Raw genomic sequence first — 72,089 nt, forward strand, 5'->3', positions numbered from 1 at the left:
TCTCTTTCCCCAACATTTATATAGTGCCTGTGCTGTGATAGGCATTGTTCTAAGCCCTTTCTATATCTTAACTCACTTAATTTTTATGAAATAAATACAGGTATCCCCATTTTAGAGATGAGGCAATTGAGGTACTGAGTGGTGAATATCTTGATCATGGTTACACAGCTGGGGACTGGAGGCAAGTAGCCTGTGTCCAGAGGGCAAGGAGCTGCAGCTGCTTTGGGAACTTGTCCAAGCAGAGGTAGAGAGAAATGAGTTACTGCTAGTGCTTGGTGCTTTGGTGCTTTGGTGTATTGACAGCTGAGGCCTTAGGGGTTGTACTTTCCCTTCTTCAGTGAATTTTTCCTGCCTGGACCTGCAAGCCACCCCTCCCCCTGTTGCCCTTCCTCTGAGTGAGTCTGATCTGGCCATGGGATTTCCTGTCCCCCTCTTCCTTCTCAGCTTTGGAGAGAGTCCTTGGATCTTCACCAGGAAGTCCTTCTCATATGTCCAGCTGTAGGGTCTTCTGATATCCTTTTCTCTCTGGAATGCTGTTCCTGTCAAGGATCCAGGGCTGCTCCAAGGAGAGGGGGAACTGAAAGAAGGGTCAGTGTGGTTTAGAGAAAGATCACTGATTTAGGCATAAGGCAGAATGAGTTTAAACCCTGGCTTGGGCACTCACTAGCTATGGTAGGCAGAATAATGCCCCCTTTGAAGACATTGACCTCTGAATCCCCAAACCCGTGAATGTTACCTTGGGTGGCAAAAGGAACTTTGCAGGTGTGACTAAGTTAGGATTTTTTTTCTTTTGCGAGAAAGAGAGAGATAGAGAGAGGGACACACAGGGACAGACAGACAGGAAGGGAGAGAGATAAGCATCAACTCGTAGTTGCGGCACATTAGTTGTTCCTTGATTGCTTTCTCATATGTGCCTTGACTGGGGGGCTTCAACAAAGCATGTGACATGAGCCCACACTTAAATCGGCAACCTTGGGGTTTCGAACCTGGGTCCTCAGCATCCCAGACCGACACTCTATCCACTGCGCCACCTGGTCAGGCTAAGTTAGGATCTTGAGATAGGGATATTATCACACTGTGGATTATCAGGGTGGGCTTAATGCAATCACAAGTGTCCTTATAAGAGGGAGGCAAGAGACCCAGAATCTGAGAGAGATAGAGAGAGGTGTGACAATGGAGGGAAAGGGCAGAGTGGGGCACGGAATGCAGGAAGCCCCTAGAAGTTGGAAAAAGCAAGGAACAGATTCTCTCCTACAGCCTCCAGCAGGGGCACAGCCCTGCCAAAATACTCTGACTATAGCATGAGATAAAGAACAGTTATGAGAGCCTGCCCCAATATATGTTTCAGGCATCATCAGTGGTTCCACCCAAATGATGGAGAACATCAGATCTGTCTTCTGACTTCTCAACCTTCCAGGTTTGAACAACCACAGTCTATGGGGACTGTGCAGGCCATACGCCAAATCCTTCCTTTATGAAGAAATTGAGCTGGTGGCCTGAGAGAGCTGTCGTCATTCACCATAGTGCACACGCATCTGTGTGATGGCCAACAACCTTCAGTTTCTCCACATCCTCAACACTTTGCTTTTCACATTCTAGTGAGTGTAAAATGATATCTTACTGTGGTTTGAATTTGCATTTTCCTAAAGACTAATGATGTTGGACACTCTTTCATGTGTGTTTTTGCTCTTTGCATATCTTCAAGTTTCTGTTCAACTCTTTTTGCCAATTTAAATAAATTTTTTTTGTGCATAGGGACTTTTTAAAATTAATTTTAATGGGGTGACATTGATAAATCAGGGTACATATGTTCAGAGAAAACATCTCTAGGTTATTTTGACATTTGATTATGCTGCATTCCCATCACCCAAAGTCCAATTGTCTTCCATCACCTTTTATCTGGTTTTCTTTGTGCCCCCCCTCTCAACCCCCAACCACCACCCTCTTGTCCATGTCCCTGAGTTTCATTTTTATGTCCCACCTATGTATGGAATCATATAGTTCTTAGTTTTTTCTGATTTATTTAATCACTCAATATAACGTTATCAAGGTCCATGCATGTTGTTGTAAATAATCCGATGTCATCATTTCTTATGCCTGAGTAGTATTCCATAGTATATATGTACAAAAGCCTTTTAATCCACTTGTCCACTGATGGACACCTGGGCTGTTTCCAGATCTTCACTATTGTGAACAATGCTGCCATAAACATGGGGGTGCATTTCTCCTTTTGAAACAGTGCTATGGTGTTCTTGGGATATATTTCTAAAAGTGAGATAGCTGAGTCAAAAGGCAGATCGACTTTTAATTTTTTGAGGAATCTCCATACTGTTTTCCACAGTGGCTGCACCAGTCTGCATTCCCACCAGCAGTGCAGGAGGGTTCCCTTTTCTCTACATCCTCGCCAGCACTTATTCTGTGTTGTTTTGTTGATGAGTGCCATTCTGACTGGTGTGAGATGATATCTCATTGTGGTTTTAATTTGCATTTCTCTAATGATTAGTGATGTTGAGCATTTTTTCATATGCCTATTGGCCGTCTGTATGTCCTCTTTGGAGAAGTGTCTATTCATTTCTTTCGCCCATTTTTTGATTGGATTGTTTGTCTTCCTGGTGTTGAGTTTTACAAGTTCTTTATAAATTTTGGTTATTAACCCCTTATCAGACATATTGTCAAATATATTCTCCCATTGTGTAGTTTGTCTTTTTATTCTGTTCTTATTGTCTTTAGCTGTGCAGAAGCTTTTTAGTTTGATATAGCCTCATTTGTTTAACCTGTCTTTTATTTCATTTGCCCGTGGAGATAAATTGGCAAATATATTGCTGCGAGAGATGTCAGAGAGCTTACTGCCTATGTTTTCTTCTAAGATGCTTATGGTTTTATTTATTTATTTTATTTATTTTTATTTTTTTAAATATTTTATTTATTCATTATAGAGAGGAGAGAGAGAAGGGGGAAGGAGCAGAAAGCATCAACTCCCATATGTGCCTTGACCAGGCAAGCTCAGGGTTTCAAACCGGTGACCTCAGCATTTCCAGGTCGATGCTTTATCCCACTGCACCACCACAGGTCAGGCCAGATGCTTATGGTTTTATGGCTTACATTTAAGTCTTTTATCCATTTTGAGTTTATTTTTGTGAATGGTGTAAGTTGGTGGTCTAGTTTTATTTTTTTGCAGGCAGCTTTCCAATTTACCCAACACCATTTGTTGAAGAGGCTGTCTTTACTCCAGTGTATGCTCTTACCTCCTTTGTCAAATATCAGTTGTCCATAAAGGTGTGGGCTTATTTCTGGGTTCTCACTTCTGTTCTTATGCCAGTACCAGGCTGTTTTGAGTACAATGGCCTTGTAGTATAACTTGATATCTGGAAGTATAATACTTCTCACTTTATTCTTCCTTTTCAAGATTGCTGAGGCTATTCGTGTTCTCCTTTGGTTCCATATAAATTTTTGGAATATGTGTTCTATATCTTTGAAGTAAGTCATTGGTATTTTAATTGGTATTGCATTGAATTTATAAATAGCTTTGGGTAATATAGACATTTTAATGATGCTTATTCTTCCTAACCATGAGCACGGTATATGCTTGCACTTGTCTGTATCTTCCCTGATTTCTTTTATCAATGTTTTATAATTTTCGGAGTACAAGTCTAATCTCCCTGGTTAAATTTATTCCTAGGTACTTTATTTTTTTGGTTGCAATGGTGAAGGGGATTGCTTCCTTAATTTCTCTTTCTGATAGTTCATTGTTAGTGTATAAAAATGTCTCTGATTTCTGAGTATTAATTTTATATCTTGCCACCTTGCTGAATTCATTTATCAGGTCCAGTAGTTTTTTGACTGAGACTTTAGGGTTTTCTATATACAATATTATATCATCTGCAAATAACGATAGTTTTACTTCTTCTTTTCTAATTTGGGTGCATTTTATTTCTTTTTCTTGCCTGATTGCTGTGGCTAGGACTTCCAGAACTATGTTGAATAAGAATGGTGAAAGGGGGCACCCCTGCCTTGTTCCTGATCTTAAGGGTATTGCTTTTAATTTTTGCCCATTGAGTATGATGTTAGCTGTGGGTTTGTCATAGATGGCCTTTATCATGTTGAGGTATGTTCCCTGTATTCCAACTTTGCTGAGAGTTTTGATCATGAATGGGTGCTGGATTTTATCAAATGCTTTTTCTGCATCTATTGGAATTATCATGTGATTTTTCTCCTTCCTTTTGTTTACGTGATGAATCACATTGATTGATTTGTGAATATTTTGCCAGCTTTGCCTCCCAAGAATAAATCTCACTTGATCATGGTGTATGATTTTTTTCATATATTGCTGGATCCGATTTGCTAATATTTTGCTGAGGATTTTAGCATCTAAATTCATCAGGGATATTGGCCTGTAATTTTCTTTCTTTCTTTTTTTTTTTTTTTGTATTTTTCTGAAGTTGGAAATGGGGAGGCAGTCAAACAGACTCCCGCATGTGCCCGACCGGGATCCACCCGGCATGCCACTGGGGGCGATGCTGTGCCCATCTGGGGCTTTGCTCTGTTGTGACCAGAGCCACTCTAGCGCCTGAGGCAGAGGCCACGGAGCCATCCTCAGCGCCCAGGCCATCTTTGCTCCAATGGAGCCTTGGCTGCAGGAGGGGAAGAGAGGGACAGAGAGGAAGGAGAGGAGGAGGGGTGGAGAAGAAGATGGGCGCTTCTCCTGTGTGCCCTGGTTGGGAATCGAACCCGGGACTTCTGCACGCCAGGCCGACGCTCTACCGCTGAGCCAACCAGCCAGGGCTAATTTTCTTTCTTTGTGTTGTCTTTGCCTGGTTTTGGAATCAGAATTATACTCACCTCATAAAAGGAGCTTGGAAGTCTTCCTTCCTCTTGAATTTTTTGAAATAGCTTGAGAAGGATAGGAGTTAGTTCTTCTTTGAATATTTGATAGAATTCACTTGTGAAGCCATCAGACCCAGGACTTTTCTTTTCTGGGAGTTTTTTGATAACTGTTTCAATCTCATTTGTTGTAATTGGTCTGTTTAGGTTTTCTGATTCTTCCAGGTTAATTTTTAGAAGATTATATGTTTTAAGGAATTTGTCCATTTCATCTAGGTTGTCTAGTTTTTTGGCGTACAGTTCTTCATAGTATTTTCTTACAGTATTTTGTATTTCTGTTGTGTCAGTTGTTATTTCTCCACTCTCATTTCTAATTTTATTTGAGTCCTCTCTCTTTTTTTCTTGGTGAGTCTGGTTAAAGACGAGATCGGGCGCGTTCAGGGTGGTATGGCCGTAGACTAGAGTCTGGTTAAAGGTTCATCAATCTTGTTTACCTTTTCAAAGAACCAGCTCCTGGTTTCATTGATCCTCTGTATTGTTTCTTTAGCCTCTATGTCATTTATTTCTGCTCTGATATTTATTATTTCCTTCCTTCTACTACCTCTGGGCTTTATTTGCTGTTCTTTTTCTAGTTCTTTTAGATGCAGGGTCAAGTTGTTTATTTGAACTTTTTCTAGCTTCTTAAGGTATGCCTGTAATGCTATGAACTTCCCTCTCAGGACTGCTTTTGCTGTGTTCTATAAATTTTGAGTTGATGTATGCTCGTTATTGTTCGTTTCTAGGAATTTTTTTATTTCTTCTTTGATCTCATTGTTAACTCATTCATTATTTAATAACATACTATTTAGTTTCCAAGAGTTTGAGTATTTTTCAGTTTTTCTGTTGTGGTTGATTTTTAGTTTCATGCCATTGTGATCAGAGAAAGTGCTCGATATGATTTCAATCTTATTAAATTTGTTGAGACTGCTTTTGTGCCCTAACATGTGGTCTATCCTAGAGAATGTAGCATGAGCACTTGAAAAGAATGTATATTCTGCTGCTTTAGGGTGAAAGGTTCTAAAGATATCTATTAAATCAAGTTGATCTAGCCTGACCTGTGGTGGCGCAGTGGATAAAGTGTTTACCTGGAAATGCTGAGGTTGCCAGTTCGAAACCCTGGGCTTGCCTGGTCAAGGCACATATGGGAGTTGATGCTTCCAGCTCCTCCCTCCTTCTCTCTCTCTGCCTCTCTCTCCCTCTCTGTCTCTCTCCCTCTCTCTCTCCTCTCTAAAAATGAATAAATTTAAAAATAAATAAATAAATAAAATTTTAAATCAAGTTGATCTAGTATGTCCTTTAAGTCTGCTGTTTCTTTGTTAATTTTCTTTCTTTAGGATCTATCTAGTGATGTTAGTGGCATTTTGAAATCCCCTACTATTATAGTATTGCTGTTGACCTCGCCTTTAAATCCATCAAATTCTGCTTTATATATTTAGGTGCTCCCATATTAGGTGTGTAGATATTTATAACGGTTATATCTTCCTGTTGGATTGCTCCCTCTATCATTATGTAGTGACCTTCTTTATTTCTTGCTATAGCCTTTGTTTTAAAGTCCATTTTGTCTGATATAAGTATTGCTACCCCAGCTTTTTTTTCATTTCCATTTGCGTAAAATTTTTTTCCCCATCCTTTTATCTTCAGTCTACATGCATCTTTTGTTTTAAGGTGTGTCTCTTGTAGACAGCATATGTATGGGTCCTGTTTTCTTATCCATGCAGCTACCCTATGTCTTTTGATCAGATCATTTAATCCATTTACATTTAAGGTTATTATTGATATGTAGTTGTTTATTGCCATTTTATTCTTTAAAACTGTATTTCCCTTTTGCTATATTCTTTTTCTCCTTTGATCTGTTTACAACAGGCCTCTTAGCATTTCTTGCAGCATTGGTTTGGTTGTAGTGAATTCCTTGAGTTTTTTTTTGTCTGGAAAGCTTTTTATTTCTCCTTCAATTTTAAACGATAGCCTTGCTGAATAAAGTAGTCTTGGCTGAGGCTCTTGTTCTGCATTACTTTGAATATTTCTTGCCATTCCCTTTTGGACGCAAGTGTTTCTGTTGAGAAGTCGGAAGTCATCCTTATGGGGACTGCTTTGTAGGTAATAGTCTTCTTTTTCTCTAGCAGCTTTTAATATTTTCTCTTTATCACTTAGCTTTGGTACTTTAATTATGATGTGTCTTGGTGTATGTTTTCTTGGGTTTCTCTTTAAAGGAGTTCTCTGTGCTTCTTGAACTTATGAGATGTTTTCCTGCCTTAATTTAGGGAAGTTTTCAGCTATGATATGTTTGAACAAAGTCTCTATCCCTTGTTCTTTCTCTCCTTCTTCAGGAACCCCTATGATGCGGATGTTATTTCTCTTCATGTTGTCACAGAGCTCTCTTAGAGTCTCCTCAGACTTTTTGAGTCTCTTTTCTTTTTTCTGCTCTGCTTCTGTGCCTTTATTTATCTTGTCCTCTAACTTGCTGATTCGATTCTCAGCTTCATCCATCCTGCTTTTAATTCCTTCCATTGTGTTTTTCATTTCTGATATTGTATTTGTCATTTCTGACCGATTGTTTTTTATTATTTCAATGTCTTTTTTTATATTTGCTATCTCTTTTATTTAAGTGTATGTAATGACCATCTATTGTTGTTCTAATATCTTTGAGCATCCTAACAATCATTATCTTAAACTCTGCACCTGGTAATTTGGTTATATCTGACTCATTCAGGTCCTTTTCTAAGAATGTCTCTTGATTCATTTGTGTTGCATTTCTCTGCCTTCTCATTTCATCTGTGTAAAAGAAGGTTTTGGCCACTGGAGTCCACTGGCTGTGGCCTCTGTGTTCCCTAGGTGTGTTCTGTCTGCAGGCCCGCCACCCCCTCTGCTGTTGCTGCCTAGGGCATTCAGGTATGGGCATTGCTGGTGCCTGCCCACTGGGGCTGTTGCTGTGGTTTCTGCCTCTCCTTCACAGGAGTGGCTGTGATCATGTGCTTGGGTGTAGAAGCCTCGGTGGCTTTGGCCTTCACCCTGCCCCCGCGGGTGGTGTTATGCTTAGCCCTGAGGGTAGGGGTGAGCACCTTTGCTCACCTGCGGGCCTCCGCCTGATTCTGGGCTTTCACCCTGCCCTTGCAGGAGGAACCCATTCGTGGGACGGCCTAAGCCTTGGCTACACAGGCCCAGTGGAGTGCGTGCCCACGCTCAGTAGTGGGACTCTGCCTGTTCTGGGCTTTTGGCTCCCAAGTCATGCCACAAGCCTCGGTTCCGCAGGTGGTGCAAGGCTGTGCTCCTTCACCCTTGCTCAAGGGCGGGTCTCCACCCCTTCTGGGGCTCCTGCCCTTCCCCCACAGGCTGGATTGCAGGCTGTCCGCAGCTGGGCTTGACCACTTTTCCACGTCCCCTCCTCCCCAGCTGGGCAAGACTGAGCTTACAGCTGGGCCTCAGTGGTGGCCAGCCAGCTTCTGCTCTTGCCAACAGAACCACAATTCCGTGTTCTGCTGCTGCCTGCCCTTGGGCGAGCCCTCAGCCATGTGGGTGGGGGCGCTGCAGCTCAGACCTTATGACTCACTACTGTGGTCCCAAAAGCTCCCTCCTTCTCTAAGCGACTCTGCTCTGAGTGCCACAGGAGAGCTTGTTTGGCTGGTGTCCTGCTTCCCTTTGCTGGTATTGCTGTTTCCAGGGGAAATATTCACTTCAGATTTGGGGAGCGACTCATCCTAGGGGTTAGGGTGGCTGTCTCTCAACATGTTTCTCCCTGTGCCTCTTAGATTACACTCTCTTCCTGCTACTCCAGTCCTCTCCTCTCTCCTCATCCCCTGGAGCCCCGGGTGAGTGGTTGTGAGAGGTTTTCTGTGTGGTCCCTTTAAGAAGAATCCTGGGTCTGAGAAATCAGTCTCTTTCTCTCAAACAGTATCCTGTCTTGTTTCCAGTGAAATACTGTCCATACGCCTCTTCTAGGCTCTCGGGTTGCAGGCTAGGGCTTTGTTCCTGGGACTCAGGACCCTCCCCTCTCTGCTAAACTCACTTCCCACTACACGAGTCTCTCCCGGCTGCCATTCTCTCTGGGGAGCTAGGCAGCCCTCTCTGCGTTTCTGCTTTTCCTACCAGTCTCAGTGTGCCTTCTTCAGTGTTCCTTGGTTGAAGAGACTCTTAATTTAGTCCAAAGTTGGTTTTTCCAGATGATGGTTCTTAAAATTAGTTTGTAATCCAGTTTGGTTCTGGGAGGTGGAAGTTGGTACGTCTGCCTACTCCATCGCCATCTTGTCTTCTCCCCATTTAAATAAATTTGGTTGTTCATCTTTCATTGTTAATATAAATATATTGCTGGCAAATGTGTAGAATGATACAACTGCTTTGGAGAATTGTTTTGGCAGCTTCTTAAAAATTACACATCCAGTTACCCAGCAATTTCATCCAAGATAAATAAAAACATGTATTCACACAAAGGCTCAAACACAAATATTCATAGTAGCAGCTTTATTTGTAATAGCCAAGAAGTGTAAATAACCCAAAGGTCCATCAACTTGTGAACAGATAGATGAACTGTGAATCATTTGTACAATGGAACACCACTCAGGAATAAAAATGTATTAATTATTGATATGTGCTAGATGGATGAATCTAAAAAACATTGTGATTTTCAGAGTACACGCTGTATAATTCCATATATATGAAGTTCTATGATAGGCCAAGTTTATTTTTAGTGACATAAACAAATTTGTAGTTGTTTCTAGGGTAGTGTGTGGGGACGTTTTCTTGGAAAGGAGAGAACTTTCTAGAGTGATGGAAATGTTCTATATATTGTTTATTCTTTTGCATATATTGTTTATAGTGATAATTATAGTGATGCATACAATTGTCAAAATTCATCAAGTTAAATATTTAAGATCTGTACATTTCATAATATTTAGATTGTATCTCATTTAAAATATCAATTAACTCTTCAATTTTATTTTATTTATTTATTTAAAAATATTTTTAAATTTTATTTAGAAAATTAACTTTAACAGGGTGATATTGATCAATAAAAGTACATACATTTCAGGTAAACATTTCTATAGCACTTGAACTGTTGATTATGTTGTATATCCATCACCCATAGTCAAATCATTTTCCATCACCTTATATTTGTCCCTCTTTTTTTTTTTTTTTGTATTTTTCCAAAGCTGGAAACAGGGAGGCAGTCAGACAGACTCCCGCATGCACCCGACCAGGATCCACCCGGCATGCCCACCAGGGGGGCGATGCTCTGCCCATCCGGGGCGTCGCTCTGTCACGACCAGAGCCACTCTAGTGCCTGGGGCAGAGGCCGAGGAGCCATCCCCAGCGCCCGGGCCATCTTTTGCTCCAATGGAGCCTCGGCTGCGGGAGGGGAAGAGAGAGACAGAGAGGAAGGAGAGGGGGAGGGGTGGAGAAGCAGATGGGTGCTTCTCCTGTGTGCCCTGGCCGGGAATCAAACCCGGGACTCGTGCACGCCAGGCTGATGCTCTACCGCTGAGCCAACCGGCCAGGGCCTATATTTGTCCCTCTTTACGCCCTTTCCCCCATCCTCTCTCCATATAACCCCCTTTCTTTTGTAACCACTTCACTTTTATCTATGTCCATGAGTCTCAGATTTATATCCCACCTATGTGTGAAATCATACAGTTCTTAGTTTTTCTTATTTACTTATTTTACTCAGTATAATGTTCTCAAGGTCCATCTGTTGTTGTAAATGTCACTGTGTCATCATTTCTTATGGCTGAGTAGTATTCACATCTTCTTTAGCCAATCCTCTATCGAGTGACACTTTGGCTGTTTCCATGTGTTGGCCACTGTGAATAATGCTGTGATGAATATGGGGTGCATGTGTCTTTACGTACCAATGTTTTTGAGTTTTGGGGGATAGATACCCAGTAGAAGAATTGCTGGGTCATATGGTAATTCTATTCTTAATTTTTTGAGGAACCACCACACTTTCTTCCATAATGGTTGTACTAATTTGCATTCCCACCAGCAGTGAATGAGGGTTCCTTTTTCTCCACAGCCTCTGAAACATTTGTTATTACCTGTCTTATTGATAGTAGTCAGTCTATCAGGTCTCATTGTAGTTTTGATTTGCATTTCTCAAATAGCTAGTAAAGATGAGCATCTTTTCATATATTTGTTGGCCATTTGCATGTCCTCTTGGTAGAAGCATCTGTTCAGGTCCTCTCCCCAGCCTGGGTCCCACCCTGCAAGCCCCCTACCAGGCGATGTTTTGTTGCTTGGCAACCAAGCTATTTTAGCATCTGAGGAGAGGCCATGGAGCCATCCTCTGTGCCCAGGCCCAAATTGCTCAAACAGGTTGAGCCATGGTTGCGGGAGAGAAAGAGAGAGAAAGAGGAGAGAGAGAGAGAGAGAGAGAGAGAGAGAGAGAGAGAGAGAAGGGGGAGAGGTAGAGAAGTAGATGGTCACTTCTTCTATGTGCTCTGATTGGGAATCAAACCTGGGATTACCACACGCCTGGCTGATGCTCTACCACTGAGCCAACTGGCCAGGGCCCTCTCCCCATTTTTTAATTGGATTGTTTGCTTGTTTGTTGTTGAGCTTTGTGAGTTCATTATATATTTTGGATATTAACCCCTTATCGGGATAAGCTGTTGTTTGCAAATATCATCTCCCACTTAGTTGGCTGCTTGTTTGTTTTATCGTCAGTTTCTTTTGCTGTGCAGAAGTTTCTTAGATTGATATAGTCCCATTCATTTATTTTTGCCTTTACTTCCCTTGCCTTTGGAGTCAAATTTATAAAATGTTCTCTACAGCCAAGGTCCATGAGTTTAGTACCTATGTTCTCTTCTCTGTAATTTATTGTTTCAGGTCTTATATTTAGGTCTTTGATCCATTTTGAATTAATTTTTGTGCAGGGGACAAACTGTAGTCGTTTTGTTCTTTTGCATGTGACTTTCCAGTTTTTCAAGCCCCATTTATTGATGAGGCTTTCTTTTCTCCATTGTGTGTTTTTGGCTCCTTTGTCGAAGATGATTTGTCCATATATATGTGCTTTTATTTCTGGGTGCCCAATTCTGTTCCATTGGTCTGTATGTCTGTTTTTCTGCCAGTACCATGCTGTTTTGATTATCATGGCTCTATAGTATAATTTGAAGTGAGGTAGTGTGACACCTCCAGTTTCATTCTTTTTCCTCAGTATTGCTTTGGTTATTTGGGTTTTTTTTATGGTTCCATACAAACCTGGTCATTTTTTGTTCTATTTCCTTAAAAAATGACATTGGCATTTTGATGGGGATTGCATTAAATTATATATTGCTTTGGGTAATATGGCCATTTTAACTATGTTAATTCTTCCAATTCATGAACATAGAATATTTTTTTCATTTCATTGTGTCTTTTTCAATTTCTTTCAATAATGTTATGTAGTTTTCAGTATATAGGTCCTTCACATCTTTTGTTAAGTTTATTCTTAGGTATTTTATTTATTTATTTTTTGTTGCAATTGTAAAAGCAGGGGTTTTTTTAGTTCATTTTCCAATGTTTCATCACTGGCATATAGGAAAGCAGTGGACTTTTGTATATTGATTTTGTATCCTGAAACTTTACTGTATTACTTTATTGTTTATCATAGTTTTTTGATGGACTTTTGGGGTTTTTATATTCAGGATTATGTCATTTGCAAAAAGTAATGTCTTTACTTTTTCTTTCATGATATGGATTCCTTTTCTTTCTCTTGCCTGATTGCTCTGGCTAAAATTTCCAGAACTATGTTGAATAATAGTGGAGAGAGTGTGGGCAGTCTTGTCTTGTTTCTGATTTTAGAGGAAAATCTTTCATTTGTTCACCATTTACTATGATATTAGCTGATGGTTCGTCGTATGTGGCCTTTATTATGTTGAGGTACTTTCCTTCTATTCCATTTTTATTGAGTGTTTTATTATTATTATTATTATTATTATTTATTTTTTGGTGACAGAGACGGAGAGTCAGAGAGAGGGACAGATAGGGACAGACAGACAGGAAGGGAGAGAGATGAGAAACATCAATTCTTTGTTGTGGTTTCTTAGTTGTTCATTGATTGATTTCTCATATGTGCCTTGACTGGGGGTTACAGCAGACCGAGTGATCCCTTGCTTGAGCCAGCGACCTTGGGCTCAAGCTGGTAAATCTTGCTCAAACCAGATGAGCCCGCACTCAAGCTGGCGACCTCAGGATCTCGAACCTGGGTCCTCCACATCCAAGTTCGAAGCTCTATCCACTGCACCACCGCCTGGTCAGGCTATTGAGTGTTTTAAACATAAAAGGATGTTGTATGTTATCAAATGCCTTTTTTGCATCTATTGATAGGATCATATAATTTTTGTTCTTTGTTTTGTTGATGTGGTGTATTATGTTGATCAATTTCTGTATGTTGAACCATCCTTATGCTCCTGGAATGAATCCTATTTGATTGTATGTATTATTTTTTTAGTCTGTTGTTGTATTCAATTTGCTAGTATTTTGCTTAGAATTTTTGCATCTGTATTTATTAGAGATATTGTTCTGTAGTTTTCTTTTTTTTAAATAAGTTTTATTGGTTTTTGTCAGTTATTATTTAATATTTTTCATTAATATTTTACACCTGATTTTTTAATTTTATTTATTCATTTTTAGAGAGGAGAGAGAGAGAGGGAGAGAGAGAAACAGAGAGAGAGAAGGGGGGAGGAGCTGGAATCATCAACTCCCATATGTGCCTTGACCAGGCAAGCCCAGGGTTTCGAACCAGCGACCTCAGCATTTCCAGGTCGACACTTTATCCACTGCGCCACCACAGGTCTGTAGTTTTCTTTTTTTGTGTTATTCTTGCCAGGGTTTAGTATGAGGATTATGTAGGTCTCATAAAATGTGTTGGGGAATATTGCTTCTTCCTCTATTTTTTGGAAGACTTTGGAAAGATACCATATCTCTTTGAATGTTTGTTAGAACCCACTATTTTAGCCATCTGGTCCTGGACTTTTATTTTGGGGGAGGTTTTTTTTTTTGTTTTTTTTTTAAATTTTTATTTATTTATTTATTTTTTATTTATTCATTTTAGAAAGGAGAGGGAGAGACAGAGAGGAGAGACAGAGAGAGAGAAGGGGGGGAGGAGCTGGAAGCATCAACTCCCATATGTGCCTTGACCAGGCAAGCCCAGGGTTTCAAACCGGCGACCTCAGCATTTCCAGGTCGACGCTTTATCCACTGCGCCACCACAGGTCAGGCCTTGGGGGAGGTTTTTGATAGTTCCTCCCTGCTTATAAGTCCATTTAGGTTTTTCACGTCTTCATGACTCTGTCTAGGAAGATTGTATAGTTCTAGAGATTTATCCATTTCTTCTAGATTATTGAATTTGGTGGTATATAATCTTTCATAATATTCTACTATGATCCTTTGTATGATGTCTGCGGTAATTTCTTCTCTTTCATTTTGGATTTTGTTTATATGAGTCCTATCTCTTTTTTCCTTAGTGAGTCTAGGCAGTGGTTTGTCAATTTTATTGATCTTTTCAAAGAACAGCTCTCTGTTGTATTAATTTTTTTCTATAGTTTTTTGTTCTCTATTTAATTTAGTTCTGCTCTAATTTTAATTATTTATTTTCTTTCTGCTGACTTTGGGTTGCCTTTATTCTTCTTTTTCTATTTCCTTAAGGTGTGATGTTAGGTTGTTTACTTGGGATCTGTCTTGCTTCTTGCTATAAGCCTGTAATGATATAGACTTCCCCCTTATTACAGCTTTCACTGCATCCCAGAAATCTTGATACATTGTGTTGTCATTTTCATTTGTCTGTTTATATCTTTTTAATTATTTTTATTTATTTATTCATCTTAGAGATGAGAGAGAGAGAGAGAGAGAGAGAAGAGGGGGAGGAGTAGGAAGCATCAACTCCCATATGTGCCTTGACCAGGCAAGCCCAGGGTTTGGAACCAGCGACCTCAGCGTTCCAGGTTGATGCTTGATCCACTGCACCACCACCAGTCAGGCTGTTTATATCTTTTGATCTCTGCCTGTATTTCTTCTTTGACCAAGTCATTTTTCAGAAGTATATAATTTATTTTCCACATTTTTGTGGGGGTTTTTACTTCCTTTATGCAGTTCTAATTTCAAAGCCTTATAATCAGAAAACATGCTTGGTATAATTTCAATCTTCCTGAATTTGTTGGTGTTAGTTTTGTGACCCAACATATGGTCTATCTTTGAGAATGTTGCATGCACACTAGAGAAGAATGTATAATCTGACGTTTTGGGATGAAATGTCTTATGAATATCTATTATGTCCAATTGGTTAATATTTCTTTACTGATTTTCACTTTGGATGATCTATTTAAAGGCACCAATGGTGTGTTGAAATCTCCAAGTATGATTGTGTTTTTGTCTGCTTCTATTTTTAGATCAGTTAGTAGATATCTTTTTTTTTTTTTTTTTTTGTATTTTTCTGAAGTTGGCAACGGGGAGGCAGTCAGACAGACTCCCGCATGCACCTGACCAGGATCCACCTGGCATGCCCACCAGGGGGCGATGCTCTGCCCATCTTGGGGCATCGCTCTGCCGCAATCAGAGCCACTCTAGCACCTGAGGCAGAGGCCACAGAGCCATCCTCAGTGCCCAGGCAAACCCTGCTCCAATGGAGCCTTGGCTGCGGGAGGGGAAGAGAGAGACAGAGAGGAAGGAGAGGGGGAAGGGTGGAGAAGCAGATGGGCACTTCTCCTGTGTGCCCTGGCTGGGAATCGAACCCAGTATTCCTGCATGCCAGGCCAACGCTCTACCACTGAGCCAACCGGCCAGGGCTGATATACTCATTCTTATACTGCTCTTTCTGATGGAGTCAGATAATTTTTGTAGAGCTCTCTATTTTTTTGTTTTTTATAACATTTATTTATTTATTATTTATTTAATTTTTTTACAGAGACAGAGAGAGAGAGTCAGAGAGAGGGACAGATAGGGACAGACAGACAGGAACAGAGAGAGATGAGAAGCATCAATCATCAGTTTTTCATTGTGACACCTTAGTTGTTCATTGATTGCTTTCCCACATGTGCCTTGACCGTGGGCCTTCAGCAGACCGAGTGCAGACCCTGCTCGAGCCAGCAACCCTGGGTCCAAGCTGGTGAGCTTTGCTCAAACCAGATGAAGCCATGCTTAAACTGGCAACCTCAGGGTCTCGAACCTGGGTCTTCCGCATCCCAGTCCGACTCTGTATTCACTGCGCCACCGCCTGGTCAGGCTATGTTTTTTTTTAAATTCATGATTCTCTTGCCTCTTCTCTCTGTAGCATCTCTAGTTGCCTGTTTTTGATGTCACTGATTCTTTCCTCTATCTGGCTTGTTCTATTAGCTAAACTTGCTACCTCAGTCTTCAATTCATGTATTGAGTTCTTCATCTCTGGGGGTTTTTTTTTGTTGTTGTTGTTGTTTTTTTGTATTTTTCTGAAGCTGGAAATGGGGAGAGACAGTCAGACAGACTCCCGCATGCACCCGACCGGGATCCACCCGGCACGCCCACCAGGGGTGACGCTCTGCCCACCAGGGGGCGATGCTCTGCCCCTCCGGGGCGTCTCTCTGCCGCGACCAGAGCCACTCTAGCGCCTGGGGCAGAGGCCAAGGAGCCATCCCCAGCGCCCGGGCCATCTTTGCTCCAATGGAGCCTTGGCTGCGGGAGGGGAAGAGAGAGACAGAGAGGAAGGAGAGGGTAGGGGTGGAGAAGCAAATGGGCGCCTCTCCTATGTGCCCTGGCCGGGAATCGAACCCGGGTCCCCCGCACGCCAGGCTGACGCTCTACTGCTGAGCCAACCCGCCAGGGCCCATCTCTGTTTTTAAAGTTAATTTGTCCTTGGTGAGGTATTTGTTTTGTTCATTAATTTTTTTTTCTGAGTTTATTAAGTGGCCTACTGGTGTCTTCTTGCATCTCGTTGAGCATTTTCACAACTTCAATTTTGAATTCTTTATCATTTAACTTCAAGGTTTCCATGTGATTGAAATTTTTTTCTGGAGATTTTTTACTTTCTTACTGAGCTACACCTCTGTCTTGTGTAGCCATAGTATTTGATTTCTTCTTCCTTGATGCCATTTGAAAGTGGTATTGTTAAAAACGCTAACAAAAAGAACTTTAGCCTGACCAGGTGGTGGTGCAGTGGATGGAGCGTCAGACTGGGATGCAGAGGACCCAGGTTTGAGACCCTGAGGTTGCCAGCTTAAGCGTGGCTTCATCTGGTTTGAGCAAAGCTCACCAGCTTGGACCCAGGGTTGCTGGCTCGAGCAGGGTCTGCACTCGGTCTGCTGAAGGCCCACGGTCAAGGCACATGTGGGAAAGCAATCAATGAACAACTAAGGTATAGCAACGAAAAACTGATGATTGATGCTTCTCATCTCTCTCCGTTTCTTTCTGTCTGTCCCTGTCTATCCCTCTCTCTGACTCTCTCTGTGTCTCTGTAAAAGGGAAAAAAAGAAAAAGAAAAAAAAAACTTTAGTCTATTTGGTGTGTGGATCTTTCAGGCGCACCTGTGAGCCCAGCTGGTATTTCTTTGCTGCATTATAGTTGTTCAATTTGTTGAAATTTCAAGGGGAGAGACCTGGAGTATCTCTCATGCCATCATTACTCTGACATCCAACATTTCAATTTTAAATTGCTACCACCAGGTGGCAGTGGTGCCTAATGCCCAAGAGACATTACTGCAATGACTAAGATTCCTGAGTGTTCTCTCTTTCTCTCTCTCATTTTCCAGCATGTATAGAAAGAATTCATTGGCCATACAGGAAGAAAGTCAGAGAAAAGTGGCCTGGGAGACAGGTTTGGGGGAATAGCCCAGGACAAGTTGCTGCTGCACACTGCATCCCTGGTTGCAAGTCTCCTGGGGTCCCCTTGAATTTAAGAGAGAGAGAGGCAAGGAAAACCAGGGGAAGGAGGAAAGATGGAGGAGGAGGAAGCACAGACGTGCTCTGGGGAGGGAGAGCCCGCCCCGGAGTATTCTTGAAAGTTTGATACTCTGTTTAGTGGGCATGTATTTTTAATTTCAATCAATTGTATTATGCTGGAAGTCGCTTTTTGTTCCTTACCCTCCTACCCCATTCAGCATTGTGTTTTAAATATCTCTTTAAAATGCTATGTGGATATCTAGTTCATTACTCATTACTGTGATAGAATATTACAGTGATGAGTGCCTCATTGGGGCTAGCTCTCCAACCATCACAAATAACTATAGATAAAATACTTTCTTATGTGTCTCTTTATGGATCTGTGCAAGAATTTCTCTGACTATATAGCCAGGATTTGGATCCTTCCCACCTCTATGCATATGTATTTATTTGTACTTTTAAAATCCTTTTACTTAATAAATTTCTCCCAAATATCCCATGCTAAAACAACTGAATCAAAAGTAATATCTGAAACTTTTAAAAGAAATATTTGCTGTGAGTCTTTTTCTTTTTCATTTTTTTCTGAGAGAGAGAGAGGACAGGAAGGAAAAGAGATGAGAAGTATCAACTCGAAGTTGCATCAGTTTAGTTGTTTATTGGTCACTTCTCATACATGTCTTGACCACGGGATCCATGGGATACAAGCTGAACCAGTGACCCCTTGTTCAAGCCAGTGACCTTGGGCGGCAAGCCAGTGACCTTTGGGCTTAAGCCAGCAACATGGGATCATGTTAATGATTTCACACTCAAGCTGGGGGTGACTTTGGGGTTTTGAACCTGGGCTCTCAGCATCCCAGGTTGATGCTATATCCACTGTGCCACTACAGGTCAGACTGTGGCTTCATTTTTTATTTACAATTTTTGGGTAAACACCCAGAGTGATGCCTGTCTTTATATTCCTCAGCATGCTAACACTAAAAGATGCTTCTCAGGAAATTTTTCTGTAGTCAAGTCAATGAGGGCAACACTATCTACTGGATTCCTCCCTTGGATGAGCAATAACCATTAGTTTATTAAAGCCTTTGAGAAGCTCTTCAGGTGTCTATTTTTAATCCAGCATTTCCCAGAATCTTTCCACCCTCCCTGTATTATTTAACATGTATCTATTAAACCTCCCCACCCAGAACTGACATTCCAATGAGCACAGCTTGGGAAATGTTGTCTTATCTGTTAACAACCTATATCTTTTAAAATTGTCTTCAAGAGCCATTATTGTGATCTTTTTTTTTTTTTCCAGAGAGAGAGACACAGAGAGAGGGACAGATAGAGACAGACAGACAGGAAGGGAGAGAGATGAGAAGCATCAATTCTTTGTTGTGGCACCCTAGTTGTGCATTGATTGGTTTCTCATATGTGCCTTGACCAGGGGTTGTGGGGGTTACAGCAGAGTGAGTGACCCCTTGCTCAAGCCAGCAACCTTGGGTTCAAGCCAGCGACCTTGGGATTCAAGCTAGTGATCTTTGGGCTCAAGCCAGCAACCATGGGGTCATGTCTGTGATCTCACGTTTAAGCCAGCGACTGCGCGCTCAAGCTGGTGAGCCCACACTCAAGCCAGAGATCTCAGGTATCAAATCTGGGTTCTCTGCATCCCAGTCTGAGGCTCTATCCACTGTGCCACCGCCTGATCAGTCTGATCATTCTTTTATTTAAAAAAAACAAATTGTTGAGCATCCACCCTGCTAGATAATAGGGCTACAAAGATCTTTTGTCCTAGCAGCCCCGGAGCTATCAGGGGAATGGATAAATCAGCAGATATGTTAAGGAAATGGGGAAGCCAGTGATTAATTCTGACACTGGAGTTCTAATAATCTTTTCAGATTAGGCAGTACGGTATGTTCACTAAGCTTAGACCACAAGACTGGGGCCCTTACATCACTGCACTATCAGGAGCTTGTTAGAAAGGAAGCGTCTCAGCTTTACTTTAGAATCACCAAGTCAGAACCTGCACTTTAACAAAATCCTCTGTGATCTGTATGTGCATTACTATTTGAGAAGCACAGCCTTATAATGAACATACTTTCTGACAAGAATGTAAACAGAAGCAAATGCATTTCTGTGTGGTGTCTTGGCCAAAGGCTGACCTCGTGTCCTCCAGGCTAGGCCAGGTAGAGAGAATAGGAAGGGAGAACAGGCAGAGGCAAGAAGTGTCTTCTCTCTTGTCAAAGCCCTTGCCTGGCAACGACTGATTCCCCAGGTAAGCCTGCAGGTAGATCATCAGGGAGCAAGGACAGGTAACGAAGCCAGGCCTGTGATGCTTACTGCCTAGCTGTCTGCCATGACTGGGTAGGCATAATGGGCATGACTGGGAAGAAGGGAATGAACAGAGTTCAGAGGGGAAAGGGGTATTCTGCTATGGACTAGGCAAGCAGAATATACGTTCTTTGCTCTGGACGGGGTAAGTGGCCAGCCACAGTGCCGCAGAGGCATAGACCCAGGAGTCAGAGCTCTGTATGGAGAGCTTTTAACTTCTTCCTTTTGATCCTCAACACTGGTCAAGGTAGAGGGTTCAGGGCAGCCCATACCATCAGGAAGAAAAGACATTCAGGGTGAGTGCTGAACCTAGAGGCTGAACAGGTGGTCTAGTTTTGCAATCTCTTCCCCTTCCAACGGTCATGCCCTGGGCACTGGTTGTGAGTTTTACAGGCTACAGTGAGACTTCAGGAAGGCTGGGCAGGGAGTAGGGACCTTGGTGAGGACCCAGGGAAAGGCTCTTCTCACAGACTTGGCTTGCGATGTGTGGAGGGTGACTAACCCAGGTGTGTGCATGGGGGAACTAAGAGGAAGGAAACCACAACATCATTAACCACAAGCACAGGACATGCTACCCCAAAATATGCTGCTTTGGTATATAGCAGTCCCCTTTTCTGTGGTTTTGCCTACCACAGTTTCAGTTACTCACAGTCAACCACTGTTCAAAAATACCAAATGAAGAATTTCAGAAATAAACAAATCACAAATTTTAAATTGTGTGCCATTCTGAACAGAATAATGAAATCTCACACTGTCCCACTCTGACCTGCCAGGGTATACCAACCCTCTGTTCAGCATATCCACACTCTATATGCTCCTCACCCATTAGTCACTTAGTAGCCATCTCAGTTATCAGATCAACTGTCGAGGTATTGTGATGTTTCTGTTCAATAACCTTCGTTTTACTTAATAATGACCCCAAAGCACAAGAGTGGTGATGCTGGAGATCAGATGTGCCAAAGAGAAGCCGTAAAGGGCTTCCTTTAACGATAAGGTGAGTGAAGTACAATAAGATGTTTTGAGAGAGAGAGAGACACAAGTACATAACTTTTAAATTTAATTTAATTTAATTTATTTAGTTTTGTGTGGCAGAGACAGAGAGAGTCAGAGAGAGGGACAGATAGGGACAGACAGGAAGGGAGAGAGATGAGAAACATCATTTCTTCGTTGCAGCTCCTTAGTTGTTCATTCATTGATTTCTCATATGTGCCTTGACTGGGGGCTACAGCAGAGCGAGTGACCCCTTGCTTGAGCCAGTGACCTTGGGCTCAAGCTGGTGAGCCTTGTTCAAACCAGGTGAGCCTGCGCTCAAGCTGGCGACCTCAGGGTCTTGAACCTGGGTCCTCCACATCCTAGTCCGAAGCTCTATCCACTGCACCACCACTTGGTCAGGCTTATTTTATTTTATTTTATTTATCCAAAGTTAGAAGCAGGGAGGCAGTCAAATAGACTCCCGCATGCGTCTGACCAGGATCCACCCAGCATGCCCACCAGGGGGTGATTCACTGCCCATCTAGGGCGTTGCTCCATTGCACCCAGAGCCATTCTAGTGCCTGAGGCAGAGGCCATGGAGCCATTCTCAGTGCCTGGGCCAACTTTGCTCCAATGGAGCTTTGGCTGTGGGAGGTGAAGAAAGAGATAGAGAGGAAGGAGAGGGGGGAAGGGTGGAGAAGCAGATGGGTGCTTCTCCTGTGTGCCCTGATCAGGAATTGAACCGGGGACTTCCACACACTGGGCTGATGCTCTACTGCTAAGCCAACTGGCCAGGGCCTGCACATAACTTTTTTTAAAAAAAGATTTTATTTTATTGATTTTAGAGAGAGGGGAGAGAGAGAGAGAGAAGTGGTGGGGGAACAGGAAGCACCAACTTGTTATAGTTGCTTCTCATATGTGCCTTGACTGGGCAAGCCCAGGGTACCAGTGACCTCAGTGCTCCAGGTCAATGCTTTATTTCAGGGGACCCCAAACTTTTTACACAGGAGGCCAGTTCACTGTCCCTCAGACCGTTAGAGGGCCGAACTATAAAAAAACTATGAACAAATCCCTATGCACACTGCACATATTTTAAAGTAAAAAAACAAAACGGGAACAAATACAATATTTAAAATAAAGAACAAGTAAATTCAGGCATCCCCAAACTATGGCCCGCAGGCCGCATGTGGCCACCTGAAACCATTTATTCAGCTCCCGCCGCACTTCCGGAAAGGGGCACCTCTTTCACTGGTGGTCAGTGAGAGGAGCACTGTATGTGGCGGCCCCCCAACGGTCTGAGGGACAGTGAACTGGCCCCCTGTGTAAAAAGTTTGGGGACCCTTGACAACAAACTGACCAGTATTTCAATGGGAACTATGGGCCTGCTTTTGGCTAATGAGATGGTCAATGTGTTCCTCTCACTGACCACCAATAAAAGAAGTGCCCCTTCTGGAAGTGTGGCGGGGCCCGGATAAATGGCCTCAGGGGGCCGCATGCGGCCCACGGGCTGCAGTTTGGGGACCCCTGCTTTATCTACTGCACCACCACAGGTCAGGCTCACATAACTTTTATTACAGTGTATTGAATTAATTGTTCTGTTTTATTTTTAGTTATTGTTGTTACTCTCTTACTGTGCCTAATTTGTAAATTAAGCTTTATTATAGTATGTATGTATAGGAAAAAACAGTATATATAGGTTTTGGTACATCAACTGGAGGTCTTGGAACATACTCCCACAAATAAGGGGACTACCATATTGATTATTTTGAGCTGAAGGCATTGAAAAGCAGCAAATTTAGGGAGAGGCTTTCTCAGAACTACACTTACTTGTCTAAAGAAAGATCCTAGACCGACCTGTGATGGTGCAGTGGATAAAGCGTTGACTTGGAATGCTGAGGTTGCTGGTTCGAAACCCTAGACTTGCCTGGTCAAGGCACATATGGGAGTTGATGCTTCCAGCTCTTCCCCCTGTTCTCTCTCTCTCTCTTTCTCTCTTTCTAATAAAAATGAATAAAATAAAATCTAAAACAAAACCAAACAGATGCTTTAAAAAATCTTAAAAGAAAAGATCCTCTAAAAGGAACTCATTATAGTTACTTGATTACTGCCTGACCTACCCTTGAAATATTTAGGTAAAATAGCAAGAAACCTACATTTGTTATAGATCCCCGCCTGAGAGGTAACATCAACCTCGGAAGATCAACTAGTATGACAGGAGAGAAGATGAGAAATAGACATCACACACAGAGGACAAACCTTGTCACAAACCATCATACCTCCCATCTAGTCTTCTAAAGGCCCAGTCACCTTTCCTGAAAATCATTTTCTCTTTCCTAAAAGGCCTACATCCCTTTTCCCTTTCCTTATTAAAATGGCATTTAATCCTGAATTCTAAGCCAACCCAGGGAGTTACTTGTTTTCCCCTGAGTATTTTCCATGTATACAAGAGGTATACATGTCTAAAAACTTCTGCTTGTTTTTCTCTAGTTAATCTGTCTTTTGTAATTTTTTTTAATGAATGTCGAATTAGTCAAATATTTATTTTTTATTTTTTTATTTTTTTACACAGACAGAGAGAGAGTCAGAGTGAGGGATAGACAGGGACAGACAGACAGGAACGGAGAAATGAGAAGCATCAATCATTAGTTTTTTGCTGCGCATTGCGACACCTTAGTTGTTCATTGATTGCTTTCTCATATGTGCCTTGACTGCGGGCCTTCAGCAGACCGAGTAACCCCTTGCTTGAGCCAGCGACCTTGGGTCCAAGCTAGTGAGCTTTTGCTCAAACCAGATGAACCAACGCTCAAGCTGACAACCTCGGGGTCTCGAACCTGGGTCTTCCGCATCCCAGTGTGATGCTCTATCCACTGCGCCACCACCTGGCCAAGCAATCTGTCTTTTATTATAGGGATCTCAGCTAAGAACTCAAAAGAGTAGAGAGAAAATTATTTTTTCTTTCTTACAACAGCAAAACAAAACAAAATATGGAAATTTTGTAAATGCCTTTCAGTTTAATTTTTGCCCCTGACCCCAGAAAATATTTACATGTGTAATGCATCCTCCAGTAGGGGGCGCCTTTTCTGTGCTCTCCAGAGGGCCAGAGCAGATGAGGCCAGACCTACTGCCTGAATCCACCAAGATGTAGGTTTCTTGCTATTTTACTTAAATATTTCAAGGGTAGGTCAGGCAGTAATCAAGTAATTATAATGGGATTAGAGAGATGGCTTTTATTTTTATTTTTATTTTTTGTGACAGAGACAGAGTCAGAGAGAGGGACAGATAGGGTCAGACAGACAGGAAGGGAGAGAGATGAGAAACATCAATTCTTTGTTGCGGCTCCTTAGTTGTTCATTGATTGCTTTCTCATATGTGCCTTGACTGGGGGGCTACAGCAGACCGAGTAACCCCTTGCTTGAGCCAGCGACCTTGGGTACAAGCTGGTGAGCTTTTGCTCAAACCAGATGAGCCCGCGCTCAAGCTGGTGACCTCGGGGTCTCGAACCTGGGTTCTCCACATCCCAGTTCGACGCTCTATCCACTGTGTCACCGCCTGGTCAGGCAGAGAGATGGCATTTCAAGTGGTGGTAAAGGCCCGAGAAAAGGCTAAGAGGCAGGACCACATTCACCTGGGTGGGAAGAGGGACATCAAGGTACATGTCTCCATCCAGTCCTGAGTAAGCTGGCCTTATTATGTTTTCCACTCTTCAAGGACACCATTCAGTGCAGATCACTGGTGGTAGAGTCTCATATGTGTTCCCCAAGGATAGGGATAGTTCTGACTCAACTTGTTTTCTAGCATCCTGCTATAGGGAGCCCAACCTAACCCTGATGGAGTGAGTAACTCCTTATACCTCCACATTAGGTGGTCAGGACAACTGGAACCACTGCAGCAACCCCATATCTACAGGAAGCTCTTATCAAAAGGCTTGACTCACCACCCCTTACTCTTCTGAAAGAGGAGTTAACTAAAAGAGTGGTTTGCTGAATTTCCTGATACTTAACCAGGACAAGGTGTATCTGGAGGTAGATTCCTTGGCTGGGACTTGCTAGGGTCAGTGTGGTTTGTTCCTGATAATGTGGTCAGAGAATGATGAATGTGTTCTCTTAAATAAATAAAATTCTGTCTTCAAAAGTAGTTCATGCTCATTGTAGAAAATTGGGGAGAATAACAATATATATATGAAAAAAATAAATACCACTCCTAAGCTCACCATTTAATGACAACCTCTTTGTACATTTTGCATTTCTCACAAGTTTTCTTTTCTATGCCTATATGTGCAATATTTAATATAATTGAGATAAAAATAATAAGTTTCATGCCTTACTTTTTTACTTGGCTATTCAGAAATAGAGTGAAGAAATAAAAGGGAGTCTCTATTACCAAGCTGCTAAATGAGCAAAATCAAGGAAGTTGAAGCATGAGGAAACAATTCTATTTTTTTTTTTTTTTTTTTTTGGATTTTTCTGAAGCTGGAAACAGGGAGGCAGTAAGACAGACTCCCGCATGCACCCGACCGGGATCCACCCAGCATGCCCACCAGGGGGCGATGCTCTGCCCATCCAGGGCGTCGCTCTGTCGTGACCAGAGCCACTCTAGCGCCTGAGGCAGAGGCCAAGGAGCCATCCCCAGCGCCTGGGCCATCTTTTGCTCCAATGGAGTCTTGGCTGCGGGAGGGGAAGAGAGAGACAGAGAGGAAGGAGAGGGGGAGGGGTGGAGAAGCAGATGGGCGCCTCTCCTGTGTGCCCTGGCCAGGAATCGAACCCGGGACTTCCGCACGCCAGGCCGACGCTCTACCACGGAGCCAACCGGCCAGGGAACAATTCTATTTTTTGTTGTAACTAGAACTAGATCTAAATCTAAGAACTAAATCTTCTGAACTTTCCAGTCCTGTGCCAATGCCTGGCTATACATCAAAACTCCAGATAACCCTCTGTTAAACCCCTGAAGAACTAAGAAAAGGATGTTCATGTGTCTGAATAACCTGACATTCATTAACCGGACTGTCTGCTATCAAGAGGATTACCATCTCAGACCAATCCAGAGGCTAAGAATGTAGGACTGATTCTTCTCAAGAGTGTGCTTTTTGCTATAAAAATTTTTAGCTTTTAGTTCTTCTTTGGAACACTTTGTATATTGCTTAGTTGTGTTTCTGGTTTGCAAACCTAAGACCTTGAATAAATTTTTATCATTTACTTCTAGCCAAAGCCTTCACACTCTTTTTGAGTTTGTTCAACAGAGGTACTTGGCCAGCCAGTAAGTAAAAAGAACTCTAAAGAATATAGGAATAGCAGCTATAGGGAGCAGCTGTTCCCACTAGGGCTGAGATAAAACATTCAAGACAGAGTATCCCAACCCTCCACCCCCATGACTGAGACCCAGACCTTGTTGGGGAGGGCATGGCTGTGGTTCACTGGATGGTAGAGAAGTCCCTATGGTGCTGCACTGGCAGAATTTGTTGGAAATTTGCCCTCTAGGATGCTTGGGATGTGCTCACTGCAGTCACTGCTCTACAAAACCACCTGTAGGGAGTATGTCAAGGGAAGCTGCTGACCTTGGATGATGCTGGCCACCATGCATTGTAGGCTGGATGCTGAAGAAGCCATCGGTCCTGCAAATACCTGATGCAAAAGAAGTCACTTGCATTTCAGGAGCTGGGTACTAGAAAGTCCAAGCTGGGTTCCATACACTACAGGGACCTGCTGAGCAGAGCACACCATAATTAGGAAGGAAAACCCCTCCTACATTGTCTCTCCAGTGTCCTCTACTGACAAAGTGTAATGTTTGTCAGCTGGCAAAGAAAAAAGTTTTAGATCGTTTATCCCATTTTTGCAGAGCAGACAATGAAGGTTCAATTTAGAGCTGAGGAGCAATGGATTGATACTAGCACAATGCCAAGTCCACATGCCCAGAGAAGAGATTATAATTGGTTCAACTGGTGCCACCCCTGGATTGATCAGTCACGTGTTATTAAGAATGAAACTGCATCGTTCTGGCCGGTTGGCTCAGTGGTAGAGCGTTGGCCTGGCGTGCAGAAGTCCCGGGTTCGATTCCTGGCCAGGGCACACAGGAGAGGCGCCCATCTGCCTCTCCACCCCTCCCCTTCTCCTTCCTCTCTGTCTCTCTCTTCCCCTCCCGCAGCGAGGCTCCATTGGAGCAAGGATGGCCCAGGCCCTGGGGATGGCTCCTTGGCCTCTGCCCCAGGCGCTAGAGTGGCTCTGGTCGAAACAGAGCTACGCCCCGGAGGGGCAGAGCATCGCCTCCTGGTGGGCAGAGCTTCGTCCCCTGTTGGGTGTGCTGGGTGGATCCTGGTCGGGCGCATGCGGGAGTCTGTTTGACTGTCTCTCCCCGTTTCCAGCTTCAGAAAAATACAAAAGAAAAAAAAATTAAAAAAAAAAAAAAAAGAATGGAACTGCATCAATAAAAGGGAAGCAGTGAGCATGGAAATGCAGATGCAAGAAAGCAAACTGATCACCAAGCAGTCTCTACTCTCCAGGGGAGAGAAACAAGCATTTTAGTCACTAGAGAAAATTGTTTCTCCTACAGATCAGACACATTTCATGGTTTGAAAAAGAATTCAAGACTACCATTTGCTTTTCCTGAAAGTGGCCAGAGGTGACCTCTGAAAATGGTTCACTATTCACTTGACCCAGAAAACCCTACAAACTCATGCAAATCAAGAGGTTCAAATCTCATTGTTCACTTTAAGAACACTCATGAAACTGCGCAGGCCATTAAGGGTATGCATATTCAAAAATCCACCAAGTATCTGAAGGATATCCTTTTACAGAAGCAATGTGTGCCATTCGTTGTTATAATGGTGGAGTTGAGAGGTGTGCCCAGGCCAAACAGTGGGGCTGGGCATAGGTTCGGTGGCTCAAAAGGAATGCTGAATTATTGCTGTGCATGTTTAAAAATGCAGAAAGTGATGCTGAACTTAAAGGTTTAGTGGCCAGTGTCTCTGGCCACTGAGCACATTTAGGTGAACAAAGCTCCCAAGATGTGACACAGAACTTACAGAGCTCATGGGTGAAGAAACCCACACACGAGCTCTCCCAGCCACACTGAGAGGATCCTTCTGAGGAAGAGCAGATTGTTCCTGAACCAGAAGAAGAGATTGCACAGAAGAAAAAGATATCCCAGAAGAAGCTGAAGAAACAAAAACTTATGGCCCAGGAGTAAATTCAGCATAAAATAAATACTAACAGCCTGACCAGGTAGTGGCACAGTGGATAGAGCGTCGGACTGGGATGCGGAGGACCCAGGTTCGAAACCCCGAGGTCGCCAGTGTGAGCGCTGGCTCATCTGGTTTGAGCAAAAGCTCACCAGCTTGGACCCAAGGTCGCTGGCTCGAGCAAGGGGTTACTTGGTCTGCTGAAGGCCCGCGGTCAAGGCACATATGAGAAAGCAATCAATGAACAACTAAGGTGTTGCAATGAAAAACTGATGATTGATGCTTCTCATCTCTCTCCATTCCTGTCTATCCCTCTCTCTGACTCTGTCTGTAAAAAATAAATAAATAAATAAATAAATACTAACAAAAGTTAAAAAAAAGATTAATATTTATTTTTATTCAAACATTCAGCTCACCAAGAAATGTTCTGATTTTTTCCCCCCTCTACCTCAATACCAGCTGGAGAACAGATCTTAGGCAATAGAAACACATACTCTGCTGTTTGGAAAGGAATGTCATCCATTATATTCTAAGAAATTGTCTTTGATAACTACATCAGGCATGGGTGCTCTTAGTGAGAGTAAGTCTGTCACCAAGACTTAACTGGTGCACTAAGAAAAGCCAGATTCTGGCCCTGAGAAGCTGAGAACCAAGTTTTGGACTTAAAGGACTCTATCAGGGTGCTCTCCTGAAGGATCTGCAGCCCACATACCCTTGACAAGATCATTGCCAGTACATTCCCCAAGGAAGAACCCTGCAGAACACATAACTGGGCACGGATAAGTGTCCAACTAATAACCATTCTGTAGTTATTGGACTTTTAGGCTGTTTCCAGTCTTTTATGATTACATATAACACAGGGATGCACATCTTTGTGACTAATATTTGTGATTAGTGTTCTTTTGCTGTTATTGTTTTGTTTGTCTTTGTATTTCAAGTGATTCCCTTAGGATAGATGATCAGAACTGGGAATAAATTGATGTCAAGTCACATCTCCCTCTTCTGGGGGAAAAAAGAGCACGAACATTTTCAAGACACTTGAGACTCCTGCACAATGATTTCAGAATTGTTGTACTAATTATAGTCTTCCTGGAGACCATTTCAGGACATATTGACTCACATGGAGCATTATATTTTAAAATATATATATTAGTTTAAAATTTGTGTGTATGTGCATGTGCATATGTAGAAATCCTGCTTTCTTTAACTACTATTGGGGACAGATATTCATGCCCATGTTTGTTCATCTCTGGCCCTCTTTTGGGAGTCATCTATTCAAGTCCTCACTATTGAGAAGTATTTTATTTCAATCTCTGTGGTATTTTGTGCCCTAGATTCTTTCTTCTACCCTCTTTTGGATAGAAAGGGGCTCTTCTACTCCAAAATCCTTTGGAAATGCCTTTCTGAATTCAAGTTCTATTGGCATAGGAGGACTGGGCTTGGGTGGCTAGGAGCTTCGGTGAGACTGAAACAAGGGAATGGAAGTCTGAAGCAGGCGAAACAGGTTGAGCTTTCATCCGAAACAAGGGAATGGAAGTCTGAAGCATGCAAAACTGGTTGAGCTTTCATCCTGGGGTGGAAAGTCTTCAAAAGGAAGGAGTTGGTTCATATGTAGTTTTCTTTTCACTCTCCATTTTTAAACAACCTACAGGGAGTCTCGCTGTTTTCTTTCTCTTTATTTGATTCAAACTGAGTCTCTAAATAAACTGTGCTTCCTCTTAGAGTCTAAGACACACGTTAAGAGAAGCTGTGTCATTTAAAGCGCTCTTTTAAAGTCACATGATATCTTCTCATCACCCTCTGAGCTCTACACCTTCTTTGGCTCAGGGGTCGGAGAAAAACTTTCTCTTCTTTCTTTCTCCACTACGTTTCCCTTCTAAACCAACACAGAGAACATAGCTTACTTTGTGAAACTTGCTCACAGGTAGTTAGTAGGTGGCAAGAAGAAGACAGTTGTGCATGTTGAAGTAAGTGTGGCATGAGTGGGAGTGCAGGAGATGACAGCAATTCAGTCCTGTGGGGAGTAAAGCTTAGCAGTGGTAATCAAGAGAGCTTTGGGAAGGAGAGGCGGTTGATGGTCATCTTAAATGTTGGACAGGGTTTGCCTGACCAGGCGGTGGCACAGTGGATAGAGCATCGAACTGGGATGTGGAGGACCCAGGTTCAAAACCCCGAGGCCGCCAGCTTGAGCACAGGCTCATCTGGTTTGAGCAAAGCTCACCAGCTTGAGCCAAAGGTAGCTGGCTCGAGCAAGGGTTCACTCGGTCTGCTGTAGCCTCCAGTCAAGGCACATATGAAAAAAAAGCAATCAATGAACAACTAAGGTTTCGCAATGAAGAATTGATACTTCTCATCTCTCTGTCTGTCTGTCCCTATCTGTCCCTCTCTCTGACTCTGTCTCTGTCCCAAAAAATAAATAAATAAATAAATAAATAAATAAATAAATAAATAAATAAATAAAATGTATGCCTTCATCACTTTAAAAGAAAATAAAAAGAAATGTTGGATAGGGTTTGGAAACATAATAAAGTAGTCAGCTAAGTCTCCACCAGTTTCCACTCTTGTCTCATTGGTACCACCATGAATCCTGGTTCTCCGTGTTGCTGCCAGAGACAGTCAACTGTCCATCTATCATCCATCCATCCGTCTTGAATGCATTTATCTGACATTTCATTCATTCATTTGTTCATTCTTGTATTGATTCTTTTTTTTCTTTATTTTTTTCTTTATTCATTTTAGAGAGGAGAGAGAGAGAGGAGAGACAGAGAGAGAGAAGGGGGGAGGAGCTGGAAGCATCAACTCCCATATGTGCCTTGACCAGGCAAGCCCAGGGTTTCGAATCGGCGACCTCAGCATTTCCAAGTCAACGCTTTATCCACTGCGCCACCACAGGTCAGGCTCTTTTTTCTTTTCGTTTTTTTTGAGACAGATAGTCAGAGAGAGGGATTGACAGGAACAGACAGACAGGAACGGAGAGATGAGAAGCATCAATCATTAGTTTTTCGTTGCACATTGTGACACCTTAGTTGTTCATTGATTGCTTTCTCATATGTGCCTTGACCGTGGGCCTTCAGCAGACCAAGTAACCCCTTGCTCGAGCCAGCGACCTTGGATCCAAGCTGGTAGGCTTTTGCTCAAACCAGATGAGCCCGCGCTCAAGCTGGCGACCTCAAGGTCTCGAACTTGGGTCCTCGGCATCCCAGTCCGACACTCTATCCACTGCGCCACCATCTGGTCAGGCCTTGTATTGATTCTTTCATTTTTTCCCCTCTTTTTTCCAAGTGACAGGAGGGGAGATAGTGAGATAGTCTCCTGCATGTGCCCCAACCGGATTCACCTGGCAACCCCTGTCTGGGAACAATACTGGAATCAACTGAGCTATTTTTAGCACCAGGGGCCCACACTTGAACCAATCGAACCACTGGCTATGGGAGGGGAAGAGGGAAAGAAGGGGAAGAGAGAGAGAGAGAGAGAAGCAGATGGTTGCTTCTCCTGTGTGCCCTGACTGGGAATTATACCTGAGACATCCATACATTGGGCTGATGCTCTATGCACTGAGCCAACCAGCCAGGGCTTCATTAAAAAACCTGATTATGAAAGAGAGAAGCATCAACTCATAGTTGCTTCTCTTTGGTTGTTCATTGACTGCTTCTTGTACAGTGGTACCTTGAGATACGAGTTTAGTTCGTTCTGTAACCGAGCTTGTCAGTCAGTCAACTTGTATATCAAACAAATTTCTCCCATTTAAAAAAACTGAAATAGATTTAATCTGTTCCAGCCCTGTGAAACATCCCTAAAACATACTAAATTATGAAAAAAGACATGTTTTTAATTAAGAAACACACATGTATAACAAAATACATAAAATAAAAGAAAAAAGTGTTATTTAGTACTGTATTCTTACCTTGTTGTTGTTTTTTTGGTTTTTTTTTCATTTTTCTGAAGCTGGAAACAGGGAGAGACAGTCAGACAGACTCCCGCATGCGCCTGACCGGGATCCACCCGGCACGCCCACCATGGGGCGACGCTCTGCCCACCAGGGGGCGATGCTCTGCCCATCCTGGGCGTCGCTCTGCCGCGACCAGAGCCACTCTAGCGCCTGAGGCAGAGGCCACAGAGCCATCCCCAGCGCCCGGGCCATCTTTGCTCCAATGGAGCCCTGGCTGCGGGAGGGGAAGAGAGAGACAGAGAGGAAAGCGCAGCGGAGGGGTGGAGAAGCAAATGGGCGCTTCTCCTATGTGCCCTGGCCGGGAATCGAACCCGGGTCCTCCGCACGCTAGGCCCTGTATTCTTACCTTGGAGACAGACGAGTGCGGCTAACGGAGGTGAATGATGGAGGAGGAGGGAGGGAGAAAGGGATGCAGGCACTGTAGACACGTAAACTAAAACTGCATTTTCTTTAAACAAAACTAAAACTGCACTTTCTTAAAATGAAACCACAAAAACTTAATTGTAAAAAAAATGCACTTTCTTTACTTTAAACTTAACCTAAGCTTAACATTATGTATTTTTCATTTAATCATCATCTGATTTGCCTTTTTGGCTGCACTTTCAGCACTTTCACTTGCAGGACTTTTGAATAAAAATCTATTCAAAGAGGTTTGCTTTTGCTTGCCTTTTAAAATGTTACGGAAATGTGATAAACAAGTGTCATTAAAAAGTGCTGAAGCACAACTAGTTGAAACTTTTTCTGGGTGTTTCTTTTCAATGAAACTTGAAAGCTTCTCCCACATTGCCAGCATGTCTTTAATTTCACTTGTAGAAATCAAGGGACAGACAGGGACAGACAGACAGGAACAGAGAGATGAGAAGCATCAATCATTAGTTTTTTGTTGCGCATTGCGACACCTTAGTTGTTCATTGATTGCTTTCTCATATGTGCCTTGACCGTGGGCCTTCAGCAGACTGAGTAACCCCTTGCTTGAGCCAGCGACCTTGAGTCCAAGCTGGTGAATTTTTGCTCAAACCAGATGAGCCCACGCTCAAGCTGGCGACTTCAGGGTCTCAAACCTGGGTCCTCCACATCCCAGTCCGATGCTCTATCCGCTGCACCACAGCCCAGTCAGGCGAGGTTGATGGTCCTTTCTTCTTCAAGTCGCTGTAAATAATACATGCCTTTTTGCATATTACAGTCTCTGTCACTGTATCTCCTGCCAGGTTTCTCTTTCACCCACACCAGCAGAAGCGTCTCCATTTCTTTATGGATATTTGTCCTTAATTGGGACAGAATTGTAGTTCCTTTTGCTGGATTTATGCTTTTGATGGCATCCTTTTGTTTAAGGATGGTACAAATTGTAGATGTATTGTGATCGTACAGCCTTGCCAGTTCAGTCACTCGTACAACACACTCATGTTTTTCTATTATTTCTTGCTTTACTTCTATCTACATCATTCTCTTCTTCTTCTCACCACTGTCCTTTACACTCATTTTCTTCAGCTCCATGATAGCACACAAAAAAAGTTAGTAAAAAATGTAAAAATGATGCAAGAACTAATACAGCGCACGAGATTCGACTTGATTCTGCGCAACAAGTGAGAAAGAACAAGATGCTGGTGTTGTGCTGCCAATACTGGACCCATGTGCCAATGCACCAACTAGCGGCAGCTTCCTGAATCACGACTCATATCTCGGAATTTCGCTCGGATCTTGAACAAAAATACGGACCGAGTCGCAGCTCATATCCTAAAAATTCATATGTTGGTCTGCTTGTATCTCAAGGTACCACTGTACACACCTTAACCAGGTGAAATCAAGGTTTTGAACCAGTAACCCCAGTGTTCTGGGTCGACACTCTAGCTACTGAATCACTACAGGTTCAAGCATTCTTCTATCTTTCCATCCATTCTTATACTATCTACCAAGGCCCTACTCTTTGAAGCATGCTGAAGGCACAAATATTACTAAGACAGGATTCTATCTTTCAAGGAGAACACAGACTAGTGGTTAGCTGGACAATTTTAAAAATAGATAATAATACAATTACAATAAGTGCACCCTATAGAAGTTTGTTTAAGTGTGCTTGAATATATGTCCTCCCCTTCAAAGGCCTTACCTGACTGCCCAATCTGAAATAGGTTCTTGTTATTATTATTTTTTAAACAAATTATTGATTGATTGACGGATTGATTGATTTTAAAGAGAGAGGAAGGGAGAGACAGGAGAATCAATCTGTTCCTGTATGTGCCCTGACTGGAGATTGAACCAGCAACCTCTGTGCTTTGGGATGATGCTCTAACCATTTGAGCCACTTGGGCAGGGCTCTTGTTATTTTATTTTTATAATATTTAAAAAAATTATCTTTTAGAGCATTTATCACAATTTGTTGTTATATACTTAATGTATGTTTATTTGCTTAATATTTGTCTACCTCAGTTGCCTGGATGCTCCATGGGTATAGGTCCGGCTGTCACTGGAAAGGGACCAGGTCCAGAGTGGGTCTTCATCAGGCTGGCCTCTAATGTGTGGGTTTTTGACTTCATGCAGAAAAGATTTCACAACACAAGTCTAGATGATTTTGAGAGTATGTTTATAACAGCTGGGGACATTGAAACAAAGGAAGGGCTTAGGGTAGAAAAAACAACAGCAGAGAGCCTAGGCCAGGAGTCGGGAAACATTTTGGCTGAGAGAGCCATGAATGCCACATATTTTAAAATGTAATTCCATGAGAGTCATACAACGACCCATGTACGTTATGCATTATCCAATAAAAATCTGATGTTGTCCCGAAAGATAGCTGTGATTGGCTCCAGCCACCCGCAACCATGAACATGAGTGGTAGGAAATGAATGGATTGTAATACATGAGAATGTTTTATATTTTTAATGTTATTATTTTTTTTATTAAAGATTTGTCTGGAGCCAGATGCAGCCATCAAAAGAGCCACATCTGGCTCGCGAGCCATAGGTTCCCAAACCCTGGCCTAGGCAGTGCTCTGCTTTGGCTCTCTAGACATGTTATAGGAAAGGAGTGGGTCATACTGGGCTGCATGGACTCACTGAGAAGTAAAAGTCTCAGTGACAGAAGTGAGCCAAGGCAGAGCGTTAGCTCACTGAAAAGTTGACTTTGAGGACAGATTCAGGGGACAGTAGCCCAAGATGAGCTACTGCAGCCCACTGCTTCCCTGTTTGTTAAGTCTTGCCAGGTTCCTCAGAGCTTAGGAAAAAGAGAGCAGAGCTACATGCCTGAGAAAGGGGGAAGAAAGGTGCGGGCATGCTTTAAGCAGGTGTCCCCAAACTATGGCCTGCGGGCCGCATGCAGCTCTCTAAGGCCATTTATCCGGGCCCCCACTGCACTTCCGGAAGGGGCACCTCTTTCATTGGTGGTCAGTGAGAGGAGCACTGTATGTGGCGGCCCTCCAGCGGTCTGAGGGACAGTGAACTGGCCCCCTGTGTAAAAAGTTTGGGGACCCCTGCAGGGAACCCAAGCTGGCTTCCTTTACCTTGAGGGGTTTTATCTGTTTTCTAAAAGTGGCAATTTGAGGAGAGGTCTCAGGGGAGGATCTCAATGAAATATTCATCAGTGCCCTGGCTGGATAGCTCAGTTGGTTAGAGCATCTTTCAGAAGCACAGAGGTTGCTGATTCCATTTCCAGTCAGGGCACATACAGGAAAAGATCAATGTTTCTGTCTCTCTCTCTTTCCCTTCCTCTCTCTCTAAAATCAATAAAATAAAAACATTAAAAGATATTCATCAACTTTCTAGGTGTGTCCTTTCAGAGTCATGGTCTCCGCTGATTTGTTGGCAATAGGGGAGAGGGTCATTAGTCATTGCATCTGGTCCTGATGTAAGCCACAGCATCGCTCCATGTGGTTTTGCTACCTTTCTGGGCCTGGAGCTGAAACAAACTGAGGCCTAAATGTCATCTCTAGTGTGAGCAAAACTCTGTCTTCTAGGTCAATTGACTTGAGGTTTTGTTCCTAAGGTCATTTGATGTGGGTCAGAACTTCATTGTCCTGAGGGTCCAATACTTAAGGTAGTGGTCATGCAATGGCTTGTCTGGGATTCATAGGCTATTCTCAGGTTCCTTGTTTCTCCTCTAAAGGGGTCTAAAACCACATAACTAGCAATATGCCGGGGGATGAAAGTTCACCCTTGTTTTCCCAGTTTTTCCTATTGCTAGGCATCCGGACCAGCAGCATTAATGACACCTGGAAACTTGTTGGAAGCGCAAATTCTTGACCTCACCCCAGATCAGAATTAGAATCAGAATTAGAATTAGAATGCAGCCTAACAATTTACGTTTTAACAAGCCTCATGGGGGACTCTGAGCACACTAAATGTTGAGAACACTGCACTAAATTGATAAATAACTATTAACATTTTTTATTGATATTTTTTGAGAAAAAGGGAGAAACACCGGTTTGTTGTTCCACTAATTTATGCATTCATTGATTGATTCTTTTTTTTTTTTTTTTAAAGCTTTTGTGTATTTATTTTAGAGAGGGGAGAGAGAGAAAGAAGGTAAGGGGAGGAGGAGTGGGAAGCATCAACTCCAAGTTGCTTCTCATATGTTTCTTGATCAGGCAAGCCAGCAAGCCCACAGTTTTGAACCTGTGACCTCAACATCCCAGTCAACACTGTATTCACAGTGCCACCACAGGTCAGGCTGCATTGGTTGATTCTTGTATGTGCCCTGACCCTGGATATCCACAGGATACTTTAACCAACAGAGCAAGAATCTCCAATGCCAAGTTTCAAGCTGGGCGGTAACTTCGTATCCCATTTCCCTTCCCTACAGCTGTTCTCACTGGCCTGAATCAGCCTTTGAGGGCTCAATTCCCGCTTGCCTTCCTTCTTCCTCTTTCCCCTCCCTCCTCTATCATCTCCTCCCTTCCCCTGCGAGTTAGACGCCCAAGCTCCCACCCCAGCCCCACCCTTCCTCTCCTAGCCTATCCGCTGATGTCAGCTCCCCGGGGCGAGTCTGCAGCGTAGCGCCAGATCTGGCCCAGCCTCCTGGCTTTGGCGGAAATCCCTGGATGCCGGTGTTCTCTGAAGAAGCCGGCACGAGCGCACCTAGCAGAGGGATCACTGGGGACTTTTAGGGCTTAAGAGAAAGTTTCTTCCTTCAGAGGCATCTTGTTCCGGGGGAAGGAGAACGGCGGTGTCAGAGCTATGGTTTCTCAAGACCCAGGCTTGCGTCACTCAGCGCCTCCTTCTCCAGGGAAACTGGCTCTAGACCAGTGTTTCCCAACATTTTTTGTGCCATGCCCCACCTTAACCTTTCTAAAATTTTTATGTCCCCCCCTATGTAACATACATAATTTTTAACATTGAAAAACTGATTTGTTCACTTAATAAACATAAATGATAGGTTCTTGGAAGAAATCACTATGAAATTGTTAACAAAACACAGTAAGTAAAATTTCAAAACATATAATGAAAAACAGAAATTTAAATTCCAAATAATTTTAATATAGATTTTTCTATATTAATTTATTATTTTAATTTAGTGTGATCCTTGCGCTTGATGCTTGCTGCACAGAGATTTTATATTAGGTTCCAATTTGGTTAGCTTTAGTCTCAAGTCTCCACATTGTGTTATATCCAGCCGATTTCTTTTTTTTTACCAGTAAATCATTTATAGCACTAAATCCACATTCAGCTAAAAAAGAAGATGGAAACGGTAGCAATAGTTTTCTTGCACATTTGGTTGAATTTGGGTATTTGATTTCTGTTTCCTCACAAAGCCATGCCATCGCTCCTTTGATATGAAATAAAGCTTTAACTGACTCATCATTTTGCAATTCTGCGAGTTCTTCTTGATACTGCATATTTGATATATCAGACAAATCCACTAACATTGGCTGCATCATCCATGTTGGGAAATCAATTTGTTTTAAATCAGAAAATCTTTCTTTTAAATCAGCTGATAGAATATTCAAATGATTGACAATAACAAGTAAAGCGGTATCAGTTACTTCACCTTTTTGGAGCCAATGAAACTGTTTAAAGTTTTTGTTGTTAATATGTTTCTGACATAACTCAATATTGGTAATGAAACCAAATATCTTTGCTTTTGCATCGACAAGAGTTTTATTTGTTCCTTGAAGTTGCTTATTTAATATATTTAGTTTTTCAAAGATATCGGCTAAATAACTCACAAATGCTTTACCATCTATTGTTAACAGATACTTCATTTCAGGTTTGTAGCTTAAAAAATCACTAAGAGTATCAAACAGTTCCATAAATCTTTTCAAACAGTTTCCTTTAGATAGCCATCTGACTTCAGTATGAAGTAAAAGTCTCACATGGTCTTCATTTTGTTCTTCACAAAATAGCTTGAAAAGACGCTCACATTTGGCACTAGCTTTTTTTTTTTTTTTTTTTTTTTGTATTTTTCTGAAGCTGGAAACGGGGAGACAGTCAGACAGACTCCCGCATGCGCCCGACCGGGATCCACCCGGCACACCCACCAGGGGGTGACACTCTGCCCACCAGGGGGCGATGCTCTGCCCCTCCGGGGCTTCGCTCTGTCGCGACCAGAGCCACTCTAGCGCCTGGGGCAGAGGCCAAGGAGCCATCCCCAGCGCCCTGGCCATCTTTGCTCCAATGGAGCCTCGCTGCGGGAGGGGAAGAGAGAGACAGAGAGGAAGGAGAGGGGGAGGGGCGGAGAAGCAGATGGGCGCCTCTCCTATGTGCCCTGGCCGGGAATCGAACCCGGGACTTCTGCACTCCAGGCTGACGCTCTACCACTGAGCCGACCGGCCAGGGCCTGGCACTAGCTTTAATAGCATTAACACACTTTATTACTGTATGCAATACTTCATTCAGAACAGGCAAGATGTTTTTAGCTACCAATTTTTTCCCTATGAATAACACAATGCACAAGAATCATTTTTGGATTCGCATCTTTCATCAATTTTAAGCAGCCATTTTTCTTGCCCATCATATTGGGAGCACCATCTGCAGCACAAGATGTTATATTTTTCATTGGTATATCATTGACATCTAAGTAGTTTTTTAGCTTATTATATATATCTTTGGAGGTAGTGGTGCTTTCTAATCTTTTACAGAACAACATTTCTTCAGCAAAATGTCCTTTATCAATATATCTTACGTAAGTTATCAATACTGCCTCACTGTCTCTCAAAGTTGATTCATCCATTTGCAAGGAGAATTTTCTTGTTTTCAGCTTTTCAATAAGTTGTTTTTCAATATCCTCACTCATTTCGTCTATTTTTCTGCTAACAGAATTGTTACTGAGTGGCATAGCTTTTACATCTTTGTCATCTTTTTCAAGAACCGTTTTAAGAAATGCTGATATTGACGGTTTTATTAAATTCTCTCCTGTAGTGTGATTTTCTCCAGTTTTAGCGATGAATAAAGAAATTTGATAACTAGCCTCAAGAACACGATTATTAGTTGAAGTATGAGCAGTAAATAGAGACTTTAATGTTGTTCTTTTTTCAAAATTTTTCTTTAAAGTTTTAAAGTAACTCAAATCTGAATTAATATGAGCACTATGTTTCGCCTTCAAATGCGCCTCAAGACGACCTCGTTTCATTGATTCATTGGTCAAGCATTGCTGGCATAAAAGACAGAAAGGAATCTGCTCATTGTGAACAGCGGGTATGAACCCAAATTTTAAATATTCCTCCGAATATTGACGAGTTTTTTTCTTGCTTGCACCACTCATTTTACTATGGGCTATAAGAAATAAAAATAAGATCAATTAAAAACTAATATTAAAATATGTATTAAAATATATTCAATGTGACATAGAGTAAACGTATACTAAAAATTCATATTTATTTAAATGTATATAACACATTTACTACACTACCACCGCAAATCAAAAGGTATCTATATTTTTTCCACTTGACAAAATTTTCTGGAAAGTTATGCTTCTAAAATTAAAATTGTCGTGCATGCATTATTATAGCCCCAATAATATTTATAAAATATTATTGCTTTCTAGCCCCGATGCAAGAAGTACTTAATAAAGAGTTTAATATTGATAAAAATAAAATCAAATACTTACCAATTATATCTATACAATATATATATGTATATTTATTAAATCAACGAGCTTTTACAACAGTTTTGACTGACACTTATTTCAAATTAACACCAACTGAATGATGTGAAACACTACAGAAGTTGCGATGGGCCAATTAGGTGAGAATAATTGCGTTGTTTAGTGAGTTTTTAAAACATCTGGGGTTCCCCGCGGCAGAAGGCACGCTCTGCAGTGAACCCAGGACGAAGTTTCCTTGACGACGCCAATCACCCAGTTGATATTTTGGTCTCGTCAAACGAAATTATACTTAATAATTATTTACCGCAATTATTTAAGAATTGCATTTTTTGTTAAATTTGGCACCGATATCTAGCATTGCATTTAAATGCCCCGGGGCGAAAGAGTTAAAGTCGTGTCGAGTCCATTTTCAAATTGCCCCCCTTAACTATCGAATTGCCCCCCTGTGGGGCGTGGGCCCCACGTTGGGAAACACCGCGACTGTGCCTCCTCCAATCACACCGCAGACTCAGTGCTGGACTGCTCTACGGGGTTCACCTAAATTGTGCTTGGAATTGACAAAGGGTAATAGCAGCCTTAGTAACAACAGGTACTATTTATTGAGCACATAATGTCACTTTATAGTTCTCAACTTTACGTAGCCCAGTGCCCCTTAATAATAAATATTTTTCATCACCACATTTAGCGTTTATAGATAGTATGACCATCACAGTTTCATAGTATTAAACCATAAAATGCTATAATGTAAAGGGGTAAATTAAATAAATCTATAATGCAAAAATATCTATTTCCTGCCCTCTTGGGCAGCACATATACCAAAACTTGAATAATACAGAGAAGATTAGCATGGCCCCTGCACAAGGGTAACATGTAAATTCATGAATCGTTCTATATATTTTTAAAAGTATAGGTATGGCCCTGGCCGAGTTGCTCAGTTGGTCAGAGCATCATCCTGGTATAACAAGATTGAGGGTTCAATCCCTAGTCAGGGCACATACAAGAGTCAACCAATGAATGTATAAATAAGTGGAACAACAAACTGATATATATTTCTCTCTCTCTCTTCCCAAAATCAGTTAAAAAAATAAAAGAATACAATCAATTAAATATTAAAAAAAAATAAATCAAGCACAGAAGAAAATGATGCAATCAATACAGTAAACACAAGATGTATTGCCTGACCAGGCGGTGGTGCAATGGATAGAGTGTTGGACTGGGATATGGAGGACCCAGGTTCGAGATCCTGAGGTCGCCAGCTTGAGCGTGGGCTCATCTGGTTTGAGCAAAAGCTCACCAGCTTGGACCCAAGGTTGCTGGCTCGAGCAAGGAGTTACTCGGTCTGCTGAAGGCCTGTGGTCAAGGCACATATGAGAAAGCAATCAATGAACAACTAAAGTGTCTCAACGCGCAATGAAAAACTTTGTTCCTATCTGTCTGTCCCTGTCTATCCCTCTCTCTGACTCTCTCTCTGTCTCTGTGTAAAAAAAAAAAAAAAAAAAAAGTATGAGGCTGCTGTCCATATAACACAGCATACTATCTTACAGCAAACTTTAAAAAATAGAGAAAGCCTGACCTGTGGTGGCACAGTGGATAAAGCGTCGACCTGGAAATGCTGAGGTCGCCGGTTCGAAACCCTAGGCTTGCCTGGTCAAGGCACATATGGGAGTTGATGCTTCCAGCTCCTCCCCCCTTCTCTCTCTCTGTCTCTCTCTTTTCCTCTCTCTCTCCTCTCTAAAAATGAATAAATAAAAAAAAATAGAGGGAAAGCCTGACCTGTGGTGGCACATTAGATAGAGCGTCGACCTGGAATGCTGAGGTCACTGATCCGAAACCCTGCGCTTCCCCGGTCAAGGGACATACGACAAGCAACCAATGAACAGCTAGAGTGAAGCAACTATTCATTACCCTCACTGCTCTATAAAATCAATAAATAAAATCTTTAAAAAAATAGAGATAAAAAGCATAGTATATAATAAATACATAAACCAGTAACATAGTCATTTATTATCATTATCAAGTATTAGGTACTGTACATAATTGTATGTGCTATGTTTTTATATGACTGGCAGTACAATAGGCTTATTTACCCCAGTATCATCACAAACAGGTGAGTAATGCATTGCTCTATGAGTTGACAACATTATTAGGCAGTAGGAATTTTTCAGCTCCATCATAATCTTATGGGACCACCTTTGTATATGGGTTCATCGTTGATCAAAATGTCATTATGCAGTGTATGATTGTATTCTAGAGTCGGATGAGATTGTATATAAAAGGATGTTGTAAACACCAAATACATATTCAATTGTGCTATTATTAATTTTATTAATATTGTGGTTTGTTGTTATGTGTCACAGTTAAGTAATATTTAGTATGTAGTGCTGGAAGGAAACTCCTGTTAAGTGGTATAACCTAAAAATAAAAAGCCAAAATAAGAGCAACAAGTGTTTATTTGGGATCAAAGAATTGCAATTCTGGAAGCATAGATTCAGGCAGAAACCCAGATAGTGACTCGATTACAGGGTGAGGAAAAGGGTTTTTTATGAGAAGAGGAAGGGAATAATTACATGAACAGAAGAAAGAAATTCCTATTGATGCTAACAAGCTGTGTTACTCTTTACTTATATATGGCTGGTTACTGATTCTGACTTTAGAAACAGAGTCCATAATCTTCAGTCCTTGTGGTCAGGATGTCTGCTTTTCTGTTAGCTTCACAAAGTTGTTTGAAAGACAATGTTAGTTTGACCCAGCCCAAAGGTCTGGCTCAATTCAAACAGATCAGAGGTTCAAGGAACAAGACATGTAAGGCAATACCTCTGGAATGGCTGCTTGGCTTTATTTAAAAATGGCTCCACTTATGTCAACTTTCACAGTGGTGTGAATTATTGAAATCCAGTAGTATTTGATGTTGTGAACAAAAGAAACAAGGTGTGACCAAGTGCCAGTGCTTCTCAAACTTTAATATGCACAGAGAAAAACTTAGTCTTATTAAAATGCAAATTCAGACTCAGAGGGTCTGGGGTAGGGCCTAATATTCTCTATTTCTAACAAGAATCTGTGAAATCTTTCCAGGTGCTGGGGAAAGAAATGATGAGACAGGAGAAAGGTAAGCTGAGAGCAGAGAGGAAAGAATTTCTGAAAATGGTGAACAAGAGGTTATTTAGAGCCTGACCTGTGGTGGTACAGTGGATAAAGCGTTGACCTGGAATGCTGAGGTTGCCAGTTCAAAACCCTGGGCTTGCCTGGTCAAGGCACATATGGGAGTTGATGCTTCCTGCTCTTCCCCCCTGTTCTCTCTATCTTTTCCCTCTCTCTCTCTCTCTCTCTCTCTCTCTCTCTCTCCTGCCAATAAAAATGGATAAATAAAATCTTTAAAAAAAAAAGAAGTTATTTAGAGATTATTTCCAAGCTGATTAGTAATTAATAAAAGCCAGGGACTATACATACATTATTTCATTGGATTCTTGCAACCTTATATTAGAGGATTTATAATCCTTATTTTATAGTTGAGCAAGTAAGTGAAAGCTCAGAGAAGTTAAGGGTTGTACCAAAAGTCACACAGCAGGTGAGTGATAAGGATAGGATTGGGACCCAAATTTTTCAGAGGCTAGCGCCCCCCTTTTGTTCTAGGCACCCAGCTAAAATTCCAGGTGAAGCTTACTCCTTTTGCTGAATTCTGCCTCACCTTGGAAATGCCGGTGAGGGGAGGAGGAACCAGGCCCACTGTTTGGCTCAGCTCTTATCTATCTTAAAGGCTTTTTATGGGTCCTCGCTTTGTTTTCAAACACTGGGGACTGAGAGTGAGAAGTGGGAGGGGTCCCGGTGGGATGTTTACACCTTTTGTTGGACATTTTCCACCTTGTAAGCCTCGTCTTCTTTCTGGAGGCTGTCATATTCCAGAGCAACAGGAGCATGTCCTGGGAAGTGGGAGCCGAGGAGGCGAGAGCAAACCCTGCTCCCGCTCCGACCTGGGAGCTTCGCTTCTCCCTGGACGCCTCCCTGAGACCTAGGGACTACTGAAACCTGATAGTTTCGCTCATAAATTGGCAAATTGGCAGGTAACAGGCCCCATTGAGGACCCTTATTTCCTCCAGGACAGGAGATAAAAGGGTACTTTGTGTTCCTACAAAGGGTCAGCCACTCAGGGCCGTGCCTCTGCCATAGGCTCCCACTGCTGGTGCTGCTCCCCGGGTCTCTGGCATAAATCTGAGCCATTTCCTTCTCCAGTTTCCTACATGTGACTGGCCTTTGTCTAATTTCAGCCCGGTGGGGAGCTGGGGAGGGTTCCTGACACAATAAATCTTTGATTAGGAAGGTGGTTTTATCATTTGAAAGGATGATTGATGTTAAAGAAAGAGGAAATGTAAGTGACTAATGTGTTCAGGGGATGATGAAAAGGTGACAAGAAAGGGATAAGCCTGGGATAGCAGAGCAGGGTTGAGGAGGTGCAGGTGGAGAGACTCATGGAGGCGCATCAGGAACACCAGTCAGAGGCCTGATTGCAGAAAAGAGTGAAAGAGCCTCCCGATGAGCCTGACCGGTGATGCCACAGTGGATAAAGCATCAACCTGAGATGCTGAGGTTCCAGGTTTGAAACCCTGAGGTTGCTGGCTCGAGGCTGAGGTTCCAGGTTTGAAACCCTGAGGTTGCTGGCTCGAGCGCAGGATCACCTGGCTTGAGTGTGGGCTCACCAGCTTTAAGCGTAGTGTTTCTGGCTTGAGTGCGGGATCATCAACATGATCCTAAGGTCACTGGCTTGAGCCCAAAGGTGGTTGGCTTGAGCAAGGGGTCACGGGCTTGGCTTAAGCCTCCCAATCAAGGCACAAATGAAAAGCAACCAATGAACAACTAAAGTGACTCAACTATGAGTTGATGCTTCTCATCTCTCTTCTTTCCTATATCTCTCTTTATCTCAAAAAAAAAAAAAAAAAAAAAAAAAAAAAAAAAAAAAAAAAAAGAAAGAAAGAAAGAAAGAAAGAAAGAAAGAAAGAAAGAAAAAAAAGAAACCCACAAAACTTCCCAGTGAGAAGATAGACCAGACTGACGTGGCGTGGTTGCCTCTCCTCTCCAGAGGACAAGCTGTGGTCTGCTTTGACGTTAGCTCCACAGATGTGCGGAGGCCATTGGGCACACTGGTTTCAGGCCTGAAATCTACCTACAAAAAATCTACCTACAGCAGCAACCTCAGAGGTGGAGGTGGAGAGGTCAGTGCCCAGAGGCAACCTGGTGTTGAGTGTCTGAAGGAGAAAGACAGCAGCATCTAATCTGGCTGAGCCAAAATCCTCCTCTAACATTCATTTTTCAGCGACACTTCCTATTACGAAGCTCCCACTCTCCCCTGTTTCTGAGACAGCATCAGCATTTCTAGTGCAGTGAAGGCCAAAGCCACCAGATGGGCTGCAACACCGAGTGGTGTTGGGTAGCCCAGATCATTCTTACTCTGGCTGGTTTGGTCCTAGAAGCAGAGGAAAGCCAGGAAAAACCTCCCTGGAGGCCTTCACTGTTTCCTGGCCACCACTATCTCCTGTGCTATGTTACCCCAAATTGTTGACAATACTCGCTGTCTTCACTTTCTTCCTTCCTGTTCTTCCATACTCTACAGTCTATATTCTGCCCTACCTCACCCCACTGAAACTTCTCCTATCAATGGTATCAAATCTGGAGCCAAATCTGAAGGCCCCTTCTCAGTTTTTACCTTTCCTTTGAGTCATTTGGCTGTTGATTAGAATCCTTCTCAAAAATCTCATCTCTAAGGCCCTGGCCGGTTGGCTCAGTCGTAGAGCGTTAGCCTGGCGTGCAGGAGTCCCAGGTTCGATTCCCGGCCAGGGCACACAGGAGAGGCGCCCATCTCCTTCTCCACCCCTCCCCCTCTCCTTCCTCTCTGTCTCTCTCTTCCCCTCCCGCAGCCAAGGCTCCATTGGAGCAAAGTTGGCCCGGGCGCTGAGGATGGCTCCATGGCCTCTGCCTCAGGCACTAGAACAGCTCTGGTTGCAACAGAGCAACGCCCCAGATGAGCAGAGTATCGCCCCCAGGTGGGCATGCCAGGTAGATCCCGGTCGGGCGCATGCGGGAGTCTGTCTGACTGCCTCCCTGTTTCCAGCTTCAGAAAAATACAAAAAAAACAAAAACAAAAAAACCCCCCCAAAACACCTCAACTCTAAGCATTTTTAACCAGGAATCCACAAGTCCCTAGATTGTCTTCAGTAAGAAACACCACGCCCTCTCTGAAATTGTTACATAAGGTGTTGCACAAATGTGCATTTTTCTAGGGAGGATGGTCCAGGGAATTCATTGGGTTCTCCAAGGGATCTGCCAAAATGCTAGGAACCAGTGCCCTTGAGATCTATCTGTTTTGGGCCCCAGCCAGATAGCTCTGTTGGTTAGAGCATCGTCCAGAAGCACAGTGGTTACCAGTTCGATCTCTGGTCAGGGTACACACAGGAACAGATCGGTGTTCCTGTCTCTCTCTCACTCTCTCCCTTCCTCTATCTAAAGTCAATAAAACTAACATTTAGTAAAATAATAAAAATAAAACAATCTGTATTGGCTAGGTTTAGGATCTGCTGGGAATGCTCTAAGATAACAGTGGTTGATTTGTCTTTTGTGTACACAGCAGTAAGTCATGAGTGTAAGAATGGTGACTCTGACCTATAAAGTATTGAAGGACTCAGGCTCTTTCTAGCTCAGCCTGCCAAACCCAGGGTGTAGCCCTCAATCTCACAGTCCAAGACAGAGGGAGGGTCAAAGAAGGATATAAAGAACCTGCTCCTGCTCTCTCTCAAAGATTCCAGGGGGCTGCTTTGTGATATTTCCACTTTTATATTATTGGCCCAAACTTAGTGACATGGTCATATCTATCTATAGAGCGGCTGGGAAACATCTTTATTCTAGACAGTTACATGCCCAGCTAAAACTTCTATTACAGTGGATGCAGGGGAGAATGGATATTGGAGGATATTTATCAGAACCTGTTCGAGTTTCCATGACACCACCGATGGTGGATGTTTTTAGACTGGTTCACACAACATCCCTTTCCACTTCTCTCCAGTACATTATAACTGGGAAGCCACACTTTCCAGACTACCTTGCAGCTGGCATTCCAAATGTGATTTAGAAATTGCCAGTTAAACTTATATGGAACTAAATGATGAGGGGCAAGTGTGGGGCAGTTGTGTTAGGCTTGCTCGTTGGTGTACTGGCTGCAAGTGCTTGGCTTGATTAGTGCGCAAAGCACCTGGCAGAGGCACGTGTGCATAGCCTATATAAGGCTATGGGTGCTTGTGCTTGAGAGAGATGGGGGGACTGTGGATGTGCAGATTGTCTGCCCACCACTGTGAGGGGCCATTTTGCTGTTTGTTTGCCTGAGAGGTTTTTCCCTGCCTGTGTGCTTGTCCACCATTGTGAGACTTTATTAAACGGAATGGCCCAAAGCTTTCTAGCTCTGCAGTTTTTCTACCTGTCTGCCCGAATCCAATGTGAACCTGCTGACCTCAGCCACCGGCATTACATTTTTCTTGATGCTTTGAATTTGCACCTCCATAAAAAGAATCAGCATATAATCTTTGCCTCAGGCTCTGTTTTCTAGGGAACCTGGGCTAGTACAACCTTCAACAGATTTCCCTCTCACTTTTTTTCCTGGAATATTAATGTCTCCTAGAACTCGGGTTCCTAGAAATTTTGAAATGCTGTATTGTTCATCTTTCCCTGTATATTACAGGCACCCAAGACTCAGCATGTCTAAAGCTGAATCAATCTCTTTTCCATTATATCGTTTCCTTCTCTGGTCTAACCTGTCTTAGGGACTGGGACCACATTGTCCATTACCAAGTTACCTGGTTGTCACTCCTGACTCCCTTTCCTCTTTCATCCAATCTGTCATCCCTCCTCCTTCCTCCTTTCTTCTTCTCAGATGACTAGTTAACAATTATTTATTCTTAAAGAGGCATCTTCCTACCCTACTACCTCAGTGTGGGTGATATACTACTCTTGGGCTCTCATAGGCCCTTGAAATAATCTCTCTTATAGCACTTATCACACTGTATTGGTAATTTTTTCTTTTCTTTTTCTTATTTTTCCATTGATTTGAGACAGAGAGGAAAGGGGGAGGGGGAAGAGAGAGAAGCATCAACTCATTATTCCACTCAGTTTTTCCATTTAGTTGTGTACTCATTGATTGCTTCTCCTATGTGCCCTGACTGGGGATTGAGCAAGCAACCTTGGTGCTCCGGGAAGACAGTTTATTTACTGAGCCACCCGGCCAGGGCCTCTTTTAATTAATTAATTTATTTTTATTATTATTATTTTTTTGTATTTTTCTGAAGTTGGAAATGGGGAGGCAGTCAGACAGATTCCCGCATGCGCCCGACCGGGATCCACCTGGCACGCCCACCAGGGGGCAATGCTCTGCCCATCTGGGGCATTGCTCTGTTGCAACCAGAGCCATTCTAGCGCCTGAGGCAGAGGCCACAGAGCCATCCTCAGCTCCCGGGCCAACTTTGCTCCAATGGAGCCTCAGCTGTGGGAGGGGAAGAGAGAGACAGAGAGGAAGGAGAGGGGGAGGAGTAGAGAAGCAGATGGGCACTTCTCCTGTGTGCCCTGGCTGGGAATCAAACCCGGGACTCCTACATGCCAGGCTGATGCTCTATCACTGAGCCAACCGGCCAGGGCCAGTGCCTTTTTTTATTTTTAATAAATCTATCCCCTCCCTCATCTTTGGTGTCTCTTTCAATTCTTAATCTCTAGCACCTTAGATAGAGAACTGATTGATAGATGGGAGTGAATGAGGTAGATGGAAAGAGAAAACTCAAGTTTATAAGCCTTCTAGAGGAGGAAAAATAATTTCCCCTCTACACTTCTGAGTTCTTGGCAGAGGTCTCAGTAATAAAACACAGATTAATGAGAAAAACAAACAGAAGCTTATTAACATGTATACCACATGTATACATGGGAGATACTTGGGAAAATTAGTGACTCTCCGAGGTGGCTTAGAATTGAAGATTAAATACCACCTTAATAGGGAAAAAGGAAGGAAGACACAGTTCACTTAGGGGAGAGAAAATTATTTTTAAGAAAGATAAGTGGGCCCTTAGAAAAGTAAATAAGAAATATGATAGCTTGTGACTGTGGGGAAAACAGCTGTGTTAGGCTTGCTTGCAGGTTTACCAGCTGCAAGCGCTTTGCCTGACTGGTGCCTGGGTGCTCGGCAGCGTCATGTGTGTGTGGTCTATGTAAGGCTGCAGGTGCTTTCCCTCTGCAGTGATTCTCCCAGAACATTCTCCTGCCACCATGAGGTGTGGTTTTCTCTGCTCCTTTGCCCTAACTGCAAATAACAGATTTCCTTTGTTTATTAGCTCTTTCCTTTTTGTTTATTTGCTCGCCTGTCTTTGCTCACCTCCAATAAATGGGTATGGCCCGACACTTTCGGGCTCCACAGTTTCTCTACCGTCTGCCCAAATCCAATGTGAACCTGCCTGGCCTCGGCAACCAGCATTACAATCTGTGACAACTGATTTCCTCTGGCAGATAAGGGGAGTTTACAGAAAGCCTTTTCTTGTATTGGTTGTTTTTCAAGTGCCTTCAGGTCAAAATAATCAATATACCAAAGTGGCATATTTTGGGATGGCATATCTGAAACCCTTGCAGTTATATTTTGGAGTGACATATTCTGCTACCCTTCAGGCTCCACATTAAGTGAAGAGGTAGTATTCTGAGATGAGGAGAAATATGTTTGCTCTGCCCTGGGTTAAAGTGGCTGGAAACCACACTTTTATAATCAACTTCAAAGCACCACTCAGAGATTTTAAAGTGTTCAGTAAGGACTCTGCCACACACTCCAGTGCAGCCATAGATGCCTGGCTCTTAAGGAACACTCAGTCCCAAGATCTGTACTTACAGGGACCTAAGAGTCATTGCCTCCTGAAACTTTGGAGTCATGCCTCCTGACATGCTCCGCCCTAGCCCTGATCCAGCAGGAATTCAACTGGGCCTCCCATCACCTCATGCTAAAAATCAGAAATTCATACCTGATGTATTCCATTTAGAGGAGTGTATTCATTTCCTCATTTTGCCAGAACAACATATCACAAACTGGGTGGCTTAAAACAACAGAAATTTACTCTCTCACAGTACTGGAAGCTAGAAGTCTGAGATCAGGTGTCAGCAGGGTTGGCGCCCTGTGAGGACTCTGAGGGAGGATCTGTTCCCCGCTCTCTCCTTCTTCCCATGGTGGTTAGCAGTCACGGCATTCCTCGGCTTGTAGATACATCACTGCACACTCTGCCTCTGTCTTCACATGGCATTCTCCCAGTGTCATGTTCTGTCTTAAAATGGGTTTGAGGCACCTCTCAGGAGGCCCCATTTGGAGAAGTTGTCTTCATAGAGAGCAGTGGTTCTTAGACTTCACTTTTGATTGCTCTTTTGAGAATTGAATACTTGTTTTAGGTCCTCTTCTTAGAAAAATACACTTAACAAAGTGCATTAAGGAGATGAAACAAAATTGCTCAGTATTTCCTTTATGTTTAGTAGCCTGAAAGTTCATTATAATTAAGCTAGGTGCAGGTATTTTGTTTTTTTCGTTTGTTTATTCTTCTTGGGCTCAGTGGGCCATCTAATTTGGAAAGCTTATGCTTTTCTTCACTTCTAGGAAATCTGTCATCCCAGTTGACTTGAACAAGATGAACTGCATGTGCCCACTCATACATTTTTTTTTTTTTTGACGGAGACAGAAAGAGAATCAGAGAGAGGGACAGACAGACAGAAAGGGAGAAAGATGAGAAGCATCAATTTTCCATTGTGGCACTTTAGTTGTTCAGTGATTGCTTTCTCATATGTGCCTTGACCGTGGGGCTATAGCAGACCGAGAAACTCCTTGCTCAAGCCAGCAACCTTGAGTTTAAGCTGGTGAGCTTTGTTCAAACCAGATGAACCTGCACTCAAGCTGGCGACCTCAGGGTCTCGAACCTGGATCCTGCACATCCCAGTCTGATGCTCTATCCACTGTGCCACTGCCTGGTCAGACCACTTAATTTTTTTAAATAAAAAGAGCTACAACCTATTGCACATTTATGACTAGTTAAGAATTTCTCTTTGAATTATCTCAGGTTATAAAACAGCCTCTGGTATTATTTGAAGTTTATAGATAAGAAAGTGAGGTTCAGTTTAATCGATTCACCCAAGGTCACAGGTGCTAAGGACCAGGACCAGGAATTGAATTTCTGAGGGCTGAACCCGAAGTCCAGGTCTTACCCATTAGGTCATAGAGTAGCAAATGCATTGCAGCTGTGCCCAATGATATGCTCTATAAACAAAGCTATGCTTCAAAGCCTCTGTAACCCTTTAAAGTGGCAAAATTAGGCTTAGATTCATGTAACTTGGCACTGGGAAGCTTTTTAGGGATTGTCTAGTACAGTGGCAGTCAACCTGGTCCCTACTGCCCACTAGTGGGCATTCCAGCTTTCATGGTGGGCAGTAGCGGAGCAACCAAAGTATAAATAAAAAGATAAGTTTAACTATAGTAAGTTGTTTTGCCTGACCAGGCGGTGGCGCAGTGGATAGAGCATCGGACTGGGATGCGGAAGACCCAGGTTTGAGACCCCTAGGTCGCCAGCTTGAGCGGGGGCTCATCTGGTTTGAGTAAAAAGCTCACTGGCTTGAGCCCAAGGTCACTGGCTCAGCAAGGGGTTACTTGGTCTGCTGGGGTTACTTGGTCTGCTGAAGGCCCATGGTCAAGGCATATATGAGAAAGCAATCAATGAACAACTAAGGTGTTGCAACGCTCAACGAAAAACTAATGATTGATGCTTCTCATCTCTCCATTCCTGTCTGTCTGTCCCTGTCTATCCCTCTGTCTGACTCTCTCTCTGTCTCTGTAAAATAAATAAATAAATAAAGTACACTCTTAAAAGAAAAAAACTATAGTAAGTTGTTTTATAAAGATTTATTCTGCCAAACTTAGCAAAAATATGACATAAAGTACTTGGTAAGTAATTATTATTATATGCTTTAACTTGCTGTAATTCTGCTTTATAAATTTTATAAAGTAAAGTTACTTCTCTACTTTATAAATCACCATTACTGTGGAACCAGTGGGCGGTTAGAAAATTTTACTACTAACAGAGATACAAAAGTGGGCGGTAGGTATAAAAAGGTTGACTACTCCTGGTCTAGTACAATTCTTTTGATTTTCTTTTTTCCCCATTTTTAAATCATTTTTATTTTTCAATTATAGTTGACATACAATAGTATTACAGTAGTTTCAGATGTACAACCCAGTGATTAGACATTACAGAACTTACTAAGTGATCATCCTGATATATCTCATACCTGTCTGATACCACACATAGTTATTAGAATATCACTGACTATATTCCCTATGCTGCACTTTACAGCCCCATGACTGTTCTATAACAACCAATTTGTACTTCTTAAGTACCCTTCCCCCTGATGCCCCTCCCATTGGCAACCATCAAAATGTTCTCTGTATCTGTGAGTCTGTTTCTGTTCTTATTCATTTATTTTTCTAGATTCAATTGTTGATAGATATGTGCTTAATGCCATTTTGTTATTTATATTTTTAATCTTCTTTTTCTTCATAAAGGACACACTTTAACCCTTTGAGTAGTATAAACATTCATGTACGTCCTTGTGCCTCCTGACCATCCAGAGTATGATCGATTTTTTTTAAAAATGTGTAAGGCAACATTAAAAAAGGGCAACTATATATGTTCTTCTTGTTTCCATAAGTTGGTTATCAAACAAACATGATTTTAAGTTAATAAAACTGTAACTGGCAATAATTTCATTTTTTGAAAAAAAAACACCTCACTCCCAGGGTTCAGCAAGCATGAAAACTACTCACTACTCAAAGAGTTAATATTGCCTGACCGGGTGGTGGCGCAGTGGATAGAGCGTTGGACTGGGATGCGGAAGACCCAGGTTCAAGATCCCGAGGTCACCAGCTTGAGCGAGGGCTCGTCTGGTTTGAGCAAAAGCTCACCAGCTTGAGCCCAGGGTCACTGGCTCGAGCAAGGGGTCTGCTGAAGGCCCGCAGTCAAGGCATGTATGAGAAAGCAATCAATGGACAATTAAGGTGTTGTAATGCGCAACAAAAAACTAATGATTGATGCTTCTCATCTCTCCGTTTCTGTCTGTCTGTCCCTGTCTATCCCTCTCTCTGACTCTCTCTCTGTCTCTGTAAAAAAAAAAAAAAAAAAAAAAAAGAGTTAACATTACTTGTAGTACTGGTTTGGTGGCGATGAAGTATCTTGTTTAGCCTTTTATTGTCTGGGAAGTTTTTAATCTGCCCTTTGATTCTAAATGACTGCTTTGCTGGGTAAAGTAATCTTGGTTGTAGGTCCTTACTTTTTATCATTGCCAATCTCTTCTGGCCTGCAAAGTTTCTGTTAAGAAGTCATCTGACAGTCTTATAGGAGCTTCCTTGTAGGTAAGTAACTTTTTCTCTTGCTACTTTTATGGTTCTCTCTTTGTCTTTAACCTTTTGGGTTCATCTTGTTTGGGACTTTCTGTGCTTCCTGGACTTGTATATCTATTTCCTTCACCAGGTTAGGGAAGTTTTCTGTCATTCTTTTTTCAAACATGTTTTTAATTTCTTGCTTTCTCTTTTCCTTCTGGCACACTCATGATGTGAGTGTTGGTATGCTTGAAGAGGCTCCTTACATTATTGTCATTTTTTTTTTCTGTTCTGATTGGGTGTTTTTTGCTTCCTTATATTCCAAATTGCTAGTTTGGTTCTTGGCTTCATCTACTCTACTGTTGATTCCCTGTAAATTATTCTTCATTTCAGTTAGTGTATCTCTCATTTCTGACTTGTCCTTTTTATGCTTTTGAGGTCCTCAATAAGTGCATTGAGCACCCTATAACCAGTGTTTTGAATTCTGTGTCTAGTAGATTGCTTGTCTCCATTTTGTTTAGTTCTTTTTCTGGAGTTATGTTCTCTTCTTTCATTTAGGACATATTTCCTTCTCATTTTGACAGCCTCCCTGTGTTTGTTTCTATGTACAGTATTAGGTAGAGCTTCTATATCTCCTGGGATCGGTAGAATAGCCTTATATAATAGGTATTATGTAGGGTCCAGTTATACAGCCTCCCTGCACACCCAAGCTGGGCATTCCAGATGTGCTCCCCCCATGTCCCCTGTGGGCTGTGTACACCTCCTGTTGTAGTTGGAACCTTGATTGCTGTTGACGGGTTAATGGGAGGGATTTACCCCCAGGCCAATTGGCTGCAAAGACTGGTTGTGACCACCATGGAGGATCAGATGTTCAGGGGCCCACCCTATGGATCAGGACTTACTTCAGTGGGGCTCTGGTGCCTTTTGAGTCTGCTCCTTGAGTATGTCACTCGTGGAAGTGTTCGGGTGGTGCTTCAACATGGTCTGAAGCTGTCCACCAGGTACATTAGCTCTGGAGCCTACCAGGAAATATAGGTCAAAGTCAGTCACACCTGTGTTTTGCCTGGAGCCACCTGACTTGAGCTATAAACTGATCTGCAGATGGCTGATACTTGTGCTGGCTTAGAGGTACTCAAGAGGGGCCAAGCTATGAACCAAGACTGGTTGCTGCTAGTGCTGGGCCACTAGTGAGAGGTATGGGGCATGTCAAAGCCAGCTATTGCTTATTTGAGAGATTTTAGGAAAGTCTGAAGCATGAGCCAAGACAAGCTATTTGTATGGAAAACCAGTGGAAATAGCTTGGGTGGGTGTAAGGCAGCTGTGTTAGGCTTGCTCACTGGTTTACCAGTTGAAAGCCCTTTGCCTGATTAGTGCATGAGCATGTGGCAACGTCATGTGTGTATGGCCTATATAAGGCTATGGGTGCTTGTGCTGGGGGCAGGGGCGGGGGCGGGGGCCGGGGCCGGGGCCGGGGGCGGGGGCGGGGGCGGGGGCGGGATTGTGGATGCACAGATTGCCTGCCTGCCACTGTGAGGGCTCATTTTGCTGTTTGTTTGCCTGAGAGGTGGTTTCCTCTGCCTGTGTGCTTGTCTGCCACTGTGAGACTTTATTAAATGGAATGGCCCAATCCTTTCTGATTTTTCTACCATCTGCCTGAAACCAGTGTGGACCTACCTGCCTGGCCTTGACCACCAGCATTACAGTGGGCCTTCAAGTGAGTTTTGCAGGGTCTCAGGAAATCATTAGGGTGAGCAAACAGTGTTACTCAGGTTGATGGAGACGCAGATATGGTGCCTAACTGCTGGCTCAGGTGGGGAGGACTCATCAAAGGAACAATGGCTTGAGGGGAACACGGGGGTGGGGGGATGTATGTGGTGGGACACTCGAATCTATGTAAACAATAAATTAAAAAAAAAGGAACAATGGCTTATGCCAGCACTCTGTCTGGGAGAAAGCTGCCCCACCCCCAGATTTTGCCTTGGTGCCAGACAATTCAGTTTCTCCCTGTATGCCTCTATGGCAGGGGTCGGGAAACTTTTTGGCTGAGAGAGCCATGAACACCACATATTTTAAAATGTAATTCTGTAAGAGCCATACAATGGCCTATGTATGTTATCCGATAAAAATTTGGTGTTGCCCCGGAGGACAGTTGTGATTGTCTCCAGCCACCTGTAACCATGAACATGAGCAGTAGGAAATGAATGGATTGTAATACATGAGAATGTTTTATATATATATATATATATTTTTTTTTTTTTTTTTTTTTTGTATTTTTCTGAAGCTGGAAACGGGGAGAGACAGTCAGACAGACTCCCGCATGCGCCCGACCGGGATCCACCCGGCACGCCCACCAGGAGCGATGCTCTGCCCCTCCGGGGCATCGCTCTTTTGCGACCAGAGCCACTCTAGCGCGGGGGCAGAGGCCAAGGAGCCATCCCCAGCGCCCGGGCCATCTTTGCTCCAATGGAGCCTCGGCTGCGGGAGGGGAAGAGAGAGACAGAGAGGAAGGAGGGGGGGGTGGCAAAGCAAATGGGCGCTTCTCCTATGTGCCCTGGCCGGGAATCGAACCCGGGTCCCCCGCACGCCAGGCCGACGCTCTACTGCTGAGCCAACCGGCCAGAGCCGAGAATGTTTTATATTTTTAATGTTATTATTATTTTTATTAAAGATTTGTCTGCGAGCCAGATGCAGCCATCAAAAGAGCCACATCTGGCTCGTGCGCCATAGGTTCCCGAGCCCTGCTCTAATACCTTTCAAGCTGCTGCCCCAGGGCTGGAGCTCAGAGGGAGTGAGTCCAAGTAATTTAATGCATGGGCCATTTAAAGGGAACTGCCCGGGACTCCCAAGTAGCCCTCTATCTCCCTCAGCCTCAATTCCTGATGGCTTTTACAGCCAGAAGTTATGCAGACTCCTATTCTTGGCATTGGAATCCTAGGATGGGGAGCCTGTTGTGTGTGGCTGGGACCCATCACCCCCTCAGGTGGCACCTCTGTGGCTCTGCTATCCCTCCAAACATATCTACGACACATGGGTGTGGGACTGGCTTTTTCTTTGTCTCACCCCTTCCTACCAGTCTCAATGTGGTTTCTTCTTCTTTTTTTATTTATTTTTTATTTTTCTGAAGTGAGATGCAGAGAGACAGACTCCCACATGCTCCCAATCGGGATCCACCTGGCATGCCCACTAGGGGGCAATGCTCTGTCCATCTGGGGTGTTGCTCCATTGCAACCAGAGCCATTCTAGTGCATGAGGTGGAGGCCATGGAGTCATCCTCAGCACCTGGGCCAACTTTGTTCCAATGGAGTCTTGGCTGTGGGAGGGGAAGAGAGAGATAGAAAGGAGAGGGGGAAGGGTGGAAAAGCAAATAGGCGCTTCTCCTGTGTGCCCTGGCCGTGAATTGAACCCGGACTTCTACATGCCAGGCTGATGCTCTACCACTGAGCCAACCGACCAGGGTGATCTGGTTTCTTCTTTAATTCCCTAGTTGTAGGACTTCCAGTCAGCCACATTTCAGGTGGTTCTGAATGATGGTAGTTTTGTGGTTTGGTTGTAATTTTGATGTGCTTCTGGGAGGTGGTGAGTACCCCATTTACCTATGCTGCCATCTTGCCCAGAAGTCCACAATTTTTTTTTCAATAAATACTATGCAGCTGATACGCCATATCTCCAGGTTTCACATTCACAGATTTGACCAACCACTGACTGAAAACATTATTTTTGATTGGAGGTTGGGAATCTGCAAATGCAGAGAGCCAACTGTATGCATCACTCTATGCCATTTTATATAAAGGACTTAAGCATCCTTGGGGGTCCTGGAACTAATTACCTGTGAATACCAAGGGACAACTGAGTTTTTGGAGATTCAAAGTTATATGCAGATTTCTGACTGCACGGAAGGGTCAGTGCTCCTAACCCCGCTATATTGTTTAAGAGTTAACTATGTTTTTTCTTTTTTCTTGTCTTTCCTTTCCTTTCCTTTTTATATATAGAGGAGGGGGGAGAGAGAGAGAGAGAAGCATCAACTTGTTGTTTTACATAGTTGTGCATCCATTGCTTGCTTCTCATTCATATCTCGACCAGAAATCAAACTGGTGACTTCAGGCTGAAGCCAGCAACATCAGGCTCAATCCACATACCCCTGGATTGAACTGGTTGAACTAGCAGCCCTGGCACTCTGGGTTGATGCTCTATCCACTGCACCATCAGTGGATAAAGGTCCACTGCACCATCACTGTCCAGGTCAACTGTATTTATTTCTTTATGTTTTTCTCCCTCTGTTCTTATTCTGGAATTCCTGTTAAATAAGATGATAGAATTTTTGGATTTACCCTTTATGCTAGTTCCTGACTTTTCTTTTATACTTCTCATCATGTTCTTTTGAACTGCGTTGCAGGAGGATCTCCCTACTTATCTTTTAACTGTCACTCCCTCTTCAGTCATATCTATTTTGTGATTCAGTCTATCGAGTTTTTATTTGGAACATCAAGTTCTTAAATTTCTAAAATCTCCAGTTGATTACTTTTAATAGATGAAATAGCCTTTCACATTTGTTGTGAAAATATTAGTTACACTTAATCTGAAGTCTTGTGTTTCAGTACTGATTGTTTTCTTGTATGTTAGTTTCTTGGATGGCAGATTTTGATGGTCCTGTTTTCTAGTCCTGACTTTACTCAACTGTTTAATAATTCTAGAATTTGTTCCTCTTTTAACTGTTCATTCATTCTTTTTTTATTCCTAAGGAGTTTCTTAAATTTTTTTTTTAATTTATTGATTTTAGAGAGAGAGAAAGGAAGAAAGGGAAAAACATCAATTTGTTGTTCCCCTTATTTATGCATTTTTTGGTTGATTCTTGTATGTGCCCTGATTGGGGATCAAACCTGCAACTTTGGGGTATAGGGATAACGTTCTAACCAACTGAGCTACACAGACAGGGATTAATTGTTCATTCCTGTTTGTATCTGTTCTGTTAAATGAGTTTCCATGTAGTAACTTTGTGGGATGAGTGGAATGTACTTTTCTGGGTACAGGTGGGGGTGTACATAAGGAAGAACAGGGCCTGTCTTAGCTTTTGAGTACAGCAATGCTCTTTGTCTGGGCATTCACTGTTCTATGGGGAAGGCTTTGCCTTTGGCCCAAAAGCCCACATTCACTAATCTGGTCTGAGATAAATCTCTCAGACAGCTAGCAGATTAGTATATATGTGAGAAAGAAGGGGCTATCAGGCACTCCAAATAGAGTTTCCCTATTAATAATCCCAAGGCATGGCCTAGGGCTCTTTTCCTCATACTCATTAAATCTGAAATTGGAGTTCTTTTTTAACATTTCTAATTTTGTTTCAGTTTTCTTGTTCATTTTTTTATTAGTTTCCATCTTTTCTTTATTATTTGCCATTAGTGTGAAACATAGAATGGTCCTTGTATTCCCCTCTCTTCCAAAATTATAAATATTCATTTATTTTCTTCTTTTACTATTTTTATGACTTCCATGTTTTATATTCAATTCTCTCAGCCATCTGGAATTTGTTCTAACATCAGCCATGACTTAGAGCTGTAACTTAATTTTTTTTTTACTAATGGTGAGCCAGTTGTACCCACCAAGCTTTCCATGTGTGGGCTTTTAAAAGGCAGCTCAGCCCCCAGAGCTCCATAAAAGCCTATGAGTTAAGAATAGAAAAGCTAAGACTATAACTCAGTCAGCTGATAATCACTGTTCCATTACTGCTCACCCTGGGACTCTGGCAGAGAGAGCCCAGTTCTCCTTAGAGAAAAAGCTTTGGCTAATGATGTAAGGCTGGGCGGGCTATGGCAGTGAGAGGAGGATTTGCAGAGGACCCTCTAGAGGAGGCTAATAATTGCTGTGTCCCTGCCACGGACTTGGCCTCATGGGAAACTGTTGCTCAGTCGTACAAGAAACTCCAGGGGCCCCAAGCTCTTTCCCTTAACTGTGTTTTCTTTCTTTAATCCCCATGTGCTTTTCCTACACATCACTCGGAGTGCAGTTTATGCTGCTTCTCTGTGAAGAAGCCTTCCTGATACACCCAGTGAGTGTTAGGTGCTTCTCCTCTTGGGTCCCTACTGCATTTTGCAGATCTCTAGTGCAATCTTTGTAATTGTTTGTTGACATGTCTGTCATAGATGAATAAATTAGTTAATAAATAAATTAGGTTTCCAGGCATGAAGGATCCTATCTGCCATGTGTGTGTGTGTGTGTGTGTGTGTGTGTGTGTGTGTGTGTGTGTGTGGTGGTGGTGGTGGTGGGGCAACTGCTGAATGATGTGGAGCTGCTGCCCTTGTGGACATATTCATCTGCAATATTTGTTGAAGTCCAGATGTTTGTTGCACCATAGTTGGTACCATAGAGTGGTTGTGACTTTGCTCAGGCTGCCTGAAGCTAAGGAGTATATTTATTTATTTTACTTAAAACTTAGGAATTCTTTTTTTTTTTTTTGTATTTTTATGAAGTTGGAAACAGAGAGGCAGTCAGACAGACTCCCACATGCGCCCGACCAGGATCCACCCGGCACGCCCACCAGGGGGCGATGCTCTGCCCATCTGGGGGTCGCTCTGTTGCAACCAGAGCCAGTCTAGCGACTGAGGCAGAGGTCACAGAGTCATCCTCAGCGCCTGGGCAAACTTTGCTCCAATGGAGCCTTGGCTGCAGGAGGGGAAGAAAGAGACAGAGAGGAAGGAGAGAGGGAGGGGTGGAGAAGCAGATGGGCGCTTCTCCTGTGTGCCCTGGCCAGGAATCGAACCCGGGACTCCTGCACGCCAGGCCGATGCTCTACCACTGAGCCAACCAGCCAGGGCTAGGAATTCTTTATGTCTGGAATTTCCCATTTAATATTTTCAGAAGGCAGTTGACCAGGGGTAATGGAAACAGGAAAAGACAAAGCTGCAGATAAGGGGGGACTACTGTATAACTCTGCTGGGTTCTGGGAGTTGTTCTAGCAAATGATCAAACCTGAGGGGTTCTTGGAAACCCCAGTTTATAGAACTTAAACAAGGTATAATTGTCATATAATCTATTAGTTTCATGTATACAATATAATGATTTGATTTTTGTATAGAAATCCTGAATTTGCATCTTCCAAGCAGAAGTGCAGTGGCCCAGGGAGCCCACTTGTACTGGCACCTAAAGTGGGGGGCAATCTTGTGAGACTGAGTTCGTTCTTTTTATTTTTAATTTATTATTATTTTTTTTGGCAGAGACAGAGTCAGAGAGAGGGACAGATAGGGACAGACAGACAGGAAGGGAGAGAGATGAGAAACATCAGTTCTTCGTTGTGGCTCCTTAGTTGTTCATTGATTGATTTCTCATATGTGCCTTGACGGGGGGGGGGGGGGGCGGGGGCTATAGTAGACCAAGCGACCCCTTGCTCGAGCCAGCGACCTTGGGCTCAAGCTGGTGAGCTTTGCTCAAGCCAGATGAGCCTGCGCTCAAGTTGATGATCTTGGGGTCTTGCACCTGGGTCCTCCACATCCCAGTCCAACGCTCTATCCACTGTGCCACCTTCTGGTCAGGCCTGATTCCTTTTTTTTTTTTTTTTTTTTACAGAGACAGGGAGAGGGATAGACGGGGACAGAGAGATGAGAAGCATCAATCATTAGTTTTTTGTTGCACATTGTGATACCTTAGTTGTTCATTGATTGCTTTCTCATATGTGCCTTGACTGCAGGCCTTCAGCAAACTGAGTAACCCCTTGCTTGAGCCAGCGACCTTGGGTCCAAGCTGGTGAGTTTTTGCTCAAACCAGATAGATGAGCCTGCGCTCAAGCTGGCAACCTCCAGGTCTGGAACCTGGGTCCTCGGCATCCCAGTCCGGTGCTCTATCCACTGTGTCACCACCTGTCAGGCCTGAGTCCATTTTTAAAATTTTTTATTTATTGATTGATTTTTAGAGAAAAAGGAAGGGAGAATAAGACAGGGAGGGAGAAAGAGAGAAGAAGGGACAGAGGGTGAGAGAAAGAGAGAGGGGGGAGAGGAAGAGAGGAGAGACATCAGTTTAGTTGTTCCACTTATTTACTCATTGGTTAATTCTTGTATGTGCCCTGACCTGGGAATTTAACCTGCAACCTTGGCATATGAGGCATATCAAGACAAGGGTCCAACCATCAGAGCTACTGGTCCAAGGCTGTGAGATGGAATTCTTGACTGGAGGGATCTAATTCTGACTCCAGGTGGTTAATGTCAGAATTGGACTGAACTGGAGGGCACCCAGTTGCTGTGAGAGAATTGCTGTGGGAGCAGGTAAGAACTTTGGAGGAACTGGCTCTAAAACTTCTCTCCTGAAAAGCAGCCAAGCACTCAGTGCTCAATTGCCTCCAGGAAGCACTTTAAAACCCTCAAAGACAGAACATGATATCCAACAGATCCTTTTGAAGTGAAAAAAGACATATCCGTGATAGATAAGTAAACAACAACATATAAAGTTCTAAGGCCCACTGTGCTGCCTTGTGTGGTAATAAGCTCCCATTTTTATATTCATATATGAAGTTCATAGGAGTCTATTCTTTTTTGATTAAGATAGCAGGAAGAGTCCATTTTGTCTCTTCCTCAGGGAGCTAACAACCTGGTGTATAAGTGTGTAGAGAGAATCTTGGAAGAAACTTTAGGAAAGGAAGACTCAGGACATCAAGACCTTCAAAAAGCTCTGGATGGGTGGCTCTTTTGGTTAGAGCGTGATCCCCATACCCTAAGGTTGCACGTTCAGTCCCCAGTCAGGGCACATACAAGAATCAACCAATGAGTGCATAAATAAGTGGAACAGCAAATTGATGTTTCACTCTCTCTTCCTCTCTCTCTAAAATCTATACATAAAATTAAAAAGAAAAAAACAACCTTCAAAGAGAACAAGGAATGTAGTTGAGTTGGAGAATGTTCCCTCATCTATAAAATACTGTGTGTGCACCAACAACAAACTGGCATTTCCTGTGTGCTGAAAATATGTGTGCAGTTCTAAATTCTTAAGACACTTATCTCATTTGACCCTTATAAAAACCAGGTGGCAGTATCAGTTTCATTTTGTAGATGAGAAAACTGACTCTCAGAGAGGTGAAGTGATTTACCTTCTGTCACAATGAGAAAGCCACAATCAGAAGCCCAGGTAAGGAAGGAGTTAACTTCAGAGATGAGAAAGACCTAATCTTTGGCTGTCTGTATACCCTCCCCCATTCCTTCTACTTGGAACTACTGGTGGGGTTGAACCAAGTTTTCAGTTTTGATCTCTGGTCCTTTGTTCTTGCAATTTCCTCTGCCTGCACTACCCTTCACAGCCATTCTCCTTTGGTGAAATCTTAGCTTTCTTTTACCGTTCATCTCCAATGATTTAGCCTATTCCTCCTCCTCCTCCCCTTCCTGTAGCCCTTTAGACAAGGGTCCAGACTAGCCTTGGTTCACACTCTGATGTACATATCTATCTCCTCAAGGCTTGTCTTGGCCTGCGTTCCCCCCCAAGGCTGTTGGTCCTGAGGAAAGAAACAAACTCTATCCTTTCTGTCTCTCCAGAGCCTGACACAGGGCCTGGCACACAAGCTTGTTAAATGAATGCAGGAAGAAAACCAACATTTTTTAAAGCAAAGTCAATGTGTCAGTCTTGGAGCTTGTACTGTTCAAACTTTATCCCTCTGAATCCTCACCTGAAGACTATGTGAGACTAGCCAAGAACCATAAAAATGCTCATTCCTTTGACTTATTTTTTGCACTATTTCCTTGGAAATGATCATTAAATGTATATATATTTCACACTTTGAGATTTAATTGAGAGTGAACTTTTCAAAATACACATAACACAAAATCTATCGTCTCAACCATTTTCATGTGTACAGTTCAATATAGTGTTCAGTAGTATTCACATTGTTGTGCAATATATAAAATGACATTTTCATCTTGTGAAACTGAAACTCTGTTCCTGTTAAACAACTCCCCATTTTCCACTCCACCCAGCCCCTGGAAATGATGATCCCACTTTCTGTCTCCATTAATATGACTACTTTAGATATCTCATGTAAGTGGAATCATATAGCATTTTTCTTTTTGTAACTGGCTTGTTTTACTTAGCGTAATGTCTTTATTAAAGTTTATTCATTTGTAGTATGTATCAGAAGTTCTTACAGTGTTTAGGCTGAGTAATATTCCACTCAGCTGTATTTTTTTGTTTGTTTATTTTTCAAACTTCCTATTGCTTTTCAGTTTCTGGTTTTGTTATTACTTCCTAGTTTTAGTGCATTGTGATCACAGAATTAATTTTATCTGCACTCATTCCATTTTTGGAATGTATTAAGGTTTTTATTTGTTTGTGGCCTTATATGTGGTCATTTGTTAATGATCCATGGGGACTTGCAAAGAGTATATTCTAGATTTTCAAGGTATAAAATTTGATATCTTTTTTTTTTTTTTTTTAGAAAGAGAGAGGAAGGGTGAGAGAGAGAGGAAGAGACATCAGTTTGTTGTTCCACTTATTTATGCATTTATTGGTTGATTCTAATATGTGCCCTGACAGGGGATTGAACCCACAACCTTGGCGTATCATAACAATACTGTAACCAACTGAGCTACCTGGCCAGTGCTTAATATCTTTTAATTCTATCTAACTTACTAGTTTAACAAATCAAGTCCTCTATATCCTTACTTATTGTATGTTTTACTAATCAGTCATGGGATAAGAGAGGTTAATTAAAATTTTCTGCTATTACTGTATTTCTGTCCACCTTTCCATGTATTTATTATTTTTGCTTTGTGAATTCTGATGCTATATCATTTTGTGCATACATATTTATGACAGAGCTTCATTGTGGCTCTCATTATAATGAGCCTTTATCATTATAATGTTTTCTCCTGTGTTTTGTTTTCTGGTTTTTCTGTAATTTTAAGCATGTCTGATATTAATACTATAATGCTTGCTTACTTGTTTATATTTGCGTGCATTGCATTTGTTTTTCTTTCTATTTATTTCTACTCTTTTACTTTCAATCATTCTGAAGAACAAAATTTTAGGTGTATCTCTTGCACATCTCACTAGTTGGGTTTTATTTTGTGACTCCACAAGCTGTTTCCAAAGAGTGAGATTACCCGGTCAAAGTTAAAGAAGGCTTTTATAGCTCTTCATCCCTTTTATGGCTCTTGTTTTATAGTGGTGGGACCGCTTTATTCTGTCACCAGCCATTTAGAAGTAAACCATCTCCCCACAATTGCCAGCATGGCTGTTATACCGCTGCTCTCATTTTTAATAGGTGAATATGGGACCTCACTCTTCTTTCATTTGCTATTTCTGGCTACATTGAATTCTACTTTAAGTAAATAAAGATAGAAGAAAGAAGAGACCAAAATAAAATGTTCCTTTTTATATATCTCCACTGAGATTAAGATGGGGGGTGGCATTTCTTACTCCAATTTCACATGACATTGGACCAATCCCTTCCCACAGACTCCTCAGCCCTTGGATTTTCTCAGGAAAAATTGTCTAGGCTCCTTCCTCATAGCCCTACACCTTCTTTCTGTCTGTAGTGAATAGGCAACATAGCAAAATAGGAAGATACAGGGTCTGGAGCTAGAGTGAATGGATTTGAATCCCAGCTCCATATCTGCCATTTACTAGCTGTGTGACTTATGGCAATTACTTAGCCTCTCTGTGTCTTGTTTTTCTGAGGTAATAGTTCCTCAAGGGTAATAATGATACAACAGTAACACCTATTGGGGTTGTTCATTGACACAAAGGACTCTCCGTCAGGATTATTATTGCAGGCTCTGACTCTAGAACTACTCCTTTTCTACTCCAACCCTGAGGTTTTGGTGGAAGCTTTTTCCTTCTTATGTGACTGCTTCCCTAGCCACTGCATTTACTCTTATGCCAGGGGCAGGCTCCGGACACAGCAGAGCCCATCTGAGTCCTTTCCTGGGATCTCCGAAATTGGGACAGGAGACAGGAAGCCAGCAGGGCCTCTCTGGTGGGAAAGCTCTCAAATGTAAGGCCTGGATTACTGGCAACCATGTTTCCAGCCTGTGGAGAGTAGCAGACATCATAAATAGAAAGAAACATTGTTAGAACCCATGGTTCCATTTTTTTCTGAGCTCACTTGCAACCAAAGCGAGTTTTCAAACTCCTAAGGTACAGTAAGATAGTATAGATCGTGAGGTCTCCTGTCTGTCCACCTTCCTCTGAAAAGCCAAGAACTCTTATTTTATTTTTATTTTTGTTACCAAAAAGGATACATTCAGGAAAAATAAACGGTTGCAACCCAGGGCATGCAGACATGGCCTGCATTCCAAGAGGGAGGAGTATTTTCTTTTTAATTTATTAATTTTAGAGAGGAGGGGAGAGAGAGAGGGGGGTGGGAGGGAGAGAAGGGGAGGAGCAGGAAGCATCAACTGCCATATGTGCCTTGACCAGGCAAGCCAGGGTTTTGAACCGGCAACCTCAGTGTTTCCAGGTTGATGCTTTATCCACTGCGCCACCACAGGTCAGGCCAAGGGAGGAGTATTTTAACGGAAGGGAAAAGAAAGTTAAGGGAAGGGGAAGTTAGAACCATAGAGCTTTATTATAAACACAGAGTTCCACCCGTAGGCTCCTCCTTACATAGAGTTCAAGAACTTCCTTAAGCTCTACTTCCTCCCATAGATCTTCTGGACTGATAGTGTTTTCTTTTTTCTTTCTTTTTTTTTTTTTTTTTTTTGTGACAGAGACAAAGAGGGGCAGATAGGGATAGATAGTCAGGAAGGGAGAGATGAGAAGCATCAATTCTTCATTGCGGCTCCTTAGTTGTTCATTGACTTCTTTCTCATATGTGCCTTGACCGGGGGGGGGGGGGGGGGGGACTACAGCAGAGTGAGTGACCCCTTGCTTAAGTCAGCAACCTTGGGCTTCCAGCCAGCAACGTTGGGCTCAAGCCAGTGACCATGGGGTCATGCCTGTGATCCCATGCTTAAGCCAGCGACCCTGCGCTCAAGCTGGATGAGCCCGCGCTCAAGCTGGTGACCTCGGAGTTCCAAACCTGGGTCCTTGGCATTCCAGTCTGTTGCTCTATTCCCTGTGCCACCGCCTGGTCGGGCTGATAGTGTTTTCTTAAAGTTCTAGTTAGTCTTTTTCATTTCTCCCTTTTGAGTAAGATCTTCCTCTGAAAGCATTGCTGATCAACAGCCAGGTCTTCCAACTTCAGCAGCCCTTTGGTCCCTAAGCCAAGAACTCTTGTAAGCCCCTTCCAAAGACACACACACACACACACACACACACACACACACACACACACACACATACACACACTCAACAAGGCAATTCCCAGCTTCTTGTGGTTCCTTCCCCGCCTGCACTGCCTGCACATGCCTCTACTTCTCCACACACACCAAAAGACAGCTGTGCCAATGCCTAGTCCTTAGGAACTGCACTTGCTAAACAGGATGTTATCCCCGAAAGCTGTGCCCTTCTCTGTACGCCCCTTGTCCTTTTCTCACTACCCTATTCAGTAACTTCACAAATATATAATGAGCACCTGCCAAGAGCCACATCAGGCCTGGGGCCCCAGAGAGGCAGCAAACAGTTCCTGCTGTCAAGGAACCCGCAGGCTTGGGGGGAGGGAGGGGGTGCTCAGGCTGTCAAAAGACAGCTCCAAGAGAGACAGTGGGATAAGTGTTGAACAGATGTTATTATCAAGTGCTGCAGCAGCTCAGAGGAGGCTCTGTCACTGGTTGCCTGGGACAGTGGTCTGGCTGGCTTGCCCGTCTCCTGCTTCTCCCCACCCCAGGCCACTCCGCCCACTGTTGCCAGGATGCCTTCCTCAGAACAGTGCGGCTCCTTCCTCCACTGGCTCAGCACATGCTCCTCAGTCTGGAGGATCCTAGTCCAGATACTGCCTCAACCTACTTTCTCAGCCACCTTGTCCATTGTTCCCTATTCATAAACCTTAGCCATGAGTCTAACCAGCCCACTCACTTTCATCGTATGGCTTCAGAGTTTTCACACCCCTGTGCCTCCCATCCCTGCTTGTGTCCACGGTACACAGGTGTGGCAAACGTGTTTCATCTCTCTCGTGCCTGCTCTGATCATCTGCCTGTGTTGCTGTGTGGAGAAGGATTCTGTGGACATACCCGGGCTCTGTGAAAGAGTAAAGTGATCAGGGAGCAAAACTGCCGTGAACAACAAATTGAGGATGTGCTGGGTGTGTGTGTGTTGGGGGGTGACAATGACAACACACTTGGGATGCATTTGCAGACTTTGTTCCAGGTTCAGGTCTAATATCACCCGCATACCTCATCCCCATGAAGACTTCCTTGTGTCTCCAAGTGAAATTAACCTTTTTCTTCTGAGGTTTTGTAACCTTCTCTATACACTCTGTTAGAGCACATATTCCTCCTTCCTTTTTATAAATACACTTTTTTTTTTTGAGGGTACAGATATATCATCCTATGAAGCATGGTACAAGGTAGGGATTCAAAACACATTAACAGAACAGATGGAAGCGTGTGGAACCCTGCTGCCATTCGGCAGGATGGCCGTACAGCACCGGGGAGCCTCAGGCGCCCGTCCTGAGCAGCTGGCTTTCCCGGCAGGCTTCTGCCCAGCGCAGACTCAGAGGATGATGTTAGTGTGGCCCTGTTCTCACTCCTGAATCCATTTCCTACATTGTTACCTCTGCCTGACTTGTCATTTGCTATCTTTTTGTGAGTCTGTGACTAAGGTCAGAGCTCCCAGCCTCTCTCTTTCATTCTTTTACTCAGTAAACCATTACTGATGCCTCCTTGGTGGCCAGTTCTGTGTGTGCTGTTTGGGGTACAGAGATGATGTCTTTCCTTCAATCCAATCACTGGCTTGAGAGACACATACAACAATCACTGGCTTGGGGAGAGTGGGATAGAGAGGGGGAAAAGTCTGAGACCTGAGTAATAGGAGGCAAGAAGTGAACAGGGGCCTTAAGAGGAAAGCAGGATGAGTGCTCAGTGAGAACAGCAGAAGGCTTCTGGGGAAGGGGGAGGTTGTTGACACACCCACACTTACCAAACGCCATTCCCCTCTATGCTCCTTGGCACATAACTGAGTCGTCTGATTGCCATGGCTGCAAGCTCTGTCCTCCTCAGTCCAGGGACTCACATAGATGGAGTCAGGAAACATTCAACAGTCTCAGTACATCTTACCACCTAGACCCCACCCCACACAAATACACAAACCTCAAGAAGCCAGAACCAATTACCCCCCACTCCCTTGGGGCCCTCAGTCTACACACTGGACTCCCTTGAATCTCCTTTGCTGACTTCACACCTGAGACTCTGGGCCCAAGTATTCACCTGGGCTCCTGAGCTGCATGGGGCCCTGGTTTTCATTCCCAGGCCTAACCACCGTGGGCATCTGTGATGTCCCTAAATTATAATAGGAGCTCCAGAACTATTGGCAGATTCACTAAGGCTGCTCCACCCTTCTGTCCCTCTGGGTTTCTAGTCCCATAAGCAAGCACCTCTTCCCCTCCTCCTTCCACCCTCCAGCCCACAAACATGTTTAGGCTTCAGGCCCAGCTGCAGAGCTGTAAGCCCTGTTGGCAGGAGACGGGCTGGCTCCGGAGAGCTGGCTGGGGGGAATGCAGCAGATCACATTTCTTCAGCTTGTGCCAAATATTATTCAGACATAGCTTTTCAGACAGACACAAATTGCTCACCCAATAAACACAGAAGGGCTAATCCCTGGACATTTATCAGAGTGGGGAAAGACGAAAGAAAGGGATAGTCACAAGAGGCCTTTGAGTGCTGGCCTGGTGTTGCTGGCCCAAGGGGAGGTGGTGAGACCTCCATGCACTCCTGGAGTTTTCTCCTTAGAGGGCCTGAAACCCAGCACCAGGGCTTTGGGGTTTGCTTTCGTTGTGACACACAAAGCCTGTGTTGGTACATGCACTTCCTGTAGTGAACAATGAGGAAGAAATCTACATGGGCCAGGGTGCCTTTGTGGGCAGACAGACCTCACCTCTAGTTGTCAGTGGTCAGGGGACAGCTAGTGGGCTGCAGGGACTTCACAGCTTTCCCCACCACATGCACACAGTGTCCTCTAGGCATTCTGTATTTGTTTGCAGAGTTCTCAGGAAACAGAGCTTTCCTGGCCTGGAATCTCTCACTTTTGGCTGACAGGTGTGAGAGCATGGCTGCTGAGAAAGCAGGTCAAGGGACTAGGCTGACCACAGGGCAGGAGACCAGAGGCACAGGGCTCTCTGTCCACACCAGAGGGCTGGCTAAGTCACTGAGGTCTTTTGCCAGCTGCTTTTGCTAGCCCCTGCTAATGGACTCCATGAACTTTCCCTTTGAGAGACAGCCCAGAAATGAAAGAAACAAGGTCCCCCCTGCTCTGAGGCCCAAGCTCAGAACCCAGGGAGAGAAGGACCAGCGGAAGCCTCTGGAGAAAGCCTGGGTCCTCCCACCGCCCTGTGCCAGGCTCTGCACTACACTGGGACTCTAAAGTATGCTCAGTGGAGAGGGCACCCCGCTGGGGAGAGGAGGCGATGACTGGCTCAGGGTAAGGACATGAAAATAATCGCTGACTTTTAGCTATATTCTTTAAAATAAAATTTTTTTAATTTTAATTTTATTTTATTTATTCATTTTTAGAGAGGAGAGAGGGGGGAGAGAGAGACAGAGAGAGAGAGAGAGAGAGGAGAGAGAGACAGAGAGAGAGAAGGAGGGAGGAGCTGGAAGCATCAACTCCCATATGTGCCTTGACCAGGCAAACCCAGGGTTTTGAACTGGTGACCTCAGCATTTCCAGGTTGACGCTTTATCCACTGCGCCACCACAGGTCAGGCTTAAAATTTTTTTAATTGTTTAATTTTTATTGATTGATTGATTTTTTAGAGAGAGAGAAAGAGAGAGAGAAAAAGACATAAATTTGTTGATCCACTTATTTTTGCATTCACTGTATGTGTCCTGACCAGGCACTGAACCTGCAAGCTTGGTGTTTCAGGACGAGGCTCAAACCCACAGAGCTACCCAGCCAGGGCCCAACAGTTGCTGACTTTTATATAGTCAGACACTATTTTCACAGCACAGTGAGGTAGCTGTACTAATATTGGTCCCACTTTTCTGGTGAGGCATTGAGAGGTTGGATCACTTGCCCAAGGTTACCCAGTTAGTGGGAAGGTTCAGAATCGGTGCTCTTAAACTGACTCTGCCACACTTGTCTACAGGTGTATGAGAGACGCCTCGGTTTCAGAAGTTCCAGTTGTGTGGGAATCCCTAGGAGGGTTTGGAGGTCTGGAGTCCCCAGACCTGGAATGATACCTTCAAGGCACAATGCTAAGGCAGATTTCCATTGAGGACCTGAGGGCTCTATAATTATGGTAACTAACTTTCCCACTTTTTTGAGAACTAATAGGGTTCCTGGGACATGGGACTTCCAGTTTTAAAACTAGGGTAGTCCTGGGCAAACAGGGGTAAGTTGATCATCCTATCTGTAATCAAAAGTCTGGACATGAATCATTGCCATGAACTTCAGGACTACCTGCCAGTTCTCCTCCGCCTTACACTTTGTTGGGCAAAGTGACAACCAGTTGGCAGCAGCTCTTCCCAGATGCTTGGGAGAGACAGACGATAATGTCAGGTGGCAATAAAGCTGGGACACTGTGGCCCCTGAGCTTAGTGGGAACAAGGTGCCTTCTGGTGTAGCCAGTACTAACACACAGAAAGACTGAGGGGAATTCTCAGGTGAACACTGCCAGGCAGGTAGGCAGCATGAACCTGGTGGAAGCTGGAGGCAGGGCTCAACCTACTCTAATGACAGGGAAGAAGTTTACTTTCTGGTTCTTAAAACTTAATTCCTGACAGGAATGGCCTCTCCTCTACCCACTGCCGTCTGGACACACACTGACCTGCCTGCCGAGCCGGGCAGCCCTGAACCTCCTTCCTCTCTTACTTGTTCACCACTCGTGTCTATTTGTTAGTCTCCTTGGTTGTGAAGATCTGAAGCTCGGTGAAGCAACACCTGGAAGATTTCCATCCAAGGATATTGGGTTCTGAAGCACAGAATCCAAGGGCAGAAATGCTCTTAGGTCTCAGGAGGGGTGAGAATAGGGCCAAGAAGCCTCAGGATCGATCACAGGCAGTGCTCTCTCTTCACTTCCAGGTCTACTTGTCTATGGTCTGTTCCATTCTCTCAGCTTATTTGTTTCTCTGTGTATTGGCAGAAAATGGAATGTTTACATAATTTCAAGTCCAGCCACACACACCCAGGGACTGATTGTCTTCAATCTCAATCCAAAGTCTCAGGAGAGACCATCTGATTGGGCCAGCTTGGGTCAGATGCTTAACTCTGGTCCAAATAGCTGTGGCTGGTGGGTGGGGTCAAGCAGTACAAAAGGGACTACAGAGGACCCATCCTGACCCATTACCTTGACCTTATACAGCACCCTGTCATCTTCTCCTTTGCATTAGAGTTTGGGGCCTGGCTATTCAAAGTGAGATCCACAGACAAGCCATATTGTTAGAATTGTAGAATCCTCCCTCTGACTTACACAAGCAGGTTCTGATTTTTAACATCTCCCCAGGTGATTTTACATTAAAGTTTGGTAAGCACTGGAGGGTAATCTCTCTCACTAGAATAAATCCTGAGGGTGAGGGCT

At 43.2% G+C, this 72,089-nt stretch overlaps 1 non-coding gene across 1 annotated transcript; it reads left to right on the top strand.

Annotated features, from left to right (window-relative positions):
- The first annotated feature begins 40,898 nt into the window (after nt 1-40,898).
- On the top strand, nt 40,899-41,003 carry LOC136396505 (U6 spliceosomal RNA). Its single transcript, XR_010749790.1, has one exon. It is a non-coding gene; the product is annotated as a U6 spliceosomal RNA (small nuclear RNA).
- Nucleotides 41,004-72,089: the final 31,086 nt, after the last annotated feature.

Source organism: Saccopteryx leptura, chromosome 2 (genome assembly GCF_036850995.1).
Source record: "Saccopteryx leptura isolate mSacLep1 chromosome 2, mSacLep1_pri_phased_curated, whole genome shotgun sequence".
Lineage (NCBI taxonomy): Eukaryota > Metazoa > Chordata > Mammalia > Chiroptera > Emballonuridae > Saccopteryx > Saccopteryx leptura.